The sequence below is a fragment of the Suncus etruscus genome, chromosome 4, assembly GCF_024139225.1.
Source record: "Suncus etruscus isolate mSunEtr1 chromosome 4, mSunEtr1.pri.cur, whole genome shotgun sequence".
Taxonomy (NCBI): Eukaryota; Metazoa; Chordata; class Mammalia; order Eulipotyphla; family Soricidae; genus Suncus; species Suncus etruscus.
This window is the reverse complement of record NC_064851.1, coordinates 92,942,413-93,004,845: the sequence shown is the minus strand read 5'-3', so window position 1 is coordinate 93,004,845 and position 62,433 is coordinate 92,942,413. Positions and strand designations below refer to the sequence as shown.

The following is a 62,433-nucleotide window of genomic DNA, read 5'->3' as shown; positions in this document are numbered from 1 at the left end:
ACACCACACCCTGCGCACAGAGCCAGGAATAAGTCCCAAGCACTGCAGTGTGGCCCTAAAACAAAATTGTGTGTTTGTGTATAGTCTTGAGTCTGGAGAGGTAGCTTGTAAGTTAATACCTGTATTCTACATCCTCTGATCCTTTTAAACAACAGTGTTTTTTTGTTTTTGTTTTTTTTAAAATCAAGGCTCTTGCAGCTAAAACCTGTACAGATTTTTCCCCCCAAAGAGATAGGACAGTGAAAAGATGTTCAAAGTCATAAGGGAAATAAATACAAGCTAAAAACAATTTCACCTCATACCTGTCACAGTAATATATATATATATAACACTCATCATCAAAAATAGATCAGGTATTATTGTAGAGAAGGAATCTCTGATAAAAACTGGTGTAAACTGATCTGGTTAATGTAGGAATCAATATGGTAAAACTTCCAAAAAAAATTAAGATTGAGGTGTAATGTGATGCATCAATTTCACTTAAGGGGAATATATCCAATGGAAATGAAAACAAGCTGGAGAAATACTTTCCAGGTTCAAAATAGCATTTCTTATAATAGCTGCAACATGGGAACAAGTGTCCACTGTTGTGCATGTATGCATAGTTTTGAGTTGCTTAATGATGAGTATGTTATAATAGGTGTTAGAAGACAGTTTAATTGTATCAATGTCCAAATGTTTATATATATATATAATTAACCAATTGAAATGGTGCAGCACACCTAGTGCTCAGGGGAGCATATGGAATGGCTGGGATCAAACCCGAATCAGCAGCATATAAGGCAATATATATATGTTAAAATATATATAGTACAAATAGTATAGTAGTATAGCACTATATATAGTGGCCCTGTATTGACAAATGTGGACTAGATTAACAGTTAAAACTGTTAAAAAAAATACTAAGGCAGGACAAAATTTCCTTTTACTTCAAATTCTTTCTAAGCAGTGGTGTATTGAATTGTCTACAGAGAAGAAACTCTTCCGCATTAAGTCAGTGAATTGAAAAAGGACCAGGATGATGGGGGGAGTTCTCATATACCAGATATAGTTTTCCTTTGGTTTATAGGAAAAGGTAACTGTCATGTATATTACCATTTTTAACCAAACCTTATATGTAATTGAGGATAACCTTATTTGCTTAGGTTATAAAAGCTACCAAAAAAGTCCAATTTAGTTGTTCAGAAATCTCACAGTATCTTCAATGTGTAGCTTTAGGGATAATAATATAAAATCTTTTGGGCATAGTGAAGTACATTCCTATGGATATACAATCATTGTGGTAGTCAGATTCATTTTTAAAAGAGGGGCTCGAGAGTGGGTAGAGTGCTTTCCTTGTACATGGCCAACATGGGTTCATTCTACCAAGAGTGATTCCTAAATGAAGAGTCAAGAGTAAGACCTACATCACCAGATGTGACCCAGTCCTGCCCAAAGAATGTAAGTAAAACAAAATTGACACTGAATTCCAATTCTTTAAAATCAAATGTTATTTAAAAAGTACTATAGAGTGAGTACTATTGAAATCAGGGGACAGTGCCTCCTGCACCTCAAATAATAGGGAGTATTAAATAATATAAAATAATAGGGAGTATTTTGTGTTTTTTTTTTGTGTATTTGGGGGGGGGGGCTTTTCGGCCACACTCGATGACGCTCAGGAATTACTCATGGCTATGCGCTCAGAAATCGCTTCAGGCTTGGGGACCATATGGGATACTGGGGGATCGAGCCGTGGTCTATCCTGGGCTAGCGTGAGCAAGGCAAATGTCTTACCACTTGCGCCACCACTCTGGCCCCAGGGGGTATTAAGTTTTTATAATTATTTATAGAATACTTCTAGCACTCTAAGGTGTTCTCCTGAGGAGAAGAAACTTATTTATTTTCCAAAGAAAGCAAGTTAGATATTCTCTCTCTAGTCTCAAAAGATTTTTATCATCTCTAGGAGGGGAATCTTAATTCAGAAAAAAAAAATTGGATTGCTGAACTAGTTCATAAGATGATGCCAGAGTTGAGTATTTTAGGATCTGCTGAGAAGAGGAGTTGGTTCCCATTGCTACACTAGGTTTTACTTGAAATTCACCCCATCATAAAGAAATGTTCTTTTTTTTTTTTTTGGGTTTTTGGTTTTTGGTCACACCCGGCAGCGCTCAAGAGTTACTCCTGGCTCTACCCTCAGAAATCGTTCCTGGCAGACTCGGAGGGACCATATGGGATGCCGGGGTTCAAACTGCCGACCTTCTGCATGAAAGGCAAAAAAACACCTTACCTCCATACTATCTCTCCAGCCCCAAAGAAATGTTCTTTACTGAACTTGCCTCTCTGCCATGTTTTCTGTCACAGTGTTTCTTGGCTCTGTGCTCAGGCATCACTCATGACAGTGCTTAAGGTCACATTATTTATGTGCTGTGTATTACCTCTTCACCTAAAGAAATTTCATGAGAATAACATGGCCAATAGGAAGGATATACTTTTTAATTTCTCCCTAAATAGTCCTATATAATACTCATATTAACTGTGTTGCTTCTAGCCCTCTGCCTGAAACTGGAATTCTCAAGTGAAATAGGAGTATCCTAGACTTGTACTAGTTCTCTAGAATCTTTCTAATAACTGCTCCAAAGAGACTTTAATATTTCTTTTACATTTCCTCAGGGGACTGCATTTTCTTTTGGCATCCAGTTCTACAATATTCTCACCTCACTTGGGACAATGAGAGACATAATTCTCTGAGTTCTTTATTAGAAACACAGAAAGTGAAACTTTTAACAAAGAACTTTAAAACACATCAAGTTTAGAGACATGAATATTCCTACCTTGTTGCAACACAAGTTTTCCTTTTAATTAGGCACAAAGATCTTGGTATGACTCACAGTGAGATTCAGGGCTAACAGACAGTTTACAGTTAAGTATTTACTTTCAATGAAAAGAAAAAATTGTTACATGAGGGTGTCACCTCCAAAGAAAGCACTTAACAGACACTACAACGCAACATTCATTATATTTATTTTACTAAATAGTATGGTTCAAACGTACAAACAACCCAGAAAACTTATACTGAAAACTAGTCAAACAAGGTGGATGTGATGATGCTATATCCCAACTCCTTCCCAAGTTTAGAGCTGGAACCCAAAGGACAGCAGCACTCATGTATACTTGGCCTTTCCTGTTAAACATCAACTTTCTGAACCATGACAAATGAAGTTTTACAAGATACAGGCACTTTATGTTCCCAGTTTTTAAAGTAAGTCAAGTGAAAAATATCTAATTCAAAGTAAATGGAACAGAAAAAAAGAACTTCAGGAGTTCTACCATTAGTGCTAATAACTTATACCCAATGCAAACAGCATCAAACAAGTAAAATAAACAAAAGTTTAACTGGGTTTAATAGGCATATATGTAAAAAATAAATCCAATTTAGTACAACTGGAGAAAAATGGTCATTTGAATTCAACTTAAAGAAATACCAATAATGTGCATTAAATCCTGTATAGCTAGGTAGCTGAGTACATCTGAAAGCTTTTGCAAGAGTATGTGGTTAGTGAGAAAAAGCAAAAGGTGCTTTAATTCCACAGAGTATCTGGTTAAACAAAACAAAGTAATTACCCAAAACAAAGTACCAAATGATACTTTAAAATAAATAGTTCATCATTTTGATGAATATATACACGTAGAGTCCACTTCTTGAGGGTCTAGCTATCTAAAAGTGGCATGTCACTATCCAATGGTGCGGGAGCAAGTTCACATAAATAAAACAGCGTGGCTTCACTAGCTTCTGCTTCAGTCAATGGCTCCAGACGAACAAGCTTACTTTGTGTGGGTTCTGGATCCAAGCTGCTATCCAGAAGCTCATCAACTTCTATGGGTTTATCTACAGTGGACATAACTTCTGATGAAGCTGTATTCCCTTGTTCAACAGTAGTAGCAGGGTTTCCATCCAAGAATGCGAGAAGTGGAAAAGCTGTGTACTGGATAAGTTGCTTATCTATAAGAAAGATTACAAAAGCATTCTTTTAGCATTGGGTACAAATTTTAAACTGATGGTAGAGAACAAAAATACATGTGTTTTTTGTTTTCTGTTTTGTATTCTTTTTGGCCCACACCCGTTTGACACTCGGGTTAACTATGCGCTCAGAAATCGCTCCTGGCTTGGGGGGACCATATGGGACGCCGAGGGATATAACCTCTGTTCGTCCTAGGCTAGCGCTTGCAAGGCAGATGCCTTACCTCTAGTGCCACTGCTCCAGCCCCAATACATGTGTTTTTATAGGCAATTACTATTGTATAAGATCACACAAAAAATATCAGAAAATTTTAAAACAGGTAAGACAAAAGATTTTACCATTTACTCAGCAATTAAGAGGATCCTTTAAGTTCTACCAAAACATACAAAAATAAAAACACAAGCTTTTAAGAATATTAATTTTTTCTATGCACTGAACTTCGATACATTATACACAAAACTGAGGATAGTATATTCTGTATTTGATTAAATTCTCTATGTTGTGAATAGGTTCCTGGTAGTGAGTGAGAGACATAGAATGCCTGTCTCAAATACAGACAGGTGGTGGGAGAGGAGGGGAATGTGGGGCATTGGTGGTGGGAAGGTTGCACTGGTGAATGGGGGTGTTCTTTTTTTTTTTTTTTTTTTTTTGGTTTTTGGGCCATACCCATTTGACACTCAGGGATTACTCCTGGCTATGTGCTCAGAAATTGCCCCTGGCTTGGGGGAGACCATATAGGATGCCGGGGATCGAATTGTAGTCCATCCTACGCTAGCGCTTGCAAGGCAGATACCTTACCTCTAGCGCCACCTTCCCAGCCCCGGGGGGTGTTCTTTTTTTATAACTAAAACCCAACTACAAATGTTTGTAATCATGGTGTTTAATCATTAAAAAAAAACACAACTGACTTTTAAATGAACTGATGTATAACCAAAGCAGGTCCTGGACTAATGCTGATCCTTCCAAGATTAAGCAAGGATACTTTTTTCCCATCAATATTTTAACAAAACAATAGTCACCTACACAGTTATTTAAGACCAGCTGTACGGTACTTGGCTCATGAATAGTTTCTATGTAAAACTCCTAATTATTAAAAATCTACAAAAGTGGGCCCGGAGAGATAGCACAGCAGCGTTTGCCTTGCAAGCAGCCGATCCAGGACCAAAGGTGGTTGGTTTGAATCCCGGTGTCCCATATGGTCCCCCGTGCCTGCAGGAGCTATTTCTGAGCAGACAGCCAGGAGTAACCCCTTAGCACTGCTGGGTGTGGCCCCCCAAAAAAATCTACAAAAATTAGTACTATAATTTATACCTACCTGTTTTGGGTTTAGATTTTCTTCCCTCTTCTAAAACTGGCTGTACTACATTGCTCTTCATAGTTTCTATTCCTTTATTCTCACACTAAAAGAGAAAAAGATTATACAAAAATAGTTGTTTCATACTGGGCACTTAAAAATAGAAAAATTAACACCTGTAATGATAATATTGATAAAATAAAATCTTGTATAGTTTATGGTGAGTAGGTTCTGTTATACTATTTTTGCTTTAAATAGTTAGAGTTCTGACATATTATTTGAGTTACATGGGAAGAGGGAACTTAAAGAATGACTAAAAATATATTTAAACAGACATATTAAGACTACTTAATAATAAACAACAACAAACTATTAAACTATTGCTATAATCAATCAAGAATGAGACAAAGAACCTGAACTAGGATGATAGTAAATATGAAAAGGAGGGTGCATTCCAGAGGTAGAAATGGTAAAAGATAGGAAGGAACCACAGATGGCTGCTTTCAACTAAAATTTTTAAAAATGTAACTCTTTAAAACCAAACTCATTATTTAAACAGTTTGAATTAAAAAAATGTATTACATACTCTTATTCACTCATGAACAATATTCAGTATATGTGAACATATTTAAAGTAGCACAGGATAATATAGAGAGAACCTTAAGTTTATTTATCCCTATAAATGGAAGCCTCAAAGTTGAGGTGGTATTTCTTCATTTCCTTTTGGTGGTTCTTTCAATTTCTGTAATTAAAATTGTTTTGTTCAACCACTGTCTTCTCTCTTTACATCTCATGGTAAGGAAATTAAATCTTTAATGTTGTTAACTTCTTTAGTGCTCTTTTCAACGATGTTCAATCTGTGGTGCAGAAGTTCACAGTATTTCCAGAAATGCTGTATATCTGATATTTGATGCTAATTAATTTTATATGGTGCAAACATACTAATTTCCATGATACTCATAAGATGAAGCTGTGACTTTCCATGATTCAAAGATGAACCTAATACAGTAAAATCTGAACCTTTTCTAAAATGTATATAAAAATATTTTCACAATTAGCATTCAAAATAAACATTGAAATACTAGCTTCCCAAGAATGTCAGTTATTCTAAAACATGAAAACTAAGATAAACAAATGGTTTCATGTCTCATGAAAATTCTTATTCTTCGGTATTGGCATTTAACTGCTATACAGAGGAGCATTTTAAAGTATCCTAATTTATTAGAAAAGTGTTGTCATATGAGCAAGCAGTGTATGTTATTATGAATAAAAAAATGACAACTGATCTATCACTTGAAAACGATCTATAGCTTAGATACTATAATAAAGCCACTTCCAATGGACTATTTACTATTCCTAAAACAAACCAAACCACTTAAATAGATTTGTGAAATAAAGAGGATGATCCAAGAATGACAATGTCTACAATAGACAAACAGCATATTCTCTGAACACATCATATATTAAGTCATTCAACTTAAATTCTAACATTCAATATTCTCATATTTACTGAAATTCAGGGATGAGATGATCCATAATACCTTGTTACACAAATGTAGACAAGTTCAAATTGCCTGTTACATAAAATTGTATTATAGTTATGTTCATTCTTTTATGTAATATTAATGGCTGCTTTTTCACTGCACATGCAATTATTAATTAAAAAGAACCTATAGCTTGTTAATAAAATATATCTACTAACCAGCCTTCACTACTTGAAAATTGTCTGGTATAGATCATGTGAATACTGAATTTACAATCCACTCTCCGATTTAAAACTTAAAAATCCTGTTTTGTTTTATAGATTTTTAACTCACACTGGCAATCCTGGCCCTACACTAAAGGACCACATCTTGCAGGGCTCAGGTGAACATATGTGATGCCAGAAATCAAACCCAGGTCAGCCAAGTATCCTATCAGCTGTCCTATCTGTCAGGTCTCCCTTTCAACTCTTAAATTACCCACTGTAACTAAAACTATAGAAAATAAAAATATTTATAGGCCATAATGGTAGAAGTCAGAAAAATTCAAACCTCTTATCACTCATTTATTTTCTATGAATTCACATTTAGATTACTGATCAAATCTGAGACAAATTTCCAAAGATCTGATAATTTTTGTATTCAATGGAGAACAAGGACTATTAAATAATTTGGTACAATTATAAGATAAACAATATAAAACATTAATGGTCAAGTCAAACTAGATAAAGTAACAAGATTTCTCAATATCTGCTACAATTTCAAATTGTACTTATTACTTAGTAAAAACCAGCTGGTAAACAATTTATTAACAACAACTAACTCAACTGAATTTTCTTCACGTTTAACAATAAACTATTATTGAAAAGAGAAGCCAAAAATCTGCATTTCATTATTTCAACTTTCCTTACCTAAAGTCATTATAAATTCCTATTCTTTTACAGTATACTAACAAAATGAAGGAAAATAAAGGTCCTAACTATGTGTACCAGTACATTTTCAGTAAAAAAAAAAACAAAAAACAACTTAAGTTGTTTATTTGTTGTTTTTGAGTCACACCCGGAGGTGCTCAAAGGTAACTCCTGGCTCTGCATTCAGAAATCATTCCTGGCAGACTTGGGGGACCATATAGAATGTTGGGGATCAAACCTGGGTTGGCTACGTGCAAAGCAAGCGCTCTACCCACTGTACTATTACCTTGACCCATTGTTTATAAATTTGGAATAATACAAAATATAACACATTAAAATGAATAAATCAATATTAATAATTTATCTCAGTGATATACCGGAACATTCCAAATTTAGTCAGATGATTTTCAGCATTTGGAAGATTGAGTTCATACCAGCAATTAATCATTCAAGTGTCAATAGAAATGGGTTATCGTTCATCCCATAAACAAAATCTAATTTTTCACCTAAACCTTTATTGTCTTCATCATACATATTAGGTGAGAATATAAAATGCTTTTTATAACTGGGAGTGATACTGCTCTCTACTTAGGATATTTTTCATTCTTACAGCTATGGGTCCTGAATTTAATATGAATTAAAACTTACTTTTGTATTATTGCTGTAATCTGTGGGATTCATCTGCACAGAACTAGTGAAAAGCTGAAAGACCAAACAAGAAAGATGACAAGTTTAAAAAATATTAAAAAATAACTCTGTGTTCAAAAATTTTAAACAGCCATGTTGGGTGAAGAGATGTACTTTCTACACTAAGAAGTTTCCATACAATAAAGCAAAAGAAAAGGAATAATAAACAATAAAGGAAGAGAAAAGCAGAAAAACAAAGTAAAACTAATAGTAGAAAGTTAGCACATAAATTTAGATGTATGAATTTCTCTATCAAACTGTGACCATTTGTCTCACTTAAAGACAAATGATGATTTTCCCATCTCCAGCCTGCCTTTATTTTTTCCTTCCTAAGTGTTTTTGGCATTAAGAGGCACCTAAGGCTGAATTTTTGTCCTGCCACTTGCCTGCAAGACTAATTTTATGAAAAATTTATAGAATCAACCATGATAGTAGCTCCTAGAATACCGCTCAAGCAGAGCCCTGGGAGGAGATGGTGTTTTAAAGTAGATAGGGATACTATAAACAAAAAGACCACTGCTTACTGAGTCCCTCAATCTAGTCAGTTTACAGATAAAACTTTTATTTAAGTCATAAGATTCATTCACTCCACAGAAATTCATTGTGTACTGAGAAATAACTGACATCATGAAGAATACATGTTGCAGATACTATTTCTGCTCCCCAGGAGCTTACAATCTAAAAGATAAGAACAATAATAAAATAGCAAATTATGATTAAATACAATCTAGCATTTATCACATATGGTGGGGCTCAAAAGTATTAAGGATTTCAAGAAAAAGATAAAGGAAATTAAGATTGACATATATACACAAGTAGCATGAAACAAAAAGTTTGGGTATTGTATATATCTTCCCCTAGAGAACTGTTAGGATTGGAAAGGAGAGAACAGAGGAAAAAGAAAGTTGTTATGGCATCAGGATAAGAAAAGAAGGAATAAGTGTTGGGTAAATTTTAGAAATAGATGAGTCTACAAGTACAAATTAATACAGTTCAGAGCTGAATAGTAAATACATAAAGTTCAAAAATTAGATCTGGGACAGTTAATATACAAGTAAATAAGGCTTTACAATGGCATGAACCATGAACAGATTTAAAGAATTTTAGGAGAATAAGCATATCAAATGTTCACAGAATAGAATATGGAGTCATAGTATCTGCTACTCTATACACTGATTCCTCTCTAAATTCTACATTCTGGTAAAACTGTATTCATAAAAATGTCTCCTTCCATTTCACGATCTATTCCTTCCTGAGAAACATCTACTGACAGATGAAGAGACTATTTCTTCTTCTTCTTTTTTTTTTTTTTTGGTCACCCCCGGCAGTGCTCAGGGGACCATACCATATGGGATGCCAGGATTTGAACCACCATCATTCAGCATGCAAGGCAAACGCCTTAAGCTCCATGCTATCTCTCCGGGCCAAGAGACTATATTTCTTAAGGATAGATATATGACTGCCAATCTCTGAAAGTCTAGCTGGATGCCACCTCAGATATTTGCCCACCTTCGAGAAGGGCCATCACAATCCTCATCATTTCTCCTCTGCCCCACTTCCCTTACCCACTGACTCAGAGATATCTTTATGTATAGCAGACACAATGGTGTGAGGAAGAAAAACAAATATGAAAGAAAAAACGACAATTTTATTTCTAAAGCCAGGCCCCTCCTACCGATTCATACTAAATCTATCAGTATTAACCTCCACAGTCATGAACTTCTTGGCAAACTTACTGCCTTTTTTTTTTTAAAACCAACACTGCCATCTCAAAGAACAATGGAACCTACAGGTAGATTTTTGTTTAATTTATTAACAAGTACAGCATAATTCAAGCATTAAAAAAAGAAAAGTAAGAGATATGAAAACAGAAATGACATAACTTGTCAAAAGTACACAAAACTTGATGATTATGAAATAGTTAAGGAAACCAAGATGACTTGTGATTACTAACAAAAATAAAGAGAGATTTGGTATACTCTTAAGAAACTAAGAAAGCTGAATGGTTAATAATTTTTTAAAAATCATAACATGATTATGTATATGATAGAGTTCAAACAACTTTTATTAAAAGAAGAATTTAAAAATTGAAGATGGTGAAATAGGTATCTTAATACATACAAGTATAAGCAGAAAAATATTCAAATAAAATAAAGGGGTACAAGAAAAAAACCTAAAATGTTTAAGGTTTTTAAAATCTTCTATTAAAAACCATGAGAAATAAATAAGTTAATAATAATAACAGTATTAATTACAATACACACAATATTAGGATTTAGCCACATTTACAGATGGTGACTGAGAAAGTGAGGTTAACTATACCAAACTTAAAATAATAAAGTAACATAAGCCAATAATAAAATCAAAAATTGTCTGATTGAAAAAAGTAAATCTTTACTTCTCCAGTGGCCTAATTTTTTTGAAAAAATAGACAGCATACAAATGTGTAAATAAATTCAGTGCATGCTACACAGGCTTAAAGTAAAGGATAATGTATGATCTCAGAAAAAAATATACTTATATATACATACTTATATGTATGTAAGAATGTGAATCCTTACTGCATTTCTGGCACTAACCACCTTCTCCTCCATCTTCTATCATTCTTCCTTCCTTTTCTAAGCTTCATACGTGGCTGTGTATATAGCCATATATGACCCATGATTATGTGTATAAGTATATATGTGTGTATATTATATAATGAAGTTTTCTAAAAAAGGATTATAAAATAAAAATATGTGAGCAGCGTAATACATCAAAAAGACTTCTTTTTGATATAAGGGGCCACACCCGTGGTGTTCATGACCTACTTATGACTGTGCTCAGTGGTCACTCCTGATGGTGCTTAGAGGATGATGTGGTGCCAGAGATAGAATCAAGGGTTGATCACATACAGGGCAAGTCACCTTGACCTCTGTAGTATCTCTCTCGACCTCTCAATTCCTTTTAAGATAAGAAAGAGGGCTGGAGAGAGAACTCAACTGACTAGAGTGCAAGCTTTGACAGGTGGAGTCCCGGTTTGATTCCCAGCACCATGTAGGCCTATTGAGAACTCCTGGGAGTGATCTTTGAGCAGAACTGAGAAAAACCCTCAAGCATCAACAGATGTGGTCCCAAATAAAATGCAGACAGTAAAGACTGACAGAAAAATAAAAAGGTAGAGGGCAGGTGTACAAATTAACTTTAAAGAAGTAATAGTTCCTTGAATAGGAAAGGATTGAGTATTCCATAGGTTATGAGAATTCCAGGGGCATGATAATTCAGCTGGCAAGAAGAGGTCTTATGTCCAAGTAAGACAAATGTGTCAAAGCATACCAGAAATAAAATGACTGACAATTTGTAACGAGTCAGTCCTATGGGATTTTATTTTCTTTTACTGATCTAAGAGGGAGATACTCTATCTGAAAGGTCACTGTATTTATAGTGGGGGTAGAGATTGATATAATTAAGCAGTCAACTTGTTAAAAAAGTTAGTGATTAGCATGTTTGCTCAATTCACCTAAAAGTAATACAGCTCAGAAAGGGAAGAAAATCTTCAAAGATTTACACACTAATCATTTGAAAGAAATAAGTGACACTAACAAAGACTTATAAAAAGTAGAGGTAAGGTGGTAACTTAATATGATTAAAGAGTAAGAAAATATTCTTTTTTACCCTCACTGAGCTCTTAGAAGAACGAGATAGTAAAATCTTTTGATGCAATAAAAGTCAAAATATTAGAAAGAAAAAAGGCAACAAAGCTTTTCAGAATAAAGAGAAACATTCACAATCAAATAGGCAAAGAGTAAGAATATCTGTATAATTTATCTGGGTCATATATGGCCATCTATGCAGCCACTAATGAAGCTTAGGTTAGGGAGGGAAGAAAGGTAGATGTATGATGGAGGAGAAAGTGGTTAGTGTCAGGAATGTAGTAAGGATTCACACTCTGAACTTGATTAGAGTCAAGTTTGTAAGAGACAGTGGTGAGAATTGGAGAAAGGTAATCTTAAAACTTAGGACATACATTTTTGAAATTTAGCAAAGAATAAAAATACATTATATTTGAACAGAAATAATTTATTTTTGAGCTATTTCAGTGACAATTTATTCTACAATAAAACAATATAGCAATGAGACATGATCTGAATTAAGAATTTAACATAGTTGATGTTGTTACAGGAGGATTAGCTGAACTGCTATTCAGAGACTGGCAACGATCCCTTTCCTTCACTGTATTAAACCCATTTGTTTAATTCTTTCTGATAATACCATTCATTGTAGAATAAAACAGGAAAAGCAATCATAGTAAAGAATATAAGAAAATGATGTACTGATTTTATAAACATAAATAAAACATATGAACTGCCAGCACAGCAAAGATTATGCGAAGTACCTACATCAACCAGGAGATCTGGGTCTATGCTAAACTGTCTTCCTGACAGCATGGCCTGGAAATCCTCTAAACTGCAATCAATACTGTCAAGGTAATCCAACAGTTCAACCCTAAGGAAAAAAGTTTTAAGAACATCAGTACTAGGTTTTATGTTTAAAATCACACTACAATCTAGGTGGGCAAAATATTTCTAGCAAGTGCTGAATCCTGGCCAATTAATAGTACAGAGATTCTATTCAATGTTTTAATTTCTGAAATTATCATTTATCATCTTTTACTGAACTATCAGATCATCCACAGAATTTTATTGTATTTGTTTATTCGGGGGACTCTATGGGATGCTAGGAATCAAACTCGTGTTTATCACATGCAAGGCAATCTTCCTACATGCTGTACTATCATTTTGGCCCCCACAATTCTATTGTTTACAGAGAAAAGACACTTGACTACTTACTAATCACTTCCTTTATTTAAAATATCTAAAAAAAAATATCTATTTAAAATATCTGAGGAATTACCAAAAAATAAAACAATACTGATCTTGGGCTGAGTAAATCCATTTCAAAATATTGATTAGCCCTAACTATAACAAAAATGTAGACTATGTAAATTTGTAATCTGAGAAATACAGAAAAACAGAATAGGTGAACAAAATAAACAAGTAAATTTAGGTAAGTAGATAAGCACTCACTTTCCCAAAAGATTGATATTATCATTTAAAATAGAGTCCATCATAGTAACAGGGTCATCTGTAGTCAAACTAGATGTGCTATTTAGTTGTACAGCACTAGACATGAGAGGACTGGTTCCATCACTGCCTGAATTTAGGGATTCTCTGGCAGCTTCATTTTGATCTCCACTCTGAATGACAGGTGCATATTCATCTTCATTGTCATCCTCAACAATGACAATATCAGGATACTGGCTACAATTATATTAATATGAGAACGAATCAATTATGTATCTCAGACCAATGAAATAAATTTATTCTATTCACTCATTTTCCAAAGTCTCTTCAAACAACATACTAAAACTTCTAAATTCCTCATATTTCTCAGGTGTTGCTTAGGAATAAATATCGAAATTTTATGTGATACAAAAAAAATTAAAAGATTATCTACCTCCTTCCTAAATAATTTTCATCAAGATAATTTTCATTGGGGATAGATATTTATTTAAATAACTTGGTTTAATTTTCTGCCTATTTCCAATATGTCAAGTATTAATTTTCATAGAACAAAGTACTGGGCCCAGAGAGCATGAGTGAAATGCACCAAGCTTCCTAGGATTTACTAATGGGAGGTCTGAGCTTACCTGACAACAATGCATGTTTCCCTGGGCACTGAACTGAGAGTGGCTCCCAAGAAACACTGGCCATGACACCCAAACAGAAGTAACAAGACAAATATTTTTAAATTTAGCTATTTTCACTTTGGGTAGAGGGAAGAGAGAGGAGAGCAGTTGGGCCACAGTCAGCAGTTCTTATGAGGTGCTCCTGGCTCTGTGCTCATGTGTCATTCTGGTTGAACTCTGGGATCCATACATATGTAGTGGTAGTCACAAGCAAGGTACTTTAACTCCTGTTTTCATCTTTTTTTTTTTTTTTTGGTTTTTGGGCCACACTCGGCCGTGCTCAGGGGTTACTCCTGGCTGTCTGCTCAGAAATAGCTCCTGGCAGGCAAGGGGGACCATATGGGACATCAGGATTCGAACCAACCACCTTTGGTCCTGGATCGGCTGCTTGCAAGGCAAACGCCGCTGTGCTATCTCTCTGGGCCCTCCTGTTTTCATCTTGCATCAAATTTAGCTCTTTGTTAAGTAACCAATGTTTCATAAATTTCATTTCACAGTCTTACTTGGAGGGATCAGATATAACATCTTCATTAGGTTGTGGAATAACTGGGATATTATCCTCATCTGCATTATCATCCGTTACATCATAAATAATGATATCATCTGAAATCCGTTCCCTTGGCTTTAAACCTTCAGTTCGACTGTGTGGAACCTAAAAGATAGGAGAATATAAATTAAAAAAATTAAAATTGCATTACCAAAAAATATACTATACGTAAAAATAGTAACTGGATACTATTTACTAATGCTGGTGACACAAATACTAAAATATCTGTTTTCTACATTTATAGGACAAGTACTCTAAGTGATATTAGCAACACCAATTCACAGAAGTATGAAATATAGGGATCTTAAAAACAACATGGGAAGATCATCACACTTTGTAACAATAGTCATACAAAGAGAACTTAATTAATCTTAGAACTTAATTTCAAACCAAATGAAATCAGATGGTTACTTGTTGATGAAAATTTATTTTGAATTGGGGGGGGAGTTGAGGCACACCTGGTTTTTTGCTCAGAGGGCTTATTCCTGACTTTTGTGTTCAAAGCTAACTTCTGGTTTAACCTAAGAAAAATCATACTTAGGAAAATAAACATGTAAGGATCTTATAGATTTTAAAAATAATAATTTGAGGACAAGCAAGTAGAACAAACATATTTGAGGCTTTTTTTCCTTTTCCAGTGTTCTAAGGAATTTCTTTACTTTTTACTTTGGGGGAGATTCTTTACATCAGAAGACACATCGGTATGAATTCTGGCTTGGTACTTGAGGGACTATAGTCTGTGTGGATCAAACAAGGGGATCCAGCACACAAACTGTGCACTGAAGCTCTTTGAGCACTCTGTCAGTTTTTTAAAATAAAAGCAACCATTGCATTAGACCATTACATAGGTTCTTTTGGTGTGCAACATTAAAAGCAATATGAGGCAATCATGTATGTTATGGGCTATTTATCTAAAGTAAATACTTAAACATATGATTTAATAAGGCTGGAGGATAAATGCTTAGATTGGTCACTATACTTTTTGAGTATGAAATACTGCTGTAAAACATTACTTTATGATGGTGATTATCAGCTGGTTCCTTTACTATGTGTTGAAACAGATTCTTCTTTTGTGCTCCATTAGTGTTTAGAAGCAAAGGCCTGAAAACAGAATATATAATGTTAAGTGAAATAAACATGTAAGGACCGTAAATTTAAGGACCTTAAAGTTCAAACTCACTTTAAAAATGAATAAAAATTTTCAGTAAAAACTCATAGTACTTTAAAAATTACTATATTTTCGGAACAGACACTTGAAAATGAAAGTACTTAAAACTTTTAAGAGGATTAAATATTAGATCGAGTAAAAATGTTTTTCTATCATACAACAAGATGAAAGGATGGTAGAAGAAAAGGAAAGGATAAAAGGAAGAGAAAGCGAAAGGGAGGCAAAGGAAGTGGAAGGTAGGAGAGAGAAGGGGAAGGAAAGGGGGAAAAGGCAAAGAAATAAAAAAGGGGAAGGAAAGGGGATGGGAGGAGAGAAGAAAAGAGAGTAGGAGGTTCCTGGGAGGTAAAGAAGAAGGGGAGCACAAACAGAAAGGGTAAGAGAAGTGAACAACAAAAGGGAAGGGGAAGAGTAAGGGAGGGGAAGGGAAGAGAAAAGAGAAGGAAAGAGGGACGGAGCTTCTAGAAATATTTAATTAAGTGAATTGAGTGAAAACTTTAATAACTGGTATATTATATATAAAGTGAACATTTAGGTTAGTCTTTCAAAAAGCATCAGTAGGACTATTGAAGTAAAACAGCATTACTCTTTTAACATAAAATATAATTATAAGGGAAGAATGTTCATCTGGGTTAACAAACTTACAGTTAGAAATAAATCATTCATGATTAAATGATACAATGTCTGGTTGTTTATACATGTCACAAGTGTCTTATAAAACATACCTTTTACGTTTTAAACTCACAAGTTGATTATTTTGAACCAAGGTAACAATAAATTGGACAATCTAAAAGGCAAATAAAAATTAAAAATTTCCATTAGATACTCCTATTATGTTAATCCTTATTATCAAGTCTTAGAAAAACTATTAACTTCTATATTCTGTCATATTATTTTTCATGTTAAAATTTTAGCATTTAGATATTATCTTTCAAATATTATCTAAAGAAACATCTTTTGGGCTAAGAGATAATCTGTGGTAATTAATTTTGGCACTTACCATCAAGACAAAGAATATGCATCCAACAACCTACTCACCATCATTTATCATTCAATGGTTAAATTTTTTTCTTGAATAATCCAATAATTTTGGTGATAAATATAAACCATTCTGAATAAACCAACTTTCTAAATAAAATTCTTTGTTTTTATTTTGTTTTTTGGGTCACACCCGGCAGTGCTCAGGGGTCACTCCTGGCTCTATGCTCAGAAATTGCCCCTGACCATACAGGATGCCAGGATTCGAACGACTGTCCTTCTGCATGAAAGGCAAACGCCATAACTCCATGCTATCTCTCCGGCCCAATCTAAATAAAATTCTTTCAAGATTATGATATATAAATGAAAAATAATGTTAAATTAACATTTCTCTTATTTTTTGGTTTCTGCATCACACCGAGCAGTGCTCAGGGGTTACTCCTGACTCTGTGCTCAGAATCATTCCTGGTAGGCGCAGGGAACCACATGGGGATGCTGGGGATCGAACACAGATTGGCTGCATGCAAGGAAAATACCCTACCTGTTATGCTATCACTCCAGCCCTGCAACATTTTTCTTATACAATGAAAAGCAATGAGAAATACAACAAAAGGCATACAAAATAACATTTAGAAAAAGTTGACTGCTGGAATATAATCAAAGCTTCTTGCTGACAATTAAGTTTTAAATCTTCAAAGTCTGATTATATTTAAGAGAAAAGCAGACCAAGACATTCAAATAGTCCTTCATATGTCATAATAGTATTTCTTTTTTTTTTTTTTTTTGGTTTTTGGGCCACACCTGGTAACGCTCAGGGGTTACTCCTGGCTATGCGCTCAGAAGTCGCTCCTGGCTTGGGGGACCATATGGGACGCCGGGGGATCGAACCGCGGTCCGTCTCCTAGGCTAGCGCAAGTAAGGCAGGCACCTTACCTCCAGCGCCACCGCCCGGCCCCCATAATAGTATTTCTAAAAGGTCATAGATCAGCATTTCTGGCCTAGGATATTTTCAGACAAGAAATACTTAGAATTCTGCTCCAGAATTGATAAATCTGAAAATGGAGATCAGCAATATGTTTATCAGTAAGCTCTCCAACTGATATTAATATAAATGTGTGGTGGCATGGCTTAGGCTATGCCTTGAAATTATATTATCAATTTCATAATAGAGCTAAGAATATGAGAATTACATGGTGAACATCATTATTACTGACTTTCTGAATTCCTTGTAAACTTTGTAAAGTGTAATGATATAAGTAAACAAAATAAAAAAACTATCAAAATACATTGCATAGGGGCACACTGAAGAGGGTGTTTGCTTGCACATGTATGATCTAGGTCATTAACTGGAATCCCATATGATTCCCTTAGCCTGCTGGGAATAATTTCTGAGAGTAGAGCCCTGCCTGCCACAGTGTGACCAAAACAAAACAAAACAAACAAAATAAACCACATTGTATAGCTTTAATAATTTAACTAATTTACTTTATGATCATTATAAGCATTTCTATAAAGAAAAACATTTTACCCAGTTAGTTAACATTAAAGTTGCATAATGTTCTCTTTTTTGACTGAAGGCCAAAAGCTACAGCTACCTTGTATGTAGCTATGTCTGATTGTTGAATTTTTGTTTCCTGGGGACAGTAAGGCCTGTGTCTATGTGGGGAACAGGGAGGCTCCAATCATATTCCCCTCTACCAAGCTCGAACGAAGGGTGCCCTTCTCATCTCCAGTCTTCCCTCTGTCTCCTTCTGGTTCCAGTGACAACACTGTTCGTCTGCCCTTTAGGGCCAGCCAGACTTCTTGGCAGATTGGATCTAGCACTTCTTTCAACAGCCTGAGAAATCTAGCAGTCCAAACCTCTAAATGCAAAGTTCAATGGGGAAGCTAAAGAAGACATCTACTATGGGGGACTTGGCAAATCTCCAAGTCTACCCAACACCTGAACTTTATAGATGAGGACCTAAATTCTTTTTTTCTTTTTTTTTTTTGAGAACCTAAATTCTACCCTAAATGGTTTAGCAATGGAAATCAAGGAATCAAGAATCAATGGAAATCAAGAAATTAAGAAATCTATAGAGGAACAATTCAACCAACTCAAAGAAGAACTCTTTCAGAAGATGAGGGAATCCATACAAATGGAACTGAAGAAACTAAAAAGCATGTTAGCAAGCCATAATAAAGGAATTACACAGGTGGAGAATTGCATAGATGAACTTGAAGACAAGTTCATCTTGTCTTCAACAAGAGAGCTGGGATAAAGCAGTAATGAGGAAAAAAAAAAAAAACCTTAACTATAAAGTAAACAATATAAGAATCAAACCAGATCTTCCATTTGAAACAATCCTGGCAAGAAAATAGTGGAATGACATATTCAAACTACTGAATGAAAGAAAATTTCAACCTAGAGTCCATATTCAACAAACTCTCATTTGAATGGGAGGAAGGGTTAAAAACATGTTGCACTGGTGATGGGTGGTGTTCTTTATATGACTGAAACCCAAACACAATCATGTATGTAATCAAGGTGTTTAAATAAAAAAAAAAAAAACTATTCATATTTTAAAAAAAAAAGAACTCACAATATTTGCACTAACCAAACTGACCCTAAATGAGCTACTCAAAGAGCAACTACACAAACCAAATCCCCAATTTTAACAACAACCACCCTGCACAATATAATGGCACAACAGCCCTTCTGTCAAGTTTGTTTCTTTATATGTAAAAAATTAAACTCTCTCGGGGCCGGGAAGGTAGCGCTAGAGGTAAGGTGTCTGCCTTGCAAGCGCTAGCTAGGACGGACTGCGGTTCGATCCCCCGGCGTCCCATATGGTCCCCCCAAGCCAGGGGCGATTTCTGAGCGCATAGCCAGGAGTAACAACCCCTGAGCGTCAAACGGGTGTGACCCAAAAACCAAAAAAAAAAAAAAAAGAATTAAACTCTCCCATAAAGAATGGATACAGCTGTTTAGTTTAAGCAAGTGTCCAATCAACTGATCTTTATAGATATCGATAATAATGTTCTAATGCGTTTATCTACAGAAATGGGTGCAGTATGCATTTAGAAGCCATGGACTCCCACTACAGTGCTCGTTATAAGTAATTTTAATGTTTTAATTTTACTTTATTTATAATAACTATTTGACCTTTTTGTCCACAGTGGTACTTGGATATAGGTTGTTCAACCCAGTTCCACATCACAATGCTATACTATATTAGACTCAGAAGACAGGGCTCATTATGATAATGTCATAACAAAAATTGTAATCTCTTCCTATGCTACTTGACTATGCCTGCTAATATAATCTAATGTTTGTGTCCACAGATAGCAATGGGATATGCAACTGCATGCCATGAACTCCTCTTACAAAGCTCATTCACTGAATATGTTATTAAAATCTGTTTTCAATTGTAGGTAGCTTACCATTATCCCACAATGCTAATAATTTTAGATTGCTTTTAAGAAAGCAAGAAATGCTCAAGACCTGCTATACAATGTTTCATAGTATAACTCCTCTTACAGTGTTCATTACCATATCACTTAGTTTTCTAGACTTAAAAATTATGATTTTTTTCAAGAATGCTCTGTACACATTCCAACTCATGAAGCCTTTCTTCAGTAAAGTTTACCACTCACCAATCATGACTAGAAAATGGAAAACCTTCCCATCAGACTTGCCAGCTTTATATTTTTTAAGCGTTCTGTTCCCTTTCACCTGGATCAGCTTTTTCAACTGTAACCAATGGATCAATCCTCAGTGTCTGTTTATATGTGTGCATGAATGTATATATTGGCTATCTCAATGTCTGTCTAATGTACATCTGTAATTCTGTAATATAGATGTCTATATTATATATTGTCCTTTCCCATCATATATAATCCCTCCTCCTCCCTTTTGCTTGCCACCTTACAAATTCTTTTCTAGCCCTTCACTCTCAACCCCCATCATTTATTTCCCCCCATTTAACCCATATTACCCTCAGTTCTTAACTCCTCAGGAAGCATAACATTTTCCCCACCCCAGCCAGCTGCCAAACAGCTCCCAAAGTGAAAAGATAGATTCTCAGCCTGAAAAGAAACTGATACTCTGATACTGCTGATTTGCTTTTTGTGGCCTCTTTTTCCCCATCTCCCTTCACTATAGACTTTTGCTTGCTACCAGAGTTGGTTTCTTAGAAGACTCTGGCTTGAGGACATTTACTGATATGACTGCTGGGAGCCATTTTTTAGATTCTACAAGACCAAATCACAAGTTGAAGCTGTGCTCTGGATTTTAGCATCCCCCAAGACAATTTCAAAAGACTTAAAGGGGACATGTATATCTCCTTTGAATATTTCTTTAGATGTATTTCCTTAATAGGTATAACTATTGAATATTTTCTTATGAAGCAGCAATTTCCCCCATTTTTTGAGATATATTTAGTAGAGAATCTAGTAGATAAGTTTCTATAGTGATTAAAGTTTCTATTAGAACCAGGTTATGGGGATTGTTGGGCTTGTTACCTCTGCCCCCATATACTCCAATAATACCATGTGGCATTGTTCCTATTTACATAGGCACATTAAAATGGGAAAATCTTATGTTTGCAAACAAGTTCTTATCTAATAGATATAGGAACACATAAATTTTATACTGCAGTGAGGACTTACACCCTAAACACTTGTCATAGTGACTTGGCTTAGGCTTCAGAAGATCGAATATTAACCATTCATCCCTGAACCTTGAATATTATCTACGGAAACAACCAGTTTTTCTATAGAATTACCAGGAATCAAACTTCTACTAGGAAAGACCCTATTGCTGCCCTGGCATCAATTTACTCCCAAAGAGTAATTCTGACAACTCATAATTGTAATTACAAATAAGAGAGTAATTCTGACACCCTGACAACTTGGTAACAGCAATAACCTGCTTTTAGGGCAGGGTTCTTTGCAGTGTCACCTAATGGTGAGATGAAACCAGAAGACGCTCCATGTCATCCTGACTTCCACATAGAATCTGTACAGAAACCAGGATCTCTAACTACAGAAACCTAACAGCAACAACCGTGATTGTAAAGAGCTTTACTGGGACCAAAACTGGGGTTGAACAACCTAGTATGCCTGGAATCTGAAGTTGGTCTTATGCCAGGATATTTCCTGGGTAAGGTCTCCCTGTTTTTAGGCCAGAGGTTTTTTCTTTCTATTTCTCCCATATTTTGCTGTGCCTATGCAAACAACAACTGCCCCCCACACACACCTTTTTTAGGGGGGGTTCACACTCAGTGATGCTCAGGGGTTACTCTTGGCTGTTGGTGATACAATAATTTTTACAAATATACATGTTACAGAATATTTCTTTTTTCTTTTTTCCATTTTATTTTTTTAATTTTTCTTTCTATTTTTTAATAACTTTGCTTTCTTTCACCTTGAAACAAATGTATTATGATCAGTTATGTCAACTATGTAATGCATTTTCTTTAAATAAATAAATAAAATTTCTAGTCTGTTTAGCTATACTCAAGATTCAGTCTGTCATAACTCTATTTTTAGCTAAGGTTACTCAGCATGAAGCTGTCTTCCATTCACCCTCCCCACAAAAACCTGTTGCTTAAACTTTAGAGTCCAGTTTACTCATGAGCAAAAAATAGCACTACCTAATACTCTATTATCAAATGAAAGTTGATGGCAAAGGGAAGAAATACAGGGATACAATTTAACAAGTTTTAGTTCTCTAGTAATTTTCAGCTTAGATACAAAAATCAAAGATTTTACAACTATATTAACTATTTTTCTGAACAGACTAATAACACTATATGGTGATAACAGATTTGAAAACAATACCCACTTAGAACAAACCTACACAGTAAGAACTATTTTTTTTTTCCTCTTTTTTTGAAGTGCAGGGGATCAAATTCAGGGTCTCTAGCCCAAGAGAGTTTTTTAAATTAAAAATAAAATTTAAGGAATTGGCAGTTCATGTGTTAATACCCTATTTCCTTCCATTGTGTTGTATAAAGAAACAAAGTGAGGGAACAGATAATCCCCAATGGAAACAAACCCTAATATACTACCAAAAAAATGGTGAACTAAAACTACAGAGTGGAATTGCGACACCATGGGACAGTAGTTGAGGGATACTGCCACTCTGGGGATGGGTGCATTGTAATAGTACTCTAAGCATAAACCCGTAATATTAAAACTTTTGTAAAATAAAACTTCACATAAAAAATTGTTAGTGACTATTAAGAATTAACTGCTAGAAGGAGAGGAATAATAGCTAAATGGGCTGAGCATCAAATATCTATCTAGGTTTAATGTCCAGCACACATGGCCTCCCAGTCAGTTGTGTGGCCACCCAAACCAAAAAATCAAAACACATTCCAAATAACAATGAACAAAATAAGTCATTACTTAAAACACTAACTGGAAGCAAGAAAGAGTATATTTAGCTGACAAATGTTTTATATTAAATCTTTTAGTATAATATATATGAAAGCATATGCATATAAATACATATGTATATCTATGCAGACATATATAAAATACATGGCTTAATTCTTTTAATTTTATTTTTTTGGTGCTCATGGGTTACTCCTGGCTAAGCACTCAGAAATTGCCCCTAGCTTGGGGGGACCATATGGGACGCCGGGGTATTGAACTGCGGTCCTTCCTTGGCTAGCGCTTGCAAGGCAGACAAATGGTTTCAAAGAAAACCATTTGTGTAAGAAATATAAAATGTATGCAATATGCAAGAATTCAGAATAATCACTAACTTCAATAGAGACATTTTGAGACCACAAATAGTACTGGATATTATCCTCTTAAGAGCTTACCTTTCGAATAACTTGTTGTTGCTGTGCATGTTTTGCTCTTAATTCTGATACTTCTTTCCAAAGGGACTCATTCTCACTGTAGTGAATTTATTGAGAAATAAGACAAGACAAAATTTTTTGTCAGAAAGTCAAATCTCAGTATCTTTAATTGGGGCCATACCCAGTAATAGTGCTTGGAAGTTGCTCCAATCAAGTGCTAGGGGTACCATAACAGGATTGAATTTAAGCAATCTTCATGCAAATTGTATACTCCTTTGAATTATCTCTCCAGCCATGTCAGTATCATAAATTAGGAAATCTTGGGGTCCAGCACAGCAGTCAGGATTAGAGAGCATGTACCAGGACCAGAACTAAAACCCTGGTCACATCCTCTCCCCCTCAAGTACCAGTGGGGTGTCCTTGCAAGTCTCAATTATTGCTAGGAGGAGGCTGGTGATTCCACTTTCCTCCAATGGACTCTAGCATTGAACTATATGGCCTCATCAGCCAAGTGCTGTCCTTTTCTTATTAAGCACTGCACAAGAACTCCCTCTCTAAAAAAAATGAATATTAGACTTAAAACTATTCTTATTTATTATATAATTTCATGGCACTAGAAAAACTTTAGTTCCAATTACACTGTAAAACATACTTAATCCTTAGAACAATACCAGAATCATTATTTTATTAATCCTAGTATTTTCTATTAATATATATATACATACAACCCCAAATAACTTAAGACTAATATATCCATACAATCATATGGAATTATTAATTTTAATTGTTTTTGCTTTGGGGGGCAAAATAGCAGATTCTTGATCTGGCTCTGTGCCGAGGAATCACTACTAGTGGGGCTTGGGGTAAGAGACATGTTTATTGTGGGTTGATCTCAGGCTGCCATATGCAAGACTAGTGCCTTATCTACTATATTATCACTTGGACCCAGTTTATTATTTCTTGTTTAAAAAATGACCTCTGAACTGTGGCTATTAAGAGAGTTCTTGAATTCCTTATGCTTTGAAGGTAATTCCTAAAAATGACAATTTTTAAACATCTATGCTACATGTATTGTGCTAAGAGTTTTCTATGTATTTTTACTTAAAATTTCCTAAAATGTACAAGAAAAATTTTTTTTATTTCCATTTTATGAGGACACCAGATTCAAAAGCACTAATGAGACCTTGCCCAATATCACTCAGATAACTGTTAACTGTTAAATTATAGTCTGTCAGACTCTATATATTATACACTAAAATCTTGCCTATTAGTGTCTTTCCCCTTCATTAACCATTTCTACTAAATTTGTATTATTTATTATTAGCAGTACCAATAATGCTGAGGAGTGAATGACAATCAATGTTCTAGCAGTTATAGTGCTAATTTCCATAAAAGCCATATTCATTAAGTTTTTACAAAAGCTACCATACATTTTTCTGATAGACATTTAAAGATGCTGTCGTTTCTTATCAAATAATCATTTATCTCCTATTAAATTATTATTTCCTACCTAAAATTTATAGGATGAATTTTGGGCCCCATACCTGTGCTAAATATGAGATTCAAGCAATAAGAAACACAAAACATACAAAATAAAACACAAAGAATTAAAAGCCTAAAATTACAGCTAATTCAAAATGACAATCAAAGTTCCACAAGGGCTCATTTAATGAAGATACCTGATTTAAGAATAGTTAAACTCAGGCAAAAGATATGGCTCAAAGGTCTAGAGCACATGCTTTGCATGCAGGAAGCACGATTTAATACTCTGAACCTCCACAGTCACCGAGAACCACTAGAAAAAGAACCTAGACTCAGTGGGGGGGGGGGGGGGGAAGCAGTACCCAATACTGTGGGTATGTACCCTCAAAAAATAACAAGAAAAAAGATAGCTTAATTTGGGAAAGGGAAGATAGACCAAATAGGCAGTGTAGCACTGCCTATGTTGGAGGCTGTTTGATTCTTGGCACTGCTGGACTTGTCCTAAGGGCCTCTGAGCATCTCTAAGACCCAACTACCACTGCAGTGATGGGTCCAAGCACTAAACTGTCAATCTGTTAGACCAATCATTTTAAGATTTGACCCTTAAGTAGGACAAACTCCCAGCCTACCTTTGAAGAGAGAATACATGAAATAACTACTCTCAAAAGTGAGATATTAGCCTAAGAAAAAATTCTATCGACATATTAAGAATAGTCCACAACTATTCTACACATAAGCTGTTCTGTGGCAAGTTTTAATAGTATCAAGAACGGTTGCAAAGCAAAATAAAGCAAATAAAATTTGAATAATACTTTCTAAAGTTTATAAAGTATGAAATAGAGAAATTCTCTTATGTCCTGGGGCCGGGAAGGTGGCACTAGAGGTAAGGTGTCTGCCTTGCAAGCGGACGGACCGCGGTTCAATCCCCCTGGTGTCCCATATGGTCCCCCCAAGCCAGGGGCGATTTCTGAGCACATAGCCAGGAGTAACCCCTGAGCGTCAAGCGTGTGTGGCCCAAAAACCAAAAGAAAAAAAGAAAAAGAAAAAAAAAAAAGAAATTCTCTTATGTCCTTTCCCCCCTCATTACTATGTTTGAATTTTTCATCAGAGAAAGGCCAAATAAGTCTTAACCTGACAAAAATGATAATACATGTAAATTTTTTATGTGTTCCAATGTGTTTTAACATAAAAGCTACCCAAGTAGAATGTTTCCTACAAAAAAAAAAAAGATTATTTTATCAATATGATTTGTGCCATTACAACTATTTTGAATGCATCCATGACCGTATTTACGTTCTGACAACACCATGAAAACAGGTTTGAAATATATGCGCCCATTTACAGGCAACATTTTTTTGATGAATACCTGGAAAACTGAGAGGAAAATCTATAACAAATTGGGACAATTTGAAAATAAACTAAATAGCCTATAGAATATCAATTAGAGAAAAATGTCATGAATTCATAAAATGTATGAAGATCTTATTTTCATTTACTACTATAAAATTATAAAAAACTAAAATTGATCAAAATTAAGGCAGACACCTAAGACTATACATGTCAAGAGAAATATAAACTCAGAATACATGGAATTAATGTATTTACTATAAAACTGTATTAATTTCATGTATATATGATTACTTACATGACTACTGCATATCTATCCAGTGATAAGAAAAAGCTACAATGGATTTTCAATTTTCAATAGAGTATACAGTGAGGTTAGTCCACCTTAAAGGCATGGTATTATATTTGGGTAAGGTTTCTGACTACAAATCAAAAATAAAGAGAACCTACACATACAGAAAATAATCTTTAATTTTGGGTTTGATAAAATGGTTTAAATTACAGAGCACCCTCCCAAACTCCCAAAGCCCCTAAGGCAATACACAAAAGGTAACCATAGAATTATAATTGTAAATAAAACTTTACCTTTTTAATTCAGAAAGTCTGGACTCAATAGTTTCTTGTTTTATTTGAACCTTCTGAGCACTACTTATAATTTTTGTTAAATCTTCCTGACGAATTTTGTTTTCTTCTGGTTTTGTGGATGAAACCTTTCAAACAGAAAAATTAAATTAAATACTGAACACCAGAACTGTACTTTAAAACTTTTCTATTTTAAAGGGTTTCTGTAGTCTATTCAAGAAGTGCTCCGTAGGCTCATGTGTCCGGGCTGCCCACATGTTGCTATCCCAGGCGTAAGGTATCCAAAAGGCTCAGGTATCTCCCCTCTTGAGAGGTTTCCTTCTGTACTATCAGCCTTGATGTGTACTGGGGCTCTCTCTCCTTCGGAGAAACCCTCATTCCTTGAGTTTCTCTTTCTCCTCCTCTCCCTTCCCACCTTCCTCAAGATTTTCCAAATATGCCTATGCATGAATGAACCTGGAGATTATTACGCTAAGTGAAATGAGTCAGAGGGAGAGAGAAACACACACAAAATAGTCTCACCCTTCTGTGGGATTTAATAAAAATAAGACAGTATTGTAATCATACAAAGAAAAAAATAGAGATGAGGGCCAGAAAGACCAGCCCATGATATGAAGCTTACTACAGAGTGGTAAGCACAGTTAGAGTATTGCACCAACAACTACTGTGACAATGATAGTGAGAGAGAAAATAGAATGCCTGTCTCAACGACAGGTGGCAGGAGGGGAGGGGGTGAATGGAGAACATTGGTGGCAGGAAAGCTACTCTGGTGGAGGGTGGTGTAAATTTGATGACTGAAACCCAATCATGAACATTTTTGTAACCATGGTGCTTAAATAAAGAAATTACGATTAAAAAATGTTTTTCTGAATAAAACCTGCTTTTATTCAAACAGAACAACAGCAAAAACAAACAAACAAACAAACAAAAAAAAACAAACAAATAAAAACAAGAAGTGATATTTAGGGGCCGGAGAGATAGCATGGAGGTAAGGCGTTTGCCTCTCATGCAGAAGGTCATCAGTTCGAATCCCGGCGTCCCATATGGTCCCCAGTGCCTGCCAGGAGCAATTTCTGAGCCTGGAGCCAGGAATAACCCCTGAGCACTGCCGGGTGTGACCCAAAAACCACAAAAAAAAAAAAAAAAAAAAGAAGTGATATTTAGATCCAAGCCCAGATAGAAATAAGGAAAAATTTTACTCAAAGAGGACAAGGAATAGTGTATATTTATGTGTACATATAATTGAGATATATGTTATATCTAAAACATATATTAAGTCAGTGTTAATTATATATAACATGCAGTCTATATATATATTATAATGAAGATATTACCAAGAGAAGAAATACTCTAGGGCAGGGGTCTCAAGCTCAATTTACCTAGGGGCAAAGTCGGGGTGATCGTTGAGTGCAAAGTCAGTAGTAAGCCTTGAACACTGGGGGTGTGACCCAAACTACTAAAACAAAACAAAACAAAAAAAAAAGATTCCTCTAGGGCAGGGCCAGAAATTGTTGTGTGGAGGGCCATTTGCAGCCTGCAGGCCACGAGTTTGAGACCACTGCTCTAGGGGCTATCTCATTTCCTAGTACTATTATCACATCCTATATTTAAATAAATTAGTGTTGTAATAGCTAACACACTTAGCCATTTTTTTTCATGGCTCATTACCTTTTTATTCCTGTCTTTTTATAAATTTAGTAAAATTATCTTATTCCAGAAAAAGATACTATTCAAAAATGTATTATTAAATGAATTTACTCTGGGTATTGGATCTCCAACAGTAAACTACAGTAATACTACAAAAAAAACTGACTATTCTAGCAGCTTATATTTTATAAGCTAACTACAGAGAAAGTTAGATTAAAAATGTTTACATCTCAGTCAGATGTAACTATCATTCTTCCCTCTAGGATGTGTTTGAAGACTATAGTTTAATAGGTAAGGAGAGGGGCATGGTATAGGGGAAAGAGGAACAGAGACAAAATATAAAAAAGAAAGCTTTACTAGTGTAGGTTATCACAACAATGAACATTTATGTAATTATTATCAATAGTACAAAGTTGAAGTCTTGGCCAATTTGCTATATGATAAAGCTCTAAATTAAGTCAGGTTATCAATAGCTCACCTTCCTTTTAATGTTCTCCAACAAGTCGTCCTGGCCTTGTTTGAAATAGGGATGCTGAAATTCAACAGGTCCATCTCGTTCCTGTTTCACAATTCCAGAGTCAATGTGCACTACTTTACGGAAACCATCTGAAAAGTGTTTAAAAATTTGACTATTAAGTAGAAAAGTAAAAATAAAACCAATGGTTTTTCTATTAAGTATATGTTCTTTGACCATTTGAATGGGGATAATTCAACCAGTGGCCAAATAAACTACTATTCATACTCACACATATTTAGTTGTCTCACAAAGCTTGCCATGTTATTGTGTTTGAAATATTTGGGAAGGATTTCTTTTGCAAATCTTTGTTCATCCAAAACCAGAAAACTCTGGCCATTCTGAAAAAAATAAAGGATAGTTAAGATTCAGTAGCACCACATGGCAGGCACAAAGCTTGAAACTGGGTCATCCTTCCATAATATTTTCATAAGAATTTTTATTCCTGCTAATGGAAACAAGAAACTGCAATTAACTGTTAACTGAAATTAAAATCTCTGATGCCAACTACAAAAACTTAGGACATTTTCTTATATCAAGGTAAGTACTATGCTTTTTGTGGTGAAATATTTGAAGTCCTATTGAATAAGAAATGAGAAATACAAGTATGTAGATAACATAATTACTGTTACTGGTTTAAACTGGAAGGAAATAACACAAAACTTGTAAGGAAGAAGTATTTATCAGATTTTGCAATGACATAATTATATCTTTGTATAGTCAATCAAAAACCTGGTTACTAGTACTAAGACAACAGAGTTCTTCCAAACTCCCCCAAATTTTGAAACTTATTACATTCAAAACAATAAAGTACTTAAAAAAAGTCAACAGAACAAAGAAGAGTATAATGCCTCCATAAACTTTCACATACACGATCAAACTATTTTTAACAAGACCATTTGAAATATAGTCTTCAGATTGGGGATACAACAGGTAGGACGCCTACTTTGCACATGGCTGACTTGGGCTTAATCCTTAGCACCCAATATAGTCCCCTAATCAGCAAGAGTAATCCCTGAGTGCAGAGTAGGAGTAAGCCTTGAAGACTGCCACTTGTATCAAAAAGAGTCTTCAAGAAATAATTCTGGTTAAACAGAACACATGCAAAAGAATTAAGATGAATCCTTAATGCAAAATTGATAAAAGAGCGAAATTATGAGCTAAAATATTGTTTTATAAAGTCGTCTGTGGTGATGCAGGAATTATATAAAATAAAACAATCACAAAAGGACAAACATCAAAGCCCAATTTCAGGCCCAGAGAGGTGCATGGAGACAATACAGGCACCAAACTACCACTTTCCAAAGTTTGCTAACTTCTCAAATGAGCGCTGGAAATGGATTAGGCCAAGTTTTTCAGAATGATAGGTACTGTTTAGACCTCCCTGAAGATTGTAGATGCTTCCCCATTCCACAACACTGAGTGCAGTTAGACTCTGGCAATAAATTCACAGCCCTGCAAACAGAAGCCATGGGAAAACAGAACAGAATCCCAAAGGAATCCTTTGAAGAGTCAAGATAGGAGGCATTACTTTCCCAACTTCAAACTACACTACAAAGCAGTCATAACTAGAGCAGTATGGTACTAGACTATTTTGGAAGTCTTTTTGAAAGGCAGTATGAACAGTTCTCAAAAAACTAGGGATTAATCGTCCATATGCAGAATATACATCTACACCTCTATGTTCTTTGCAGCACTATTCACAACAGCCAAAATCCAAAAACAACCCAAGTACTCAAGAACAGATGACTGGATAAAAAAGCTATGGTACATATTATTCAGTGCTAAGAAAAGATGTAGTCATGCAATTTGCTGCTACATGAATCAATCTGGAAAGTATCAATCATGCTGAGTGAAATGAGTCAGAGGGAGAGAGGGACAGCTATAAAATAATCTCACTTGTGCTGGATGTAAAGAAACATAGTAGGGAAATAATATATAAAAGGAAGAGTAGGAGAATTGGTCCTTAGTAGGCAGCTTGCCACTGGGGAGAGTGGAGAGGGAAGATAGGTAAGAGAAGGGATCACTACCACAATGAGATGGAAGTAGTCACTATGGACAAAGACTGGGTGCTAAATGTAGGTAAAACGTTATGTATCACAAACAGTATTGTGAACCACAATGCCAAAAGAAGGAGGGGTGAGGGAAAGCCTGCTATAAGGCAGGCTGGGGGAGGGGATCAGAGAAACTGGGGATATTGGTAGAGTGAAGTGTAAACTGTTGATAAAGATTGGTACTGGAACACTGTATGTGTGGAATTCAGTCATGAATAATACCAATTTTGTAATTTAGTGATTCAACTAAAAAAAAATACAGGAACTGGAGCAATAGCAATAGCATAGTGGTAGGGCATTTGTTTTGCACGCTGCCGAATCTGATTTGATACACAGCATCCCATATTGTTCCCTAAGCATCACAAGAAAAGACCCCTAAGCACAGAGCCAGAAGTGATCACTGAGCATAGCAGGATATGGCCTAAAAACAAAAGAAAACAGAAGGACAAATACCATGATTCTATTTATTTCATTCTATTCTATTATCTAAGATAATCAAATACAAAGTGAGTTGAAAGGATTGACATTGGCCAGAAAAGGAGGGAAGTGGAATTTCTTATAGTAGTAAAATGTTGATGTTTAAAAAGATAAAACATATTGGATACCTAATGACACTAACTATATACTTAAAAAGCTGGTGAGTTTCATATTATATCTTAAAACAAAAATTTTTAAAAATTAAGATAAAGGTTTCAATAAAAGAAGTGTCAAGATTCTAATGATATGCCAAAATCCTTTAAGAAAATTTAAAACTAATGCATTCAATTACCTTTCAATTAAAACTACTTTTGGATAAGAGGTGAAACTATAATACCAACAAATGTTACTAGAATTCATTTACCAAATTGTGTAACAATTGACAAGAAAAACATTAAAAACAAAGCAGAAAGCTGTATTAACTCTATCCTATACAGATGACAGAATTATAGTATTTAAAAATTATACTGTTCTACAAGGGTGCCTCTCATCCTGGACATGTGTCATGTGGATACAACCAGTCTCCAGGAGACTGGACAGTGTTAGTTCAATTCCAAACCCCAGATCCCAGACGTAGAACTGATACAGCTCCGGGCAACATCATCAGGAACTAAGCTCCATTGGGAGATTTATAACACTGCTCTGGCATCAACTTGTGCTAGTTTTGATATGACAACGAGGAAATGACAACTTGACCTAAGACCAGGTTGTCCTATCACATCACCTAACACTAAATGGAAATCAGAAGATATATTGTCCTTTGAACTGTGAAAAATAAGAGCACCAACTACAGAAAACTGACTTTGACAATCATGACTGGGCAGAACTTACCTTGGGACCAATAAGGAAGACCCTACCCTGGGGCTGTAGCCCTGGACTCATAAAAAAAATTAAAAAAAAAAAAAAAAAGATTTCGTATTACAGAGGCCCAACTTTGACAACAGAGACTGAGCAGAACCTTTGGATCCATAATATCCTAGGCTTTGGCTTAGGGACTGAACAAAAACAGGGAGCACTTGTTACAGAAGATTGAACACAACAATAATAATTGAACAGAACCTCTAGAACCGTAAAGACTTTATCCTAGAACCTGTCCTATGACCTGCACAAATACCAAGATCGCTAGCTACAGTGGCCTGATTTTCTTTTTTTTTGCATTTGTTGAAAATATTATTTTTATGTTGAAATACATATATATATTTATAAATATATATATTAATTTTTATTGTGACCAAAGTGCATTACATATCTTTCACTGCATCATTTATGGTATATAGTGACAATGAATGAGGGGCATTCCCACCACCAGTGCTGTCCTCCCTCCACCCCTGTTCCCAGTATGCATCCCATATCTCCCTCCTCTACCCCCCAGTATGCTAGTGCAACTGGTCTCCACTTTACAGCTTGTTGTAGATTGAGCATCCATTCCACCATCATTGGAGATAAAAAGAATAAGAAAAAGGGGAGAAAAATATATGATGACAACTACCAAAAAAAAGGAGAAGAGAGAAAAAGAAAAAAAAAGAAAGAAAAATGGAAGAAAAAAGAAAAAAAAATGGACCCGGCAAGTAAAAAAAATAAAAATAAATCTCTAAATAATAACCACAAGCATGAAAAAGAAAGAGAAAAGTGGAAGAAAAAAGAGAAGAAAAATAAAGTCAAAAACTAACAAATCAAATCAAAACAAGAAAAAGTATGGGTGCTGGAGTGGTGAGGTTTGGCGGTCCCGCCACTTTTTTTTTTTTGCTAGGCACAGTAAGCATTGGGGAAGAAAGGGAATTCCTGTGGCCTAAGAGATTCAGGGTTTCTCCATCCTTGAAGCATACCATCATGGGATCAACCCCTGGCTCCATAAATACTCATTACCCCATCCCAAGGGCTTTTTTGTGATGCCAGGAAAGTTTCCTCTCGGTTGTGTGTGAGAAAATCAAGCCACTGTAGCTAGCGATCTTGGTATTTGTGCAGGTTATAGGTCAGGGTCTAGGATAGAGACTCTAGGTTCTAGAGGTGCCTATCCATCGTTGTTGTGTTGTTCAGTTTTCTATAACACTTTCTGTAACACTTGCTCCCTGTTTTCGTTCAGTCCCTAAGCTGAAGCCTAGGATATTATGGATCCAAAGATTCTGCTCAGTCTCTGTTGTCCAAGTTGGACCTCTGCAGTAAGACATCTTGTTGTTGTTGTTTTTTGTGTGTCCTGGAATACAGCCTAGGGTAGGGTTTTCCTTATTAGTTCCAATGTAGGCTCTGTTCAGTCACAGTTGTCAAAGTCAGTTTTCTGTTGTTGGTGCTCTTATTTTTCACAGTTCAAAGGACCATAGCTCTTCTGATTTCCATTTAGTGTTAGGAGGTGGTAGGACAGCCTGGTCTTAGGTTAAGTTTTCCTTTCCTCTTTGTCATATCAAAACTGGCACAAGTTTGTGCCAGAGTAGTGTTATAAATCTCCCAATGGAGCTTAGTTCCTGGTGGTGTTGCCCAGAGCCATATCATTTCTACATCAGCGATCTGGGGTTTGCATTGGACTAACACTGTCCAATCTCCTGGGGACTGGTTGTATCCACATGACACATGTTCAGGATGGGAGGCACCCTTCTGCTATAAAAAGTGAGTTCTTATCCCTAGAAGATAAGATCTCATTTCTGTGTCTATGGTTTCCCCTTTTACTGTGCCCATACAAAAACGTATGGTGTCATACTGTGTTGCTGGTGCTATTCTGGGTAAGGATGACAGGCTGCACACACAGTCTCTGTCATCTGGTTTTGTTCTGAGCTTTTATCCCAGTCAAGGCTTTTTGTACCAAGCAGCACCAAAAATGGTAAGGATAGAGAAAAAAAATGTATATATTAAAATAGAACAAATAAAACTGAGTTAAAAAGAAAAGGTATTCAAATAAAACAAGTGGTGGAGAAGGCTACTTGTATATTTAGGAATACACATCTTAAGATGTATTGTTATACAGGTATTGAGCTTCCATAGGCAATATAAGACTCCCAATTAAATCTTTTGATATATTCTTGTGGGGAGTAAAAGCATAACATATAATTAATATAATACATGTAAGTCAAAGAACATTTCTGAATAAAACAATTGTTTTTATCATAATGACTTACATATCTTTCACAGTATTTTATTATAATATATATAATATATATTATATAATATTATATTAACATTGAATCAGGAGAATATCCATCACCACCAGTGTTGTCCTCCCTTCATCCCTGTTCCCAAGCATATATCCCATTCTCCCTCCTTTATCCCCCAGAATGCTAGTTTAACTAAAAGCATATATGTTAACACTAATGTAAACCATGTTTTTTTTTTTTTGTAGTTCCAGATATTTTTACTAGTGGTTTCTTAAAGGTTTAGAGTCAAAGGAGCACTGTATAAACAATGTTAGAGTGGCAATTATCATTTGTATGGGCCCACCAAAGTATGGGGGTCATGGAAAGGAAAAACTTTGGCCTAAGTACAAGGAGACCCTACCCCTGAAGTTTCCTGACATGAGACCATTTCTAGGCTTCAGGCAAACTAGTTTGTCCAATCCTGGTCATTGTCTGTAGTGCCCATACAGTTATATTTTTCAGTCTCTGTTGTTGGTATCCTGTTTCTGTATTGAAGGTCCTGGAATCTGTATATCCTACATTGAAGTCAGGATGGTGCGGAGCGGCATCTAATTTCAACTCAGAATTAAAGGGCAATGCAGAAAGCCCTGTCCAGTATGCAGGCCATTGTTTAAATCTTCTGCTTTGAAGTCATTTTTAAGACTCTTGATCAATAATAAAATTGACTTGACACCTTCAGAAAAAAATTTGGCCTGACCTGTGTTTAGGTATCTCATATCCTAATATTTAGCACTCCCATTTCCAAAAGCTTGAATATATATGCCAGAAACAAATCTTTACCCTCAAACTCCAAAACCCCACACTGAGTATGAGAGTCTGATATACAAATATAGAAATATATCAAACATCTTAGTTTATATTGGAAATAAGTCATTTTCAAGCTACACAAAAACATGTTTATTTTCCTTCCTTGAACTACACTTTTCACATCCTTTGAAATTAGGAGTGACATAACTCAATGAAAATGTAAAGCGAAATAATTCTTAAATACTAGCAATCCATTTATAATCTCAAACTGATATAGCCAAGTAAATCTTCACTTGCCTTTCATTGAACATTCCTTCTATGCAAACAGTACATCATTCATCCTGCTATACAACCCAAATCGATGTCACTTTTCTCCTCCAACTCCAATTCATCAATAAATTCTGCAGCTCTTCCTTAAAATAGGTATCAAATTCAACTACTAAGCATTTCGACTGTCACTCTTGTTTCACCCACACTATTTTGCACAGTATGTCCTAGGACATAGATATTTTTCTGGTCACTCACAAGAATGTTAATCTGCATTATAGAATGATTGGTCAAAGTTAACATATTTTATGCATAAAATTTTAATTTTTGGATTATATAAAAATTAGTGCCTCTAACTTCATTCTGTATTCTTCACACATCCCTATCATTATTAACTCATATCATCATGTCTGTTGTTAGTCTCCACTCTAAAATTACTATTGCAAAAAATAAATAAATAAATAAAAAACATAAAAAGAACACCTTAAATACAGAAATTCCACTGTTGCTAGTTTTTTTTCTTTTTTTTTTTTTTTTACTTTGTTGCTATTTAACTAGTAAGATTCAAGATTATAACAAAGAACTTTCCCTAACATTTTATAGGGGCACAAAGAAAGAAAAAAAAATCTGTGAAAGAATGAGAAAACTTCTTTAGGCAAATAATCCCTAGTTAATTCAAAATTTCATTGGGATGGAAGATACAGGACTTCCTTGATAAGCCTTACCCATAAATGCTAGTATGCTTTGAAAGAACAGATGTTATGACTCAAATTTACCTTCTGTACTCTACTTTAAAACCATTCAAAATAATCTTATAGTTAAAGCTTCAACCCCATTACATTAAAACTTTTCCAAATTAAAATGTGTTGTACTTTTAACCCAGTCTGTAATATGTTTACAAGTCATTCCTTTTAAGTATACAAGCTTATTCTGTTATGTAACCAAAATGTCGTGAATCTTTGAACTTTTCTGTAGGTCCCTCTGAGGTGAATTTTACCACTATTTGTGGTAAATTTTGTGCCATATGTGTAACCTTTTACTTTCATTTGAGAATACTCTGATAATGATTATCAGAATATCTAAGAGCCTACCCTCAACTGGTCCACAATAACTAAAAAGTCCTTTCCAAAATTTTCTCTTAATACCTGATAAATTTCTGCTGATTTGAGGAAGTCAGGAAAATAGTAAAATGCCAAAGGGCCCAGAGGTGGAACAGATGGATAAATATGTGATCTTTACTAGAAATCTCACTTCTTGGTCCTCTGAAACACAAAGGGAAAACAGAAACCTAAATTCTAATACTGGCAAGCATAAACGGAGCTTCCTTTTCTTTCCTTCTTTTATAGGGTTTATTTCAACATACACTAAGTATCAAATTTTAGTTATAGTAAAAGCTGTTCTTTCTCATTAAGAGCAAGAACTTCCATTCAACTTCTACTAAATTTTATCAAGAGGTATCATGTTTCCCAGATTGCTTCCAATCTAAACTTGTGCCCTTCCTTTTAACAGTTACATGTAAAACAGCTTTAGGTTGGCATCAGTACAATTTGTCCTTGGTTCTGAAACTAGAACACCAAATAGCAATACAAAAGTTTGAAGTTATAAGAAATATAATAAAGGATAAAAGAAAATTCCAGGGAGATAATGTGGATAAAAATAACACTCAAAAAATATTGGGAAAAGGGCACACTACATACGTTTTAAAGACTATATGGATCTAAAGACATTTCTATTTCAGTCAGCAACATTCCATATCATTTACTGTATTTTCCGGCATATAAGACGACTTTTTAAACAAAAAGTCAACCGAAAATCTGGGGGGGGGCATCTTATACACCGAGTATATCCCAAAAAATGTTTCAATATGCCGATAAACGAAAATTGTCTGAATATTGCCACAAAACAAATTTTCCAACTCGATCCTGCACCAATCACTGCAAAGCTGCTCATACTGCCTTTCTAACTCAGCCAATCCAAGCAGGCTTTTTATGTATGCAAATTAGACAATGTTCTGGACCCAAAACTGTAAAAAGCCTACTCAGACTGGCCAGAGTCAGAGAGGAAGTCTATTACAGTATAACCTTTGAACCTTTGCTTGTTGTGATTGCTCACTGTGGTACATACAGTTGCAGCACAGGAACGTTCTGTCTGATACAGCAAATATAGGCCTAAACCTATTTTTTAAATGCAAAATTAAGGGGTCGTCTTATACGCCCAGTCTTCTTATACGCCGAAAAAAATGGTAGATTGCTTAGAATGTTGTTTATTTAATTAATTATAAGAATAGGGTTGCTGGGGCTGAAGCAGTGGTGCTAGTGGTATGGCATCTGCATTGCCCTCCTAGGAGCGATTTTTGTGTCACCGGGTGTGGCCCCAAAAAACAAACAAACAAACAAGAATAGGGTTGTTAATTTTTCTAAAACTGAATTATGTATCATTATATTTGAGGAACACTAAAGTTATATTAAATATTTAATGTGGTTATATTTTAGAAATTGCAATCAGTATTTTTCTCCTTATCTTACTTATTCAAGCTAGATGAGTAAATTTTTTAATTTTCCACAAATGGGAAAAAATTGCATAAAGAACTGTTTGGTTTCCCAAAATATTAAAATGTTTTAGCTCATAGAGTAGAAATGCTAAATTAAAAAAAATAGCAACCAAAAAAAAACTTGAAGGAAACCAGAAACAACCATAAATAGCAACTTTTAAGAGATAAGTAACTATTTTGTTTCTTTTCCATTTAGCATTGTTTAAAGTGTCACCAATCATTGTTAACAAAGCTTCTGGAAAAAAAAATCTGCGGAAGAATGAGAAAACTTCTTTAGGCAAATAATTCCTACTTAATTCACTGATTCATATATTACTATTTTGATATAAAACCAAATATCGTGCCAATATGTACTTAGTGTAGAGCTACTGATGGAAAACTGATCTCAGAAATCAGAAATCGGCTAGGGTCCCGCTAATTAAAGGTTAGCTTTTTAAAATGGTTAAGAATTTAGCTTGAATTAAGTTAAACCTAATGTACTCATTTATATAAGAAATCTAAACAAATTTTCTAAATTCTTATCAAGCATAGTTCTGTCGTTATCATTTATTCCTAAGATGTCCATTATGTAGACTAAGAATTTAGTTATTCATCAGACACTACCTACCATGTCTCCACTCATAGACTTTTATTTTGATTGTTCCATCATATTAATAGAACACAAGCAGCTAGAAGTTTACTAGGCTTGTGGGATTAAATATGGGATTTAAATGAGATTAAATAAGGATGATTTTAAATTACTTTATTGGGTTTAGAACTCATAAAATGACACATTTTAAAATTTACCATGAAACCACATTTGATGCTGCTCTTTACAAGCACATTATTAAATATTCTGGCCAGTGAGGAATCATTAGACCTGTTACAGATCTGGGGCAACACATGTCAGAAAGCCCAGCCAAATCAGGCGGGGAGCAAAGTGGGTGGGGGTGGGCATAACTCCAATCAAGAAAACAAGGCAGAGCAAAGCACTGACTGCTGATCCAACCTTGTCAATTTTAATGCTTCTGATTAAATCCTTCTGACTGATGCAAAGCATGAGACATTTGTGTATTTTTTTAAGTGTATGTTGGTGGGCCCTCAGTTTCTTCCTTCTTTTCACCTTTACACAACTGTACCAAATTATCAAATGTTTTTACACACCATCCATACTCATCTTTAAGACATTAAGGCCTGAAATATAAAAACAAAAGAACACAAGTGACAGTCCACCACGGGCCTGCAAATTATCAACACTTCGCACAATCGGAATCTCTGCTTCCAGTTAGAGGAAAAGTAAACACCAAGAACACATCGCTCCAATCAGAGAAAGGGAACAACAGAAAAGGGAGGGAGGAAGGAATGAGGGTGTTCCATATTCAGCCTTAAACAGGTGCCAGGCAGCCAGTGGGCCATTTTCACTTACTCTGGTCCAGGCCTGGAACCAGAAAGGATCCTAAAGCACTAAAGCTGTGTCGCTAGAGCACAGCACTAGACACCCCCCATACACACACACACACACACATTGTTCATGAAATGAGGGCACGGGTCTCTGCTGGGGGCGATTTCCGAACGTCCAGTCCTGATTCTTGGGCTTCGAAGCTCCTCCTTTGCAACCAACCAGACGGGGTCTCCAGGTTGGTCACCTAGGCAACCCGCAGAGCTCCGTCCAGCTGAAGGAAAGAAAACAGGGCCGGGGGCAACATCAGGGAGCTCGGAGGCTCAAGCGAGGGGGCGTCGTCTCCGTTGAGTGAGTGAGTGGCCAAGCAGCGTGGCTTGTGCTTGCAGCCCAGCTGGCAGAGCCTCCGCGTCCATCCTCCTCTCACTGGCCCCCGACCTGACCCGATCTGCAAATGACTGCGAACCCTCCGCGCACTCACTCACACGAGGCGGGCCAAGAGCCTCGTTTCCTCCGTTTGTGCAGCGGCGTTGCCCGGGCCGGCCTGTCACGCGCGAAACAAGGCCAAGAACCGGCCTGGCAGCCTGTGCCCACGGACGGGCCTGGCCGGGAGCCCGGGGGGCGAGAGGAGTCGGGGCGGGCGTCGCGTGCGTCGCGTCGCGGCCGCCGGTCGGCAGGGCCCGCGCCAGCCCCTCGCAGGCCTGCGCGTGCGCCGGCTCTCCACGGCGGGCGACCGTCCCGAACCAACGGGCCGCCCCTCCCCCCGCCCGCACCTTTGCCCCGCGAGCCGCCTGCCCCCCCCGGCCTGAGGGCGAAAGCGAGCGGACGGTTCGGCCCGCCGCGGGCCGGGCCCCGTACCTGGCTCCAGGTGATGAACTCGTTGGTGTGCGTCTCCTCCACCAGCGTCCACAGTTTGCTGAGGAAAGCCGGCACGTTGGAACTCTGCTTCATTGTTCCACGAGGCCCCGGGATTCGGAATTCGATGCCCGAACGCGGCAGGCAGGCAGGCAGGCAGGCAGGCAGGCAGGCTGGGAGGCAGGCTGGAGCGGCGGCGGCGGCAACAGCGGCGGCGACGGCAGCTGCTCCCCGAGAACGCAGCCACCGCGCAGGCGCAGCTGCGGCCGGGCCCCGCCCCCCTCTCCCTCGACCCCCTCCAGGCCCTGAGAGGAGGCGGCTGAGAGGCCCGGCGGCTGCACGTGACGGTCGGCGCTGCTCTCCCGGCCAGAGTGCCTAGAGCCCGCACCGGCCCCTCTCCGGCCGGCCCCCTCTCCGGACCAATCACAAGCGCCGGTTTCACCACGGAGAAAAGCGATTGGGTGGTGTGGAGCAGGAGGCGGGATCAGGTGGGGGAATGGGGAGGGGGAGCGCGTCCTTTGCCGTTGGCCTTTTCTACCCCAGCCGCCTCCTGCTTAGCGAGCTGACTTTTAGGCTTCGGCTAGGGCAGTGCTTCTCAACTCTTTTCTGTCATGCCCCCCTAGGAAGAAGAAAGCATTTTTCGCGCCCCCCCCACGCGACTGTAAATAGTATCTTTATTTTAAAAAAAACTTGAACCTGCAAAACAAAAATATCTAAAATAATTTCAGCTGATTTTTGAATCAGAGGTGATGCCTGGAGTAATGGCTACAATGAGCACGTTTTGCAACACAGAGGACACGGCAACTCTCAGCTCCGGAGACATACAGACATAAACACGGGGCTTAGCTTGTTATGACAGTGTTTGCCGAGGTCAAACGCGCCCCCCCTTTAAATAGCTTTGCAACCCCCTGGGGGGGAGCGCCCCACTATTTGAGAACCACTGGGCCTGGGGCCTAGTGTTGAGGTGTTTGGCTTTGGGTTCCCTGGGTCGTGGCTGGGAGACCGCGAAAAGTCCTCCGGAGGCTTATGAGTCATGAGTTTGGCAGGCCAACTAGGGTCAGGAGGAAGAGCTCTGATGATGGGGCACCTCTGAAAATTATAATAGAATAAAACAGCTCTGAAACGTGGTGTTGTCCCCAAATGGAAACTTCCAAATATTATGAACCTATCCTTAAAATGATATCAGTAGATTTATGTTTCTAGAAAGGAGTCAATGGAGAATGCTCCTAAGCACAGACTACTGTTAAGGAGGAATTAAAATGGGTGTTAGTCATTCGACTTGGAATGCCCATTGTATGCCCAGCTTCACAGCTATATTCTTGTTTACATAAGATGGTTTGGTATGGTGGAGAGAAAAACAAAACAAAACACTGGGCCGGTAGTCAGCATATCCAAGGTTTGCTTGACTCCCATTTCCAGGACATTTTAGTCAATGCTAAATTATATTGAAATGGAGCAATTTAATATAATCCCTTACTCTGCCATTGCCTCGCCTCCCGTTTACCTCACTGGGAATGTCTCTTTTTCCTTCCAAGGTTGGAGTGAATTTAATCACAATGTGAAAATGCTTTGAAAGTATCAGTTTAAACCCCTATAAAATTAAGGTGTCATAAAAGCAAAGTCAGCATGTTGGTATAAGAATTATAGTTAAATATTAGAAATCGGAGATAATTGATACATCAGATAAAATCCAATATACTGGGGATGGAACGATGGCGCAGTGGTAGGGCGTTTGCCTTGCATGTGGCTGACCTAGAAGAGCCCACGGTTCCATCCCCTGGCATCTCATATGTTAGCCCAAGCCAGGAGTGATTTCTGAGCGCATAGCCAGGAGTAACCCCTGAGCGTCATCGGGTGTGATCCAAAAACCAAATAAAAATTTTTTTCAACATAGTAATGCTTTACTCTGTGAGAATACGTAAAATAATACAGTGTAACCACTTAAATATCTTATAAGGATATATTTATTGAATATTGACTTTGTATTCAACATGTTCTACTTGCAGAAGCATACATATAATGCATCTCATATAAATAAAATATTGTACACAAACATTTTGAGAAGTCCTCATCTGTGTCCAAGACTTCATGTATATTATCTCATTTTATTTTATTTTATTTTATTTTTTGTTTGCTTGTTTTGGGCCACAATAGTGTTCAGGGGTTACTCCTGGCTTTGTGCTAAGCTCAGAAATTGTTCCTGGCATGCTCTGGGGACCATATGGGATGCTGGGATTGAACCAGATTCGTCCAGGGTCGGCAGGGTACAGGGCAAACGCCCTTCCCTTCCACTGTACAGTCTCTCCGGCCTCTCATTTTATCTTTAACCTAGTGCTATAAACCTTATCTCTTTTATCTGGTAAAGATCTTAAGGTTCAAAAACTAATTTATTTACCCATATAATATATATTTGGTTTTTGGGGCCACACCCATTTGATGCTCAGGAGTTACTCCTGGCTAAGCGCTCAGAAATTGCCCCTGGCTTGGGGGGACCATAGGGGATGCCTGGGGATTGAACCACGGTCCTTCCTTGGCTAGTGCTTGCAAGGCAGAGACACCTTACCTCTAGTGCCACCTCTCCGGCTATTACCGATATAATATCTTGAAATTGGTAGAATGTACTTTCCAAAGCCTTGTTGAACTAGGACACCTATGTTTTTTTTCCATTCATTGTATGACCCCTTTTAGTATTTAAGATATCTATATGCTAATTCAAGAAGCACGATGAACACAGTGATTAGCAGATCATTAATATTTATAAAAGAAACTAAGTGTACAACACTAAGCATGCACAGGTAATTGTACTCTACACAATTAATACAGTGTCTGAGAGTAGAAAGGTCCTATGAAATGCCTTGTAAACTGAAATGGCATGGAATAAAGATGCAGTTATTAATTCATATGGAAAATGTTTTAACATTCCCAATTTCTCTTCAAAAGTAAAGAAATAGTCAAAGCAAAACTGCATGACACCAAAATAAAACATATATAGTAAATGGAGAGAAGCAGTGACAAATGCACAGCCTTTGTAAATTAATTCTGGGAGGGAGTTTGATAGTGTCACTCTGGTTGACTCAGAGGGTGCTGCTTCTAAGAAAGATCATCGTAAAAAACAAAAACTGAGGGGCCAGAGCTATAGCACAGTGGTAGAGTGTTTGCCTTGCACACGACATATCCAGGACGGACCTGGTTCTATATCTGGCATCACATATGGTCCCCTAAGCCAGGAGCATTTCTGAGCTCATAACCCTGAATGTCACTGAGTGTGGAAGAAAAAAAAAAAACTGAACACTGATATTGTTCTTGTCTTTTCTTATAAAAGAAAATTTTCTTTCAAATATCTTTCAATTAGGAATAGTTACTAACCCTTTTTTTTTCATCAAAGCTAATTTTATAACTAATTTTTTTAAAGTGACTGACCCTATACTGGAAATGTTTATAAGACAGTTAACTGGAAAAGGAGTGTATATAGAGTATGGAGATTTATAAGGTCTGGAAATACAAATGTATTTTGGAGAGCTAAAAGGAAGCCAATAGAAGATTATGGAGCCTGGTCTAACTAACTATTCAGGTTATAAGATTGGTAGTGGCTGAAGAGGAAATGTGGCTAATTTTAACTGCATTGTATTATTTCCATTTAGAATAAAAAGGTGTGGTCAGTCACAGGCAAAAAACTCCTGGCCATTCATCTGTACAGAGAACTCTGCTTTGCTGAATCCAAAACTTGGTTTAATGTTCTGCTATTATCATCTTAAAAACCCTTAATTTATTTACAAGGTTGCATACATTTGTACTTTTATTCTGGGCTTTTTAAGTTATGAGCCTGTTTCCAATGCCTGGTAGACAATGGTTCTCAAGTGTAAAAATACTTTCAAATATTTGCATAACAGAGTGAGTGAGGCAAGTGAGAGAAACTGGTACTGTAAAGATAAGCAATTTCTCACTTAACAGGATTTATTACTTATCAGATAGTATTGCCAGTAATTTGTAAAGCTAGCTAAGGTACTGTTATTAATCACATAACCTGGTGCTGGCAGGAAATAGAGGATGTGGCTAAAACCATATGACTATACTTATAATGGGAATCATATATTTGGTAGTTCATATACACTTTTTAATATGTGACAGAAAAAATATGAAGAGTCTAAGGATGACTGAAATTTAAATCATATGATGTTGGAGCTTTTAATGGAGCAAATATTAGAATACTGGTAGTTTCAGAAGCAAAAAATTAGAATTTTCTTCTGGAAATACCAGAGGCAAATAAAGTGTCGTAGAGTCTCCTACTTGAGGTCATTTATGCCTTTAAAACAAAGGGCTTCTTGGTATGAAAGTGCTTAGATATGTTTTAATATGTTTTATGTAAGTAGGGAGAAAAATTTGAGAGTAAATTTCTTAAATTTTCCATGTCATAGAAGAAACTTTATTTTCTATGGTTGAATTTTTATCTCAAGACACTGACTCAGAGTATTTTGTTTTTAATATGACAAGCTTGTATCAGATTTAGGTTAAAACTGCTAAACATGAAACTTAAATATTTGCCAAATTTGCTGGAATCTGACTAGTCACACATGTGAAAAACTATTTCAAGTTTATGCAAGACTTTTATGATTTTAATACTGAGAATTCTTTACTCCAGGTACTTTCTCAGCCTCAGAAAAGCCCAGATGTTTTGCCTCCCCTAACTCTAGGATTTTTCAGTTACTAATGTAGGGAAAGTAAGGAGGTGTTCGCATAACGAAGAGAATATATGAGAGATCTAAAATGTTAATGCAGTTTTAGCTGTTCTTTTATTTTTTTAAGTAAAATGTTTTATTTAGAGAAAATTTCTTAGTAAAATGGGGAATACACAAAAAATTTATTCAGAATTACATCTTTTGTTGTATTTTTTCAAAAGCACACCATTGTTTATTCTAACACCTAGTATAATAGCTGTGATATAGAATCAACTCAGTAACTACAACAAAAGAAGATAACAAACAAAAAGAGTCCATCTAGAGGTTATAAATATCAAATTAAAAGAAGAAAGGGAGGGGCCGGGTAGGTGGCGCTGGAGGTAAGGTGTCTGCCTTGCAAGCGCTAGCCAAGGAAGGACCGCGGTTCGATCCTCCGGCGTCCCATATGGTCCCCCCAAGCCAGGGGCGATTTTTGAGCGCATAGCCAGGAGTAACCCCTGAGCGTCAAACGGGTGTGGCCCAAAAACCAAAAAAAAAAAAAAAAAAAAAAAAGAAGAAAGGGAAAGAAGAAAAACATAACAAAAAGACAAAAAGCAAAAACAAACAAAAAATAAAACAACAAAACAAAACAACAAATCAAACAGCAACAATAAAACAGTGACTACAAAAAAAGCACCACAACAATAAAGACAACAACCAAACAATAACCAAAAGCATAAAATAAAAATAAAAAAAGAAGCAAGACTCTGGAAACAACCAAGATGCCCTTCAACAGACGAATGGCTAAAGAAACTGTGGTACATATACACAATGGAATATTATGCAGCTGTCAGGAGAGATGAAGTCATGAAATTTTCCTATACATGGATGTACACGAAATCTATTATGCTGAGTGAAATAAGTCAGAGAGAGAGAGAGAGAGAGAGAGAGAGAGAGAGAGAGAAACACAGAATGGTCTCACTCATCTATTGGTTTTAAGAAAAATGAAAGACATTCTTACAATAATAATTTTCAGACAAAAAAGAGAAAAGAGCTGGAAGTTCCAGCTCACCTAAGGAAGCTCACCACAAAGAGTGATGAGTTTAGTTAGAGAAATGACTACATTTTGAACTGTCCTAATAATGAGAATGTATAAGGGAAATGGAAAGCCTGTCTAGAGTACAGGTGGGGGTCGGGTGGGGAGGAGGGAGATTTGGGACATTGTTGATGGGAACGTTGCACTGGTGATGGGTGGTGTTCTTTACATGACTGAAACCCAAACACAATCATGTATGTAATCAAGGTGTTTAAATAAAAAAAAAAAGAAAAGAAAAATAAATTTAAAAAGAAGGAAAAAAAGTTGTGCCTTGTTAGAGTGCTTTAATAAAATTTAAAAATATAAAGAAATATGAGGTATGAGGGCATAAAGATGTGTTCAAGAGAGATCAGTTTTCTCGAGAGTGGGGAAAAAACTTGAATTGCTTTTGGAAGAAGGTTTAATATCTATTGGAAAATTTTAGAGAACTCCTGGCCAAGGCATTTGGAGAATGTGTGTGTGTATATATGTATATATACATGTATATACATACATGTATATATACATATATACACAAGACATTTGGAGAATATGTATATGTATACATATACAAGACATTTGGAGAATGTATATATGTATACATATATATATACATTTATATATATGTATACATATACATATATATACATTCTCCAAATGCCTTGGCCGGGAGTTCTCTGAAATTTTCAGATGTACCAGGAAACCAATAAGTAAAAATAAATCAATATAAACCAAATATTCTGATTCTGGAGATCCACACCCACCCAGTGAAAATTTGATAGGAAAGGAGACTCTGAGTGGCTATAGATGAGGCTCCTGTGGTAAAACACAGGTCTTGCTTGTGCAGGGCTCTAGATTTGACCCCTGTACCACATCATTATCCCCAGGTATGTAGCCTTAAGTGGTTATAAAGCACCAGTGAAGGAATTTCCCTGAGGCATAGCTCCCACGAACTCAAAACTAGAGGATTTAAAAGAACTGGAAGCATTAGAAAATCAGTTGGCTTGTAGTATGACTGTTTTTCCCACAGATTTGAACTTCATATTTTAGACAGTGGTGTTTACATTATTATTTTATTTAGTTCATTTAGGGGTGACTATTGAATTATTTGAACTCCAAGATTAAGTGAACTGGATTGATTACATGGCTTGAATACAGAAGTTTTTCTGTACCATGAATTAAGCTGAAGAAAGGGTTTCAGTGAAGAGATAACCACTGTCACAGTTGTGTGCTATGATTTGAGGGGTGAGCAAAGAAAGGTGAAAGTGATTCATTTAACCTTATTAGAGGTTATCCAAATATTATGAGCATCATTCAAAAGAGAAATAAATGCAATTTCAATTTTGTGTGTTACAAACTGTAATCTATGGTATAATTGATTCTGGTCTTTCTGAGAAAAGTCTGACATTAATAAGTAAAGAACTTACTAGAGCACCTTAAAGAAAAACCCATTTCATGATAGTTGTTAGTCATTTCTCCAATTGCACTCACCACTATTCGTGGTAAGCTTCATATCATGGGCTGCTCCCTGCAGCCCTCATCTCTATTGTCTCTGTGTGTTATTATAATAATATCTTTTATTTGTCTTAAATCCCACAGATGAGTGAGACTATTTTGTTTCTCTTTCTCCCTCCCTCTGACTTATTTCATTCAGTATAATAGTATCCATGTCTATTCATGTATAGGAAAATTTCATGACTTCATCTCTCCTGATGGCTGTATATTAATTACATTGTGTATATGTACCACAGTTTCTTTAGCAACTCATCTGTTGTCAGACATCTGGCACACATACCTTTTTAAAATTCAAGATAATATATTAACTTAAAGTATTAAAATATTTTTTCATTTTTACTTACTGTTTAAATATATCTTTATGATAATTTAAAAGATACATGTAAAGCAAAGGTTTTTATTAAACAACTTAACCAAATGTCCAACAAATTTAGTTCTGATTGGTTCTGTTGAAAGGAAAGCAGTGGGGCCAGAGCAGTGGCACTAGAGGTAAGGCATCTGCCTTGCAAGCACTAGTCTAAGAAGTACCACAGTTCGATCCCTCAGGTCCCATATGGTCTTCAAGCCAGGAACGATTTCTGAGCACATAGCCAGGAGTAACCCCTGAGTGTCACCGGGTGTGGCCCAAAAACCAAGATATATATGCATATATAAACATATATATGTAATGAAAAATGAAAACATACTCCCTTTCAAGGATTATGGAGATTAATAATGTCAAAATGAGAGTCTTAGTCAAAGCAATATGTTGATGCATGCATTTGCTATAGATATACCATGGTATTTTTATAGACATAGACTATATGCTGCCAAAATTTATGTGTAGTAATAAATCTTATGCATCTCTTAACCCCTGTCTACAAATAGGCAAAGAATTCTAGAAAGAATAAGATGGGAGCCTTTTCTTTTCTCACACATTCATATCTGAATTGTTAGTCTATAGTAATTAAGACAACATGGTACTGGAATATAGACAAACTCTTAGAGCAATAGGATAGAACTGACAGCTCAGAGATATAGTCCTGAATTATCTAATTTTTGACATGAGAGCTAAGATTATGAAGTAGAACAATGAAAGTATGTTCAGTATATGATGTTAAGAAATCTGGTCTGGGGCCAGTGAGGTGGCGCTAGAGGTAAGGTGTCTGCCTTGCGAGCGCTAGCCAAGGAAGGACCGCCGTTCAATCCCCAGGTGTCCCATATGGTCCCCCCAAGCTAGGGGCAATTTCTGAGCGCTTAGCCAGGAGTAGCCCCTGAGCATCAAATGAGTGTGGCCCACCCCCCAAAAAAGAAATCTGGTCAGTTACTTGTTTGAAAAATAGAATTCAGATATCTATCTCACATCATGCACAAAGGCCAATTCAAAATAAATTAACAACCTCAATATCAGACCTGAACATCAATGGGTGTGACCCCAAAACAAAAACAAACAAAAAAAGGAAAGTAGTATGTAGGTTACTAATAAAAATCATATGCTTATAAAGGTATTTCTTGCCTTTTCATCAAAATAAGTAGTCAGGTTGTCATATAATTTGTGTTCTATTTATGGTAATGATCAAAGTGTTGAAAATGTCAATATCCAAAATTAAATTTAATTTGATCAAAATTAAAATAAAATATATTTAGTTATTCAAATGAGTGTTAAAGAAGTTAAATCTACACTCTTATTTATAAAATTATAAAGTATGAAATATAATTAAATATTAAAAACTTATAATTAATAAATTTAAAATATTTTGCCTCTGACTACTGTGAATAATTCTGTTATCATAGCTGTATATATGTAATTTTATACACTTTGTTTTCCTCACTAGATAATGCACAATGGAAATTGTTTCAAGCTAGCTGGCATAGCTATAATTTACTCAGTTTTTTTCTTGTCCACACCCAGTGGGCTTATGTCTGGCTCTGTGCTGAGAGATCACTTTTGGCAGGGCTCTGGGAAATCATATGTGGTGTTGGGACCAAACCTATGTTGGCAGCATGTAAGACAAAGACCCTACCAGTTGTACTATTGCTTGGCCTCTACTTTTTAAAATGACTCTACATTGAAACCATAATATATTCAGGTATTCTGCTCCTGCTAAGTACCTATTTTATTTCATGTTATTTATTTACTTTCTTTTTAAATGGTGTTGCAAAAACATCCACTTAAATATAGGTTCTTGAAGATTTGTGTTTTGATTCCTCTAAATTTGTGAATTCACATTTTCAGGTATAATTCGTCTATTTTATCCAGATTTCTCATTATTTTACTAACTTACAACAAGAAAATCTTGCTGGTTAAATACCACAGCAGAGCTAGCAGAACAGCATTGTATCTGTTTCCAACACTATGATGCACATAGCAACCAGAAATGTCAACATCATGCTTCTATGGCAATAGTAGTTTAAGCTTGATAGAGAAGAGCCTAATATTTAGCACTCAGGCAAGGATTAAAAAATGTAGTTTTATAGCACATTAATGCAAATTCAAATACTATAAAGTATATCACATATGACTTATTAGGCATTGGCTCCTGAAAACTTATGTTTTATCTACTTCTGGCTGTTTGAAGTGAGTAAAGAAACAAATGTTTACAGGGGTATTAATTTAACTAAGATGCCAATTTTATAAAGTTCTCATAGATTAAAGACTAGTATGTTACATAGCTAGTGTTTTTATTCACTTCTTACTTTAAAGTCTGCTTTTATATCACTTAAAAATGATTACCCTCCAGATCAACATAGAATGATAGCACTCATTTGTGAAATATAAAAATTGTATGGTAATAATATCCATGGACAATAGTGAGGAGGGCCAGGAGGACCAGTCATGGTAGGAACCTTGTTACAAATAGTGGAGGAGTATAATTAGAGCAGAGAAGGAACTATTATGATAATGATAGTTGGAAATGATCACTCTGGACAAGAACTGAGTTCTAAAAGGAGATCAAGGGGTATGAATGATAACCCTTTAGTAACAATATTGCAAACCATAGTGAACAAAAGAAAGAGAGAAGAGAGAGAAAGAAAGATAAAGAGAGAATTCTGTTATAGAGGCTAGAAGCAGAAAGGGGAGAAAGTGGTGGTGGGAGGAGTGCAGGAGGAAAGCTGGGACATTGGTGGTGGTAAATGACAACTGGTAAAGGGTATTATTGTACATTGTATGACTGAAACTGAATCATGAAAAAATTTGTAACTATCTCATGATTCAAATAAATATTTTATTTTTAAAATGATAACTTCCAATGATTTTATAGGAATTTGAATAAAATCTGGTACCCCAAGTCTTATATCTGGTATGCCTACCCAGACTGAGTCTTTAGTATTCCCAATCCAAAATAATGACTTTCTCTTTGGTGTTTTAATTTCTCTTAGTTTAATTCTTCTCACTTTCTTTACTGCTTTGGACCCTATGAATCTGATTTAGTTATAGTTTTCTGATTGGTTTTCCAATTCTTCTAGGTCCTGAGCCCTACTTTTTATAACCACCCATGGAATAAACAAACACACACGGTTCGGCTGACCACACATCAGGGTAACTTAGAAGGACATAGTTATAGTAAATAATTAAAAGTACAATAAAATTTTGCTTTTTATGATGATTGTTTCTGACTTTAGAAAATGTTATAATCTGCAATAAACAAACAAAAACACATTCTGGTTTTCCTGATTTGCCTTCTGCTAAATTTAATTTGTGTCAATCAGATCAATCAGATCTTGATAATTATTATAACCTGAATTGTGAGAGTTCCAATTCCTCTTCCCATTTTATTGGTTGAAATTCTAAATTCTAAGACCTCAACATATGACTATACAGAGAGAGTTCTTAAAAAGGTTATTATTATCATAGGAATGGGCCAAAACAAGTTTTTATAAGAGGATACTAGGCAATACACAAACTAAATGGCTAATGTCAGAGTAGAGAAAGTGAAAATCCAAGGAGAGAGGCTCCAGAAGACTCAGACTTCCCAACAAAATAATTTTGAATTTATACCCACAGAACTTTATGAAAATTAGTTTCTGTTAAGACACCTAGTCCATGACTTTTTACTAAGGCAGCCTTAGCAAACAAATATCCTAGGTGAACATTGTGATAGCTAACTATTTGAAGGCTTCCCTTTAGTAGAGTATCATTATTGACAATGTAGGGAAGAAGTTAATCATACCCATCAAATTCCTGATTAATCAAGTCAGCTGATATACATACATATACATATACTTCTGTCTTTTTGCTAGTTGTGCCTATTCCTTCTAATGCTTTTGAATATTGGCATTGCTGAAAACCTTGTATTAGAAACTGCCAATATTCTCTCTTCTGGAGCTCTATGACCTTCTTTACAAAACTATGTGAAATGTATATTCCAAAATCCAACAACTTTACATATTAAAATGACTTTAGGAAAAATTATTTACTAAACTGTTAGATTTATTATTACTGAATAGTATGATACACATTTTTGTGGCTGCTAGCTCTTTTATTTGAATAACCAAATGTTACTGGTTAGATATTGATATTATGCTAAGTTTGTCTAAATATAGAATTATTATTTTTTTTTTGGTTTTTGGGCCACACCCTATGACGCTCAGGGGTTACTCCTGGCTATGCGCTCAGAAGTTGCTCCTGGCTTCTTGGGGGGACCATATGGGATGCCGGGGGATCGAACTGCGGTCCGTCCTAGGCTAGCGCAGGCAAGGCAGGCACCTTACCTCCAGTGCCACCGCCCGGCCCCTATAGAATTATTTTTATTAAACTTAAAATTTACCTTCTGATATATCATGTTAGCCAGAAAAATTTAATATGCAATAGTTGATACAAATATTAAATAGGACTGTCTATATTATTTATTTTACTAGTCTTTAATGATTTATTTCTTTTGGCTTTTGGGCCACACCCAGAAGTGTTGAGGGATTCTTCTGGCTCTGCACTTGGAAATTATTTCTTGCAGGCTCGGGAGACCATATGAAATGCTGGGGATCAAACTGAGGTCAACTACTGCAAAGCAAATGCCCTATCTGCTGTGCTAATGCTCCAGTTCTGCTTTCAATGATATTTAACAAATCATACATGGATTTATGAAAATTTCCTTAGCCTGAAAATAGACATCAAATATGGTATATCCTTAATTACAAAATATTAAAAAAATTCCCCTTTCTCCTTCCAAACAAAAAAACAATTAAGTGCTTAATACTATATGATTCCAACTTTTTTCCAGATATACCAGATTTCTTGTTGTTTCTCAAATATGCCAGGGATACTTTACCTTAATAATAACAGTTCTTTGGGGCCGGAGTGGTGGCGCAAGCAGTAGGGCGTTTGCTTTGCACACACTAACCTAGGACAGACTGCAGTTCGATCCCCCGGCATCCCATATAGTTCCCCCAAGCCAGGAGCAAGTTCTGAGTGAATAGCCAGAAAGTACCCCTGAAAGTCACCGGGTGTGGTCCAAAGAGGAAAAAAAAGCATAGTTCCTCTACTTGAAATATATTTTTCTTGAAATATCTACAAGATCAAACTCTCCTCTACAGTAAACCTATGACAAAATATTTTCTTTTCCTGGAAGTTCATCGTGAGCACCCTATTGAAAGTTTCAGATATTTTCACCACTATCACCTCCATGGACCCCTAATTCTTTTATATTTTTTTGCAAGGACAGATAATTTTGTTTTGTCACTCATGTATCTTGAAATTTTAGAATACTACTAGAAATATTACAAATATTCAGCAATTATCCATTGAGAAATGGGTAAATGAATGAATGAAATGAATGAATATCTATATACCATACTATTAAATAAGTTCATAGTTGGTTCTGGATAAAGAACTTGCCATTTTGTGAGGCTCTGCTTAGTGATGCTTTAACTGTATTCCAAATTATATAGAAATGGTTCATTCATGGGGTCTAGAAAGAACTTACATAGATTCTTAACAGAAACTAAAAGTCAAACCACTTCATTGAGTTAACTTTGTTCACTCAATAAACACTTGCCCCAAATTTTTCTAAAATTTTTATTTCACCAGAGAAAACTAATATATTTTGTTGTTTGATGATAAAATTGCATAGTTTTTCCTAAATTTGCATACTTCTAACCTCTGAAATAAGTTACTTTTTGACATTTGACAGTTCTTGTATTTTCTTTTATGAATTTTGATTCTTTGTTTATTTTGTTTTGTTTTTGTTTTTGTTTTTGTTTTTGGGTCCCATCCAGCTGTGCTCAGGGGTTACTCCTGGCGGTCTGCTCAGAAATAGCTCCTGGCAGGCACGGGGGACCATATAGGACACTGGGATTCGAACCAACCACCTTTGGTCCTGGATCGGCTGCTTGCAAGGCAAACACCGCTGTGCTATCTCTCCAGGCCCGAATTTTGATTCTTATCACTATATTTCCACAATTGTTCTGCCTAAATGACACACCTGCATTTTCTGTGAATTGTCTTTCCAATTTATTCTATAGAAATGGAAGATATGACTCTGAGGACTTCAGGGGAAATCCTTGCTCTGCCTGTCTGTGTTTCTTGAACACCTGAAGCTCTCCTCAGAGGCGTAGGGAGTGCACCCCCAAAAAACTGTCATCTAGAGGCAGCAGAAGAGCCCGGCCACTCCGCTTTGCTTTGCGGCTGGGCACTCTTTCTAACCAATGAACCTTACCACAATACTCGGGAAAAATCACACTACAAGCGTGACAATGGGGAAACCTCACAGGCAAACACCATGCACAGAGAATGAAGACGATAGTGCGGATGACCTAAAAAATTCCAACCATCTGAATAACTTCTCGAACAAGGAGTTTAGAATAGAAATATGGAAGATGTTTCTAGAACTCAAAGACAGCATAGATCTGGGCCCAGAGAGGATAGCACAGAGGATAGCACAGTTTGCCTTGCAAGCAGCCGATCCAAGACCAAAGGTGGTTGGTTTGAATCCCGTTGTCCCATATGGTCCCCCGGGCTTGCCAGGAGCTATTTCTGAGTAGACAGCCAGGAGAAACCCCTGAGCATCGACGGGTGTGCCCCCCCCCCAAAAAAAAAGGAAAGCATAGATTGATCTGAACAGAACACAAAGACAGAAATCAGAAAACTCCAAACTGAAATAAAAGATCTGAAAAGCATGGTAGCTCAACTGAAAACCTCAGTGCATAGCCTCGCCAGCAGGGTAACAGCAGCTGAGGATAGAATCGGCGTACTGGAAGATCAGATGCAGAAAAACTCAACACAGCAGAAGAAATTGGAAAAGAACCTTAAGACAAACAATTAGGCAATGGAAAAAGTACTCAAGGAATGTGAACAGATGAAAATAGAAAACAGATGAAAATCAACAGAAACAACGTAAGAATTAATGGAGTCCCAGAGGCCCAGGTAGGAGATCTCCAGGAAAAATCAACTGTCAAAGACATCATCAAAGAGATAATTCCAGAGTTAAAGACTACATGCAATCAAATCCTGCATGCTCTAAGACTACCAGCTAAAAGAGACCCAAAGAAAAACACCCCAAGACACATCCTCTTTATCATGAAAAATCCCCCAAATAGAGATAGAATACTGAAAACAGCAAGATCAAGAAAGGAAATTACATTCAAAGGAGCATCCCTAACACTTACAGCAGACATGTCACAAGAAACTCTCAAGGCCAGAAGACCGTGGTGGGATTTTGTGACAAGACTGAATGAAATGGGTGCCTCACTGCAAATACTGCACCCAGCCCAACTCACATTCAGGTTTGAAGGAAAGATACATAGTTTCATGGATAAACAACAGCTCAGAAACTTCACAGATGAAAAACCAGCCTAAAAGGAAAAACTGAAAGGTCTACTTTAAGACAAGAGGGACCAACAAACACATCAAACTTATCTACAAAGATGACATTAAATCCTATCACAATCATCTCCCTCAATGTCAATGGACTAAATTCACCAACTAAAAGAAACAGACTGGCAAAATGGGTCAAAAAGATGAATCCAACCTTCTGCTGCCTACAAGAAACACACCTGAAGAGTCAGAACAAACATAGACTCAAAATCAAAGGCTGGAGGAAAATCATCCAAGCAAACAACACCGTTAAAAAAGCTAGGGTGGCCATATTAATATCTGATGACACCAACTTTATACTCAGAAAAGTGGTAAGGGGCAAAGATGGACACTATGTACTAATCAAGGGATATATGCAACAGGAAAAAATCAGACTATTAAACATATATGCACCCAATGAGAGACCACCAAATTATCTAATACAATTACTGACAAATCTGAAAGAAGACATAAATAATAACACAATAATTGTGGGAGACCTCAACACGTCCCTGTCAGTCAACACTTGATATAAGTCAACCAGACTGAAACCCAACCAAAACATACTAGCCCTGAAAAGAGTAATGGAAGAAAGAGGAATAGTAGATATATATAGGACACTCCACCCAAAACACCTGGATACACATTCTTCTCCAGTATACCTGGGTCATTCTCCAGGATAGACAACATGCTGACACATAAAACATACCTTCATAAAATCAAGAAGATAGAAATATTGCAGGCTACCTTTGCTCACCACAAGCATGTGAACTACAAAGACACACAGAAGAAAAACTTTAACAATTGGAAATTAAAGTGCCTGCGACTGAACAACCAGTGGGTCCAAGATGAAATCAAAGAGGAAATAAAAATTTTCCTGGAAAGAAATGATAATGAAAACACAAACTGCCAGAATCTACGGGACACAGCAAAAGCAGTCCTGAAAGGAAAATTTATAGCTTTGCAAGCACACATCAGGAAGGAAGAAGGGGCCTACCTGAATAGCTTAATGAAACAGCTCATAGAATTAGAAAGTGCTCAACAAAAGGACCCAAAAATAGGGAGACAGAAGAAAATAACAAAGCTGAGAGCAGAAATGAACAAAGTGAAAATCCAAAAAAAAAAAAAATACAAAAGATCAATGAAAGCAGAAGTTGAATGATTGAAAAATTAAACAAGGTTGATAGACCATTGACAAATCTCACAAAGAAAGAGAGAGAAACCTGATAACCCGTATTAGAACTAAAAAGGGGGAGATCACGACAGATATTGCAGAGATTCAAAGGGTAATCAAAGACTACTTTGAGAAACTTTATGCTACTAAACATGAGAACCTAGAAGAAATGGAAAAATTCTTGGACACCTATAACCTTCCACAGTTAAGTAAAGCAAATGTAGCATATCTAAACACCCCCATAACTATTGAGGAAATTAAAAGTGTAATCAAACATCTGCCCCAAAAGAAAAGCCCAGGCCCAGATGAATTTCCTAATGAATTCTTTCAAACCTTTCAAGAGGAACTACTACCAATCCTAGCCAGGCTCTTCCATGAAATTGAAAAAACGGGAACACTGCCAGTTTTTATGAAGCCAACATCACTCTGATACCAAAACCAGACAGAGATGCTGCCAAAAAAGGAAAATTACAGACCAATATCCCTCATGAATGCAGATGCAAAGATCCTCAACAAAATCCTGGCAAATAGGATTCAATGCCTCGTTAAGAAGATCATACACTACAACCAAGTAGGTTTCATCTCAGAAATGCAAGGATGGTTTAACATCCGTAAATCTATCAACATCATACACAACATCAGCAACAAGAAAAATAAAAATCACATGATCATATCAATAGATGCAGAAAAAGCATTTGAAATGGTCCAACACCCATTCTTGATCAAAACACTCAGCAAGACGGAAATGGAAGGAACCTTTCTCAATCTAGTTAAAGCCATCTACCACAAGCCAATGGCAAATATTATCCCCAATGGAGAAAAACTAAAAGCCTTTCCTCAAAATTCTAGTATAAGACAAGGCTGTCCTCTCTCACCCACCTCTTCAACATAGTACTGGAAGTTCTTGCTATAGCGATCACGCAAGAAAAAGATGTCAAGGGAATCCAGATAGGAAAGGAAGAAGTCAAGCTCTCACTGTTTGCAGATGACATGATACTCTACTTAGAAAACCCTAAAATCTCTACCAAAAAGTTTCTAGAAACAATAGACTCATATAGCAAGGTGGCAGGCTATAAAATTAACACACAGAAATCAATGACCTTTGTATACACCAATAATGATAGGGAAGAGATGGACATCAAGAAGGCAATCCCATTCACATTAGTGCCACATAAACTCAAATATCTTGGTGTCAACTTGACAAAAGATGTGAAGGACCTATACAAAGAAAACTATAAAGCCCTGCTCCAAGAAATAAGAGGGGACACACGGAAATGGAAACACATACCCTGCTCATGGTTTGGCAGGATTAACATAATTAAAATGGCAATAATCCCCCAAACATTATACAGATTTAATGCGATCCCTCTAAAGCCATGACATTCTTCAAAGAAGTGGATCAAACACTTATGAAGTTCATTCGGAACAATAAACACCCTCGAATAACTAAAGCACTCCTTAGGAAAAAGAAAATGGGAGGCATTACTTTCCCCAACTTTAAACTGTACTACAAAGCAATAATTATCAAAAACAGCATGGTATTGGAATAAAGGCAGACCCTCAGATCAGTGGAATAGGCTTGAGTTCTCAGACAATGTTCCCCAGACATACAGTCACCTAATCTTTGACAAAGGAACAAGAAATCCTAAGTGGTGCAGGGAAAACCTCTTCAACAAGTGGTGCTGGCAGAACTGGTTAGCGACTTGCAAAAAAGCAAACATAGACCCCTAGTTAACATTATGTATGAAGGGAAAATCCAAATCGATTAAAGACCTAGATATCAAACCTGATACTATAAGGTATATAGAACAACACGTAGGTAAAACACTCCATGACATTGAGACTAAAGGCATCTTCAAGGAGGAAACTGCACTTTCCAAACAAGTGGAAGTAGAGATCAACAGATGGGAATACATTAAGCTGAGAAGCTTCTGCACATCAAAAGAAATAGTGCCCAGGATTCAAGAACCACCCATCAGATAAGGGGCTAATCTCCAAAATATGCAGGGCACTGACAGAACATTACAAAAAAAACCCCAACATTTAATCCCATCAAAAAATGGGGAGAAGAAATAAACAGACACTTCAATAAAAAAGAAATACAAATGGCCAAAAGGCACATGAAAAAATGCTCCTCATCACTGATCATCAGGGAGATGCAAATCAAAACAAGGATGAGATACCATCTCACACCACAGAGATTGGCACACAACACAAAGAATGAGAACTATCAGTGCTGGTGGGATGTGGAGAGAAAGGAACTCTTATCCACTGCTGGTGGCAATGCCGCCTAGTTCAACCTGTATGGAAAGTGATATGGAAATTCCTCCAAAATCTGGAAATTGAGCTCCCATTCGACCCAGCTATTCCACTCCTAGGGATATATCCTAGGAACACAAGAATACAACACAAAAACCCCTTCCTCACACCTCTATTTATTGCAGAACTATTCACAATAGCCAGGCTCTGGAAACAACCAAGATGCCCTTTAACAAACGAATGGCTAAAGAAACTGTGGTACATATACACAATGAAATACTACGCAGATGTCAGGAGAGATAAGTCATGAAATTTTCCTATACGTGGATGTACATGGAATCTATCATGTTGAGTGAAATAAGTCAGAGGGAGAGAAAGAGAGACACAGAATAGTCTCACTCATCTATGGGTTTTAAGAAAAATAAAAGTCATTTTTGCAACAATCCCCAGAGATGATGAGAGGAGGGCTGGAACTTCCAGCTCACTTCATGAAGTTCACCACAAAGGGTGGTGAGTGCAGTTATAGAAATAACTACACAGAGAACTACCATAATCATGTGAACAAATGAGGGAACTGGAAAGCCTGTCTGGAGAACAGGTGAGGGTGGGGTGGGATGGAGGGAGATTTGGGACATTGGTGGTGGGAATGTTGCACTGGTCAAGGGGGTGTTCTTTACATGACTGAAACCTAATCACAATCATATTTGTAATCAAGATGTTTAAATAAAGAAAAAATAAAAAGAAATGGAAGATATAGAACTATGGAGTTTGTGACTATGCATTTCTCATTTACGGTATTAAATCTTAAGTTTGTAAGATGGGAAAACAAAGGTAAACAATGAATATCTATCAGAAGGTATGATAGCAAATTTACAATAAATGGTCCTTGGTATTGTCAAATAACCCTGAAATAATACAATAGTATTTGAAATTTTAGCACTCTTTTTCTGGTATCTTTTGAGTGTATCCTTTATGCTTTTCATTAAAATATGCTCAGATTTAGGGGTTGGAGAGATAGCACAGCAGTAGGGTGTTTGTCTTGCATGCAGCAGATAAGGATGGATGGTGGTTCAAATTCCAGCATCCCATTTGGTCCCCTGTGCCTGCTGGAGTGATTTCTGAGTGCAGAGCCAGAAGTAACCCTGAGCACTGCCAGGTATGACCCAAAACAAACAAAAAAAGTGCAGATTGATATTTAATACTAGTCATTAATTCCTAAGATACTAAATGAATTGATTAATACAATTTTTGAGTACCTATTAGGTATCCTTCATTAGTTCTGTGAGTAAATAAAACAAGTATACAATTTTCTATGATCTCTGCTAAAACGAATTGATGATATATTGAACACACAGTAAAAATATACAAAGTATATAAGGAATAGTTAAATATTAACTGGAATAATAATAACTAGGAATACAGATCAATAAAAGATTATAGGTGTTAGTGAGATTAGAATTTCTTAGGAGGAATATATAGTACATAAATTTATCTTAGTTGCACTGTAACAAGAAAGCAGTAATAGGGACAAAGTTAACCACCTTAAAAGGGCTTAATATTGTCTGGGACCAGTTATAAGTACTCAATATTTACTAATTCGTTTTATTTTCAACAACCCTCTATAAATTAAGTCCTTTATAACTTTTAATTTCATTTTACAAACAAAAGAGGAAAACATCTAGAGATTTAGTTACTCAGCTTTCTCCCTAAAGTTAATAGAAAAGTGAAAAGGTTTTTAAAGAAAAAGCAGATTTTTATGACTATTGCCATGAATCATTCTTATTTTCTCACAAATGGTGTAAAATATTCTCATTTCCCATGGGCATCTTAATATGATTATTTCTTCTTTTTTGTTTTTAATCATCTTGCTCTTTAGTCACATGCAATGACATCTTAACCTTCTCTCAAGATTCCTCAAAGAGGGACCAGGGAGGTAGTACAGCAGGTAAGGTGTTTGCCTTGCACTCAACTGATCCAGCTTTGATCCTTGACATCCAGCATCCTATATGGCCATTTGAGCCTGCCATGTATGACTAATGAGTGTAGAGTCAGAAATAACTATTGACCACTGACAGATATATGACACCCCTACCCAAAATGATTCCTTAAAGAGGTTGTCTCCTTATAGAATTTTCATGTTATTCTAATTTTTGAGGGAAATTTTTCGTGATACTGACATTAACCTACATTGATAGTTTTTAATATTTGAATAATAGAGAAATAGTATTTTCATTCTTACCTCTCACATTAATTTCTTGTTGTACTCTCCTTATATTGTATGCATTAAACATTTATAAAATAACTACTAATGAACACATCCACAAATCTTGTTTTTTGATTTCAAAAAGTGGAAATGGTAGCTTTTTTCAAAAAAATGTAATATCTAATATGAGATAAAAAGTATTTTATGATGTCTAGGTTATAAAGGAAGAAAATAATTGGACAAAAATGAATTAGTAAAATGGTATAAATTAATAAGAAATCAAATATTAATAAGAAAGAAGATGAATTGAATAAGCTGACACAGTATTAAATTTAAAACAGGAAAGAGAATTTAGTAACTATGGAGCAACAGAATTGTGGAAATGAAAAAAACACAAAGAAAAGAAAAATAAGTTGAAAAATGAATGAATAAGAAGATAATTTAATTAATAATTTTAAAATGCCCTATTTGCTGGAATAAGTTTGTTACATAATTGCATACTAGTAGAAGCCATGAATGAAATGATTTATTTTGACCTAATCCCACTTCAAAGTGCAATAGTTTCATATAAATCTTTGTGCTCATATATAGTTCTTGTAACAGCAATTTTGAAGTTAAAAATCTATTTGAGAATGGTGCTCAAAATAATAAAGAATAGACAGTAAGAACTTCCCTTAATTATTTTTAACTCCAGAACATTCACATTTTCCTCGTTTTCTTTTTTGAAAAATTGTAATCAAACAATATTTAGCAAACATGGGTTCTATGAATGGTAGTTGAAATGTTCCTATTATTTAAACCACAAACTACTTGGGCCAATAATTTACTTGGGCATAGTTTCGTGTATTGGCTGCTCACTCAGGTCAAGAACGGTTAGGAAGATGAAAGTGGAAAAAACTAGTGTCTCTGACATTCACTGGCAGGCCTTGCCTCAAGCTCCCTCTGCTGTTTAGGATGCCTTACTACGTTCATCACAGACTTACGACCGCTGAGTTAAAAATAAATCTGACGTAAAAGAAGCAAAGTAAGGGAATAACTGATGGCCAAAAGGACAGAATCTCAGAACTGGTCTATAGAACTGAGTTTGCTACACAGGAATAGTAAGGAGAGTATTAGAGAACTATCTGAGGGCGGTGTGTGTGTGTGTGTGTGTGTGTGTGTGTGTGTGTGTGTGTGTG

General features: G+C 36.2%; 1 protein-coding gene across 2 annotated transcripts; it reads right to left on the bottom strand.

The window, feature by feature from the left end:
- Positions 1–2,716: 2,716 nt before the first annotated feature.
- On the bottom strand, positions 2,717–40,846 carry HSF2 (heat shock transcription factor 2). 2 transcript variants are annotated; one of them, XM_049771111.1, is made up of 13 exons: positions 40,610–40,846; positions 29,388–29,496; positions 29,120–29,247; positions 26,998–27,122; positions 23,605–23,680; positions 16,537–16,598; positions 15,660–15,747; positions 14,603–14,751; positions 13,438–13,671; positions 12,751–12,856; positions 8,333–8,386; positions 5,314–5,398; positions 2,717–3,979 (listed from the first exon to the last, which is right to left on the bottom strand). In XM_049771111.1, exons 1-13 carry the CDS (start codon positions 40,700–40,702, stop codon positions 3,687–3,689), a joined length of 1,602 nt encoding a protein of 533 aa, XP_049627068.1. In that variant the 5' UTR covers positions 40,703–40,846; the 3' UTR covers positions 2,717–3,686. The 2 variants fall into 2 exon arrangements, with proteins under 2 accessions (XP_049627068.1, XP_049627069.1); XM_049771112.1 differs by lacking the exon at positions 8,333–8,386.
- Positions 40,847–62,433: the final 21,587 nt, after the last annotated feature.

Bases quoted from the DNA above. Each gene is read 5' to 3' on its own strand.
- HSF2 (XM_049771111.1), bottom strand. From the start codon at position 40,702: ATGAAGCAGAGTTCCAACGTGCCGGCTTTCCTCAGCAAACTGTGGACG. The intron at 15,748-16,536 runs GTATGTTTTATA...TTCTGTTTTCAG, and splicing joins GTGAGTTTAAAACGTAAAAG to GCCTTTGCTTCTAAACACTA. The intron at 13,672-14,602 runs GTAAGACTGTGA...ATATAATTGTAG, and splicing joins GTTATATCTGATCCCTCCAA to CCAGTATCCTGATATTGTCA.